General features: G+C 36.5%; 3 protein-coding genes and 1 pseudogene across 3 annotated transcripts in view; all 4 read right to left on the bottom strand.

Moving 5' to 3' along the window:
• Positions 1-12,677, bottom strand: part of LOC142348823 (uncharacterized) — a 34,638-nt gene extending 21,961 nt beyond the window's left edge. Inside the window, exons 1-2 of the mRNA XM_075400349.1 lie at positions 12,559-12,677; positions 1-205 (exon numbers count right to left, since the gene is read on the bottom strand). The exon at positions 1-205 is cut by the window's left edge and continues 177 nt beyond it. Of these exons, the coding sequence (XP_075256464.1) occupies positions 1-205; positions 12,559-12,662 (309 nt within the window). The 5' untranslated portion in view covers positions 12,663-12,677. The remainder of the gene's footprint in view (positions 206-12,558) is intronic.
• Positions 12,678-47,077: 34,400 nt separating this feature from the next.
• Positions 47,078-49,118, bottom strand: LOC142348369 (ester hydrolase C11orf54 homolog). Its single transcript, XM_075399691.1, has one exon. It carries the CDS (start codon positions 48,096-48,098, stop codon positions 47,184-47,186), a length of 915 nt encoding a protein of 304 aa, XP_075255806.1. The 5' UTR covers positions 48,099-49,118; the 3' UTR covers positions 47,078-47,183.
• LOC142347963 (ester hydrolase C11orf54 homolog) lies at positions 48,442-51,301 on the bottom strand (annotated as a pseudogene).
• A 654-nt stretch (positions 51,302-51,955) lies between these two features.
• On the bottom strand, positions 51,956-53,188 carry LOC142347962 (ester hydrolase C11orf54 homolog). Its single transcript, XM_075399128.1, has one exon. It carries the CDS (start codon positions 52,946-52,948, stop codon positions 51,956-51,958), a length of 993 nt encoding a protein of 330 aa, XP_075255243.1. The 5' UTR covers positions 52,949-53,188.
• Positions 53,189-72,089: the final 18,901 nt, after the last annotated feature.

Raw genomic sequence — 72,089 nt, 5'->3', positions numbered from 1 at the left:
AGTCCCAGAAATAATCTTTGTTGCGCCTGAGTTCAAATTGAAATATTGCGAACTGAATTTCATCATTATTTTTGTACTTATTGATTGATGATGAATGTTGAACAAATTTGACAGCTTTTGAGAAGAGTCGAGATATAATTTGAAGACTGTTTTAACTGTTACAAATAGTCTCTCTCTGTGATTGTGTTTGTTTGTGTTGATCGATCTAAAACAAACAAGGAGAAAATGATGATTTATTTTTACATCTTCACGTTTTGGTTGTTGATAAATAAAACAAAAAATAGGCGGCTGTTTTATTCCCAAAAGTTGTAAAATTATGGGAATAGGAGTACAGGTAGGTCAAGAAAATGTTGACGCGATTGGGAATGAATTATGAAACAAAGTGGCATTATTGACGCAATCAACTTTATAAATAAATAATTCCGATTGACGAAATAGACCACGCACACTTTTCCACTTCTCAATTTTAACACGGCCTGTTTGATCACAAGAGTGTGAAATAACAGAAACATCGTCAAAACAATAGATCAGAAATTGTTCGCTTTTCGAATTATGATAAGCGCCAGTGAACAACAATCATGAAAGAAGAATTGCTACAAAAGCTCGTGAGAAGATTTATTGGTTTCTCCAAGTTTTTCAAATGTGTGAAATTCAAATTGTTTCCGTAAAGGATGAAAACACAATGTATTGCAGTAATAATAATCAGCAAAAAATTTAAAATTGAAACCTCGGAGTCGAATTATGGCAGTCTAAATAGTATTGTTCCAACGTTTTTTTCAAAATGCGAGGCTGGATTTTTTTCCTCAAATTTTCACTTTTTGTTAGCGCATCGCAGAGAAAAAAAAGACGTCGTTTTGTAGCCCTCGGGATCTAGTTTTGATTTATATTAAAAACTATCAGAAAAACTATCGCTCGGGGAGACAGGTCGTGCTGAAATTTAAGATAAAACACAGACACTTGTGATAAAATTAGTAGAGTAAATGAGTTTTGATGGCCACAAGTAATTCTTTACAGTTTTAAGCCTAAAAATTAACGATTGTAACTATTTGACCAAAATTGCCAAAAAAATCAAATATTTTTTATTCATTCTCGAAATTTTGTTTGAATTTTTTTGGTCTCTCTGTTATCTGTATTATAAAAACTAATGGAAACATTAATGTTTCTTTGTATGGAACAAAAGTTTTTTTGGAAAAAGATTTCTTAGAGGTCTCAAAATAAGATAATTTTGAGCTCTCAAAAATTAGGATAAACCAAGAAAACAGAACATTTTTTTCTCAAATTTTGTTTAAAAGACTTTTCCGTCTCTGTTTTTCGCATATTAAAAATGAATGTAACCAATGATGTTTCTCTGTATGGAACAAACTTTTCTGGAAAATAGATGACTTCAGGGAACTTACAGCTTTCAAAGTAGCAAAAAAATTATTGGAAAAAATAAAACTAAAAGCAGAAAACTCATTTTTTTCTAAACTCTGGAGTTATTTCTGCAAACAGTTCTTCTAAAATCAAAAAAGGTGACCATTCAAGTACTTACAAAACTTCTGTGACGCAAAAAACGGTTTCATGGAATGAACTTCAAATCAATGACTTTCAATATTGAACATTGAAGATGGAAATACTTTCTTATCTGTTTTATTTGTACCCCTTTTATTGTCACAGGAGATCATTCGAATTAATTTCTTCTAGTATAAAGCAGTAAACAATAATTGAAGAGTTGTAGAGTCTATTGATCACCAGGTTGAATAATTTAATAAAATAGCTCTTTTTTTTGAAAACTCGGAAAACTTTTTTTCCCGTTTATCTTCTTCTTGACATTCTTCTTCAAAACGAACGAAGTTATCGTCTTTTCCAAACTGTATAAATGTCTGAAAATTGAAAAAAGAACGAAAAGTGTGTTGATAACGAAAGTGTTCATATTTAAAACATGGTGCTTTTAAAGATATAAGTTTTCAGCATATAAAAATTTAAAAAATAGTCTTTTTGTTTAAAAAATTATCCAAAAAATGAAAGGAACAAACGTTAAAATTAGTGATAACCAATTTTCCTCAATAATACTAAAAACAGCTTTGTAAGAACAGCCATTGACTTTCCTTTACATATAGGGCACAATTAGAAGCAGAGTGCAAAAATTGTCAGAAATCTTAAAAATGAGATTAATTACATAACCATCGCTGATCAAACATAATCAAAGTCAATTTGTGTTTTTTGCATCCAGCTGGTAACATGCTTTTGCGATCTTGGAAAAGAACAAATTGATCCTTTTTGATCATGAATCGTCAAGTATGGTAAAAGTTTTGAAAAAAAAGAGGTTCTTTCCAAATTTTAGTGTCAATTGCGTGATAAACGATACAATTTCATCAAGACCATAAAAATTAAAGACATAATTTTCCGAACAAAACAAGCAGACATAATTGAACGTTACAAACCCCGGGTAAAGATAAGTTGCCAAAGAGAAAACTAAAAAAGCTTTTCTTTATATCGAGGTTTTTATTTGTGCGTATGTGCGTGTTTGCGTGTGCTTGTGTGGTCGAATGCATGTGAATTTAATACGTGTGTGTTTGTTGGGGGCTGAAATTTGTCTTTTATGTAAATCCAAGAAAGTGAGAAAAAGAGATCTGGTCTGAGAGAGAGAGAGAGAGAGAGAGAGAGAGAGAGAGAGAGAGAGCTAAAACCTTCAAATGATAGTCACAATCAGAGGCAGAGTGCCCATATTGTTTATTTAACTAAACTTGTGCCTAATAAATCTAGCTAATAACACACCTGCTTAACGTTTTTAAAAAATTAGGAATTGGCTCATTATGTTCATAAAACATCAAGAAAGACAAAATTTTTGAAAAAAACTTTAAACTTAGGTTATTTAATTTTTAAGAGTCAATTTTACAAGTACCAACAAATTTGCCTTAAGATTTCCACCCCTCAAGAATAAACAAAAAAATATATAAATGAACCAAACGAACCACGGGTCCCCGGAAAAAGAAAATAAATAAAAAACTTTGTGTCGGGGCTTTCTTTGTGTTCGTCGGCGTATGTGTGCGTGTGCCTGTATGTGTATGTGTATGAGCGCGTGGGTATAAGTAATGTGTATGTGGTATATCTGTGTAAGAAAGAGGGGACAAAAAAAGTTATTCTGAAAGTGTTAGTTTCTTTAAATGGGAGAAATAAAGAGAGACAGAGTGCAAAAACGGTCGGAAATAGTAATATTTAGAAACACTACATATTATTTGTCACAAATCGCGGCTTTAGGTTTGTCCAAAACCAAAACTATCAATTTCAAATCACGCTTGTGACGCCTCAGAAAAATTTTAAGAAACTAATATTTTCGATTTTCGTAAGGCTCTTGAGACATCAAAAATTCCTGAACATTTTTCGAACATTTTCAAAAAGTTTCATATATTATTTCTCTGATTTATTACTGGAATTATTTCTAGCATGATTACGTAAGTATTATGAAAGTATTATGCATCAACTCTTTGATGATGTAGGAGTCATATATGGAAACTTGGATTTCATTCAAGGATCATACATGATTTCTTTGGTTTCATGCGAGGACCGTATTACGAAGTCGAGTTTAGATAGAATGAAATCAAAAATGATCCTTGATTGAAAGCAAAAAAACTTCAACCACGGATAACGATTTGATTGCAAACAATGATCAGTTCCTTCCTCGATATTTCTGAGGCCTTGGGTAATCTTGCATCTTGCAGGTAATGCTGTCCAGGTATTGATGAGAAATGTTTTTTAATATTTGACGGCAAATAACTTGACGAGAAAAAAATTATCAGTTTAAACTATCCGCTAAGCTTTTTTTGGCTGTACAATCTAAATTTGTCTCCTGTGAAACAAAAATACAGTATCTATAACTCATAAAACATTGCTGTGACAATGTTATTTTAGACCAAAACCTGAGAGTTAGAGATGAAATATCTGCAACTGAGCTGCGGGGATACTGAGACAGAGAAAATTCAAGAATACTGAAGGAGGCACGCAACATCATAAGTCGGTGGCTTAAGCAGGGCTCTTATGTATACATCAGAACGATGCATAAAACTCCGACTTATGATGCTTGCGTGCCTCCACTTTTTTCTTGAATTTTCTCTCTGAGTATCTCCCCCTGCTCGGTTGCAGATATTTTATCCCTAAAAACCAAGTGGTACGCTAAAATAGAAGAGTCATAGAAATGTTTTACGAGTTATTGATACAGTATTGTTGTTTTGGCATTTTAAATTTTTCAGGTATTGCAAAACACTAAATTTTGTTTCTTTTAAATGGCTTCAATTGAACGGATCAACTAACTTTGTAAATCAAACTACCATCAAATATTGCCTTCCGAGATTTAAAAAAAATAAGTTTTTAGCTGCTTTTTACGTTTGTCATGAAATGTGCTTTTCAAATGCATATTTTTCCACTTCCTTTGTTTTTATTAACTGATGCATGGAGCAAATTACTCAGAATGTAGGTAATCTTGAATGATTTCAATCTTCTCTTGCTTAATTACTTTTCTTCAAAATTACGGTCAACTTTAATTTTAGAGTGTTTTTTTTGAAAATTAGTGCCGAAAATAAGTTTTAACACTTTTTTCAAATAGAGGTTATCTACCGATTGGGTTAAAATTATGTAATCGGTTATCAGTAAGCAAATAAAGCCAAGAATATACAACCAGTTGTAAATATTCGACAACTTTCAAACCGCAGATATCTATCTAATACCCTCAATTTGATTCAAATAAAAATTTGCTAAAAATGATGGTTCGATTCGATCAATTTCGTGCCTTAATATCCGTTAATATTGTGGTTGTTAGAATAACTTTTGGCAGTTGTTTTGTGGCATTCTGGTTATTGTGCTCTTTTTTTCAGCTGGATTTAAGAAATATCTTCTAAGCTATAAACCATATTTTAGTGTTTGCCAGAAAACTGAAAACTTAATTTCAAACTGCTCGTCGTTGAGAACATGAGAAGAATAAATGCGTAAAATCACATTGACTATTTTTCTAATAATCAGACAGCACAAACTGCTCATTTAATGTTGTGCCGAAGATTCTACTCACTTCTGTACTTGTTTTTCCGAAGATCTCTTAAGTTTTTTTGCGAATATAGAGTGAAGTAACTAAACTGCGTTCTGTAAAAATGAGCCTGTGATGAAATAACTCAACAAATCAGTATGTGTCGATTCAGTCTCGATTGCTTTAGGTTTCAATGTAATATAAAACACGTCAATTAAGGCTGATAATTAGGCCCCAAAATTGTATTAAGTCTTCCTATTGACAAAATATACAATTGACAAAATGATTTCTGGTTGGATCCAATTATCTAGTTTTCAATAAACAGCCCTTTCAATAGTTCAAAGTTAAATTGACAATAATTACACAGAAAAAATAACAAGAAAATGCATTTGTTTAAATGCAGCAATTTTTAGAATTGAAACATTTTCGCAACAACGTTCAGTGTTTTTTTGGTGTTAGCGCGTTTGTCGTCAATTCAATGTAGCTGAACTAGTCAAATTGTTTTATGATTTAGTAAAAATGTTTCAACCATACAGCAGTAATAGATTTACAACCAATTGATTAATGGGCGCAACCTGGTAAATGTGTCAAAATTATGATATTATAACTAATAAATCAGTAACAGGTATGATAAGAAACGAGAAGGCTGCTGCTTTTGTACTCTAGTTAACATGTACATAAAACAAATCCCAATGCTAAAAGGTCAAACCAGGTCCTAGAGTGTTGCAATATTCATCAATTCAAACATAAACACCTGACCTCCCGCGAAGATATGCTCTATGAACTTTTTGAGAAGAGCATATCATTAACTATGCTTCAGTCAAAGTTATGCAAACATGTCACAATTGAGCCCTAACAGAAATATGTGTAAAAAGCCATGTAATTAATGGGTTTGCGCTTTACAATCGAAACAAAAACAAATCACTGAACTCATCATTTTATGTGATGATTTCCTCTATAAAAGGCAGAACTGTTTTGATTAAAGAGCAGGCAAACACGCTTCTGTCATTTCTTATGGAAAACTTATGACTGCTGATTAATCAAATGCATTCGATGAATTTCGACACCCTTTAGCTTCTGAAAATTATATACCAAATAATGACTTTGATCATGCAACAATCAAACATGGATATGATAAAATAGAGGAATATACTTCACCTATTAGTTCTGCTGGAGTTTCTCTAGCCGTAATTCCCCAAGTTTACTGAAGTTTCTTGAGCTTTTGTTTTGCTATTTAATAATAAATTATTAGATATAACTTAATTATTGTTTACAAGATTTCTCTCTTGTATTTGAATGAAACTATTAGTCTCCCAAATTATTTTTGTGTGAAGCGTCTTCCTCAATTCGGATGCAGTTTGTTCAGCTGAAAACAGACCAGAATGTAGGCCAGACCAGACCTGTGTTTGTTCACTGTGGAAAAAAATTAGTCCAGAGAATACACAACAAATATCAGAGAAACAGGCCAGTCCAAAGGTAGTCATTTCCATAAAACCAGCCGCACCGAAACTTAGTGATATGCATATCCAGAACAAATAATTCGAAAAATACGAATCGTCTTTTTGATACGATGACAGAAGATTTCATTCAGGAAGCTTCGGCCAGGGTAGTTTTTTTTAAATATGGTCAGCATTGGAGCATTAACAGAAATATTTAGGAACGGTTAGCAATGAAATCTTCTTCAAATCTTCATGATTTACTTGACATTTTCCCGCTTTCCGAAGATTTCAATCAGGGAATGCCAGAACCGCCATAGCTTAGCAAAATTCATCCAACTAGTTAATTTCTGTGAGGAATCTTCATCTTTTCCCTAACTTTAAAGCTCTGCTAATTACTCGGTACATCGGAAAACAGAGCAGATTTTTCGCGAAAAAAACATGTTAACAGTCTTTAATGAGAATCAGCAACAAACAAAAAGAACAAAAATTTAAAAATACATACATATATATATATATATATATATATATATATATATATATATATAAATATATTTATTGGAAATAAATAATTTCAAATAAAGAAAAACATAAGGTATCATCCAAAAAATTTCGACAGGTTTATGTTCATTCATACCTCCATATAAGACCTGAGATTGATACTTGTCATTGTCCAGAATATGTCATAATATGTCTGCAAAACAAACAACAAATACAGAAGGGAAATAAAAAAACAACTAAAAGTTGTGAGAAAACGGTGTCTCAGCCGTAAAAAACAAAATCTATTCCGTGAACAGTCAGATGAACACAATTGCACTTTTTGAACACTAATAAGGTGATATGTGACCTCTGAACAATGGGACTACGTAGCAAGTAGACAAAAAATGACATATTTAAGAAATCTATTTGTACTTTTCGAAAACAATTCAATTCAAAGTCATGATTAGCTATCACCTGAAACCGCTAAATAGGTCCTCACTTTTTTTCCTCGACAGAAAACCATTGAGATCTGTCATATTTCAGAATATGTCATAAATCTAAAAAAAACTGCAAATACAGATAAAGGTAAAAAATATCAGAAAATTTTTTTATTGAAACCAGTGTCGAAACAATTAGAACAATGAACAATGCTATAGATATTTTTCAATCTTGCTTTCTTGACGAAAAAGACAAAAGTTATGTGATATACCAGCTGTAATTTATGAGACTAGGTAAAAATTTTAAAAAATTAAAAATTTAACATAATTTGGCAAGAGCAAAAACCAAACTCAAAGATGACAAAATATCAAAAAACTAAAATGTCATAAAAACTTCAAAGATGGCAGAAAGTCAAAACTGATTGGGAAAAATTATAGTATCAAAACCGAAAAAAACCATTACTTGAAACGTCAAATCGCAGTAAAATATTAATTTCCAATGCAATTGAAAGACGATACAATATGCTTCTGCTAACCTTCAGCTACAAGTTGACCTGGAAAAAGAGAAAAAGGCGGCATAGCTCAATAATCGGCTGTTTATTTTGACAATAAAAAACTTTGAAAGTCAAAATGGCCATAAGTTTTCAACTAAAAATCTAGAAAGGTTACTTTGAAGCTTCATAGGAAGCCAATTTAATGTGTTAGTAGCAAGTCTTGATATAAATTTTACTGTTTGTTAATTGCAAAAAGCAAAAAAAGCAAAAAAAAAAACAAAAAGGCAATGACTGGACTGATTTTAATCCCATTTTTTTCCGACTGTATAAAACAACGATTGGATCAAAAATCGCCTTCCTATAGCTGTTTTGGCAGTTGAAACACAATTGTGGCGCTTAATATGGATTTGGATAATTTGACGAAGACAGTCAAAATGACAAAATTTAATGGTGCATTTTTGATAATTTCCATGTTAAATTAGCAATAAACCGGCATAATTTGAGCTCAAAGTCATGAAAGTTTTTAGCTATCAGCTGAAATCAGTAAATCGGTTTCCTTGCTCATACATAAAATGGCACTATCAACTGCAAATATCCAGACTTTTTTTCATACGACTACAACAAGAACAACAATTATAGAAAAAGTTAAAAATTCCTTCAAATTCTGCTAGGCTATAAGATGGTGTTTAAAACCCTTAAAATCATAATCCATTCTATGAAAAACTTGATATATTGAATTGCGGCTTTTGTTAAATGCCAATAATTCGATATCTGGCCAGTTATTAATGTGACCAGATTAGAAAAGGAACCTCAATGGTAGGAAAACGTCCAAATAAAAAAAGGCGGCATAGCTCAATAGTTGGCTGTTTATTTCGAAAACAAAAAACTTTGAAAGTCAAAATGGCCATAAGCTTTCAACTAAAAATCTAGATAGGTTACTTTGAAGCTTCATAAGAAGCCAATTTATTGTGTTAGTAGCAAGTCTTGATTTAAATTCCACTGTTTGTTAATTTCAAAAAGCAAAAAAGCAAAAAAAAACAAAAAGGCAACGGCTGGACTGATTTTAATCCCATTTTTTTCCGACTGTATAAAACAACGTTTGGGTCAAAAATCGCCTTCCTATAGCTGTTTCGGCAGTTGAAACACAATTGTGGCTCTTAATATGGATTTGGATAATTTGACGAAGACAGCCAAAATATCAAATTGTAATGGTGCATTTTTGATCATTTTCATGTTAAATTAGCAATAAACCGGCATAATTTGAGCTCAAAGTCATGAAAGTTTTAAGCTATCAGCTGAAATCAGTAAATAGGTTCCCTTGCTCATACATTAAATGGCACTATCAACTGCAAATATCCAGACTTTTTTTCATACGACTACAACAAGAAGAACAATCATAGAAAACGTTAAAAATTCTTTCAAATTCTTCTAGGCTATAAGATGGTGTTTAAAACCCTTAAAATCATAATCCATTCTATGAAAAATTTGATATATTGAATTGCGGCTTTTGTTACATGCCAATAATTCGATATCTGACCAGTTATTAATGTGACAAGACAAAAAAAGAACCTCAATGGTGGGAAAACGTCCAAATAATGAAAATTTTCTGCAAGAGCTCGTGGTATCGAAACCGCAGAACCAATATTTAAAACTTAAAACTTCAATAAATTTAAAATTATAATGCGTTAGAAAGACGATGAAACTTGTATTTGGTGATAAAACGATCAACTACAAGTTGACCAGAAAAAGTGAGAAGTGGCAAAGCTGAATAATCCATTGCTTATTTTGAAAAAAAAAATGCTTATTTTTAATTATGAAAACATCCATAGGTTTTTAATAAAAAACTAGTTTAGTTTATTTGAAATTTCATAGGAATCTATTTGAATTTCTCCAGCAATTTTTTTAAAGAAAGACAGTGAATGATTACAATCCGATTTTCTCTGGAATTTAAAAACAAAGATTAGACCAAAAACCAGAATTTTTTTGCCGTTCGTCCATTTGGAACACGTTATTGTTTTGATTATATTATGGACATGGATAATTTGACAAAAAAGACAATATGAAAAATATGACAATCAACAATATGATGCACGTTTGATAATAATCGAGTTCAATTAGCAAAAACCGGCAACAGAAAGCAAAAACCCAGCATAATTTGAATTCAAGAACACACTAAAAGAACTCAAATAAAAGTAGTCCTTCTTGGACTTAAGGAAGATTGTTTCAGCACATTTTAGGTTTTTAATCGCGCAAATTTAAACAAAGTGGACTAAAGAAGTTTATTTCGTTCCATTTTTGATGAAAAAAGTTGAATTTCGAAGAATTTAGCAAAACAAATTGGACAATACATTGGATCAATTAGGTCAACAACGTTCATCTACTTTTTCAGGTGAAACAAACAACACTCTTTAACAATTTCAAGATGTTTTCCTGCAAAATTGACACAAAAATGGGTTAAAGTTTGGAAATATTTGACAAGAACAACGAAATCATTCAAATGTTCACAAAAATTTGAAACTCGATAACTCCGTGGAATAAATGAAATTCGAACAAATCTTGTTGGTTACCTATTCTCCCGGGAACAGGCTTTCTAAATATATCAATCACAATCCTCTATTATAAAGATCGACAAAAATTAGTTGAACTAAAGCGGGTCGGGACAAAAAACATTGTCAGCTACTTTAAGAACACATTTAGATTCTGTAATTATAATTACAGTTTAATCCTTGGCATATTTGGCCACTCAGCTTTTGACTGATCAGTATTTTTAAGTATTGCAACATCTTTTGTGCTTGCTTTCTCTGTAACAAATTTCAGACATTCAGAATAATAAAGTCAACTTGTCTTTTTATATAAAGAATCATTCTCTCTTCTTGCTTTTCAATAAAAAGCACCTACATTGGAATCTTCTCTTAAAATATGCATCGCAGAAATCATGAAGTTCAATGCCGTTAAATTTAAATACAAATATATTTCAATTTACATTAACTGAGAAGAAATGCGCACAAAATTTACGCATCAGGAAAACAAATTAAGTATTAAACAATGATTGGACTGCATACTTTTCCAAGAAAAAATAAATTTGTTCAATTATCTCAATTGTTTTGTGATTAAGTGATTAAACATTATCTAAATTAGATTCTGTAATTAAGTTTACATTTTTGCCCTTGGAATATTTGGCCACTGTTTCTGATATATATCTAAAATGTCATGTTTTTGCGGAGATTTCGCTGTGAATAACTGCAACCATTAGGAATCATAAATTGCAGTGTTTTTTTAATGCAAAAAATCTTATTTATTTTTGCTTGATTTCCACAACAAGACAAATCTGATCACGGGAATGAATTTTGAAAACTCCAGTCGAAAATTTCTTGTTTTCTATAACAAAGTACGTTTGTCAGTCGAAATTTTCATTTTTAAGCAATGTTTGCAATTTTTCAAAGAATTAGCGACACTTAATGAACGTTCTGTAATTGTTCTCACCTGAATTACACTTGAACTTGCCTGAATTTTACCTTAATTTTACAGTAATTTTTCAGGCGTCACTGGTTGAACATTTACCTGAGTTCAACTGAAAAATACCTGAAAAAAGTACCATAACTGTTCAGGTGATCGGAATTTTTCAGGCGTGTTTACCAGAATTGCACCCGAAAAATACAGGTAAAAATACCAGAACTTTTCTGGCAATTACATATAAAAATTTTGGATCACCTGAACTGTTCAGGTATTTTTTCAGGTATTTTTCAATTGAATTCAGGTAAAAGTTCAGCCATTGACGCCTGAAAAATTCAGGTAATTTTCAGGTTGAATTAAGGCAAGTTCACGTGTAGTTCAGTTGCCTGAACGGTTCAATAAAATTCAGGTGTTTTTTTTTTCAGATAAAATTACCTAACCTTTCTTTAGTGTGTAGCATCTAAGTTATAAGTTAAATGGTCTTCGAAGGCCGCAATATGCAACGTTTCATATTTTCTTAAATGTTTGCTATAGTCAACATTAATATTAATGCTTTACAGTAACAAGTAGCACGTTTTTGATCCTGCCAATAATGATAGAAAACTATTTTTTCTGTATATGAAGTAAAGAGAATTTTTCACTGGAATTACGTTTGTTGGGTTTTCTGCATGTAAACTTTTTCCATTATATTTTTTGAAGTTTATTCAACACAACTTAATTTTGTTTACAATAGGCAATTTTTTTTTCTGTTTTATAGTATTAAGACCTTTATTCAGTTGTTATAAATACTTCGGCAGTTTCTGCAGACACAAAAATTTTTTTGCGATCCGTGGGCAATCAGCAAAATTGTATGAATTTTTACAATCCGTTAGTTAAATAATTAAGTCTTTAACCTGGGAATCTATTGCCAGTGCTTCATAGTCCGTTGCACATAATTCAAGAATAAACTTGGTGAAATTTACCATTTCAATTTTTGGGATCGGAAGAACAAAGGATACTTTGTTTTTGTATAATAGGGCTTCTCGGTTAATATATTTATTTATCTATTTATAACTGGAAAAAAAATCAAGTAAACTTAAAAGTAGATTTTAATTGGTAATTTTTATCCGACAGAAAAATTATTGAAAATTGAAAAAAGTAGACAAATCATAAAAGATTTTTGCTTATATGTGTCAGAAATTTTTGCTTTGGGATATGAAATTTAGTGTTTCGTTAAAAGTTTAGATTATTAATTAAAATTTGTTAGTAAATCTATCACATACCTTACTTTGCAGCTGCACGCTTCGGTGTTTTTAAATATAATGAAAGCGCAGCTCTTTTTCCTCCTGGGTGGCCTTTTAACTGGTAACTGGTAATTGGTCGGCATTGGTGGTTTATAAATTGATAACACGCTCGATGGATTTCAATAAACGCTTCTTATCTTTAGCAGAGACGGCTATAGAGAACGGAGTCTTTTATCATCTTCAAATTATTAAATTTTTGCCTGCCTCATCACAAATGAAAAAAGAAAAGAGAGAGAGAGAGAGAGAGAGAGAGAGAGAGAGAGAGAAATAAAAAAAATATAGTTAGATCAGTCCATCAATATTAGCCCTTATTTGGATATACTGACTCAATTCACATTAGACACAGAAACTCATGTAGATAGTGTACACGTGTGTGTATTTGGATGTATGCACTTGACATGACTGATTTTGAGACAAAATGTCACTTTCAGTTAAGAGGCACCTGACAAGATGTAGAAAGTTTATTTTATATAGTGTATAACTTCAATCCAAATTTTTGTTCAGTATCGCATAGAATTCCCAAAATCTTTACGACAAATGGAAGTATCTGGAATAAAAAGCACACAAAGGCAGATAACCTTCACATTTTCATAACTTTTGTGTCAATTTTCTGCATAATGTAAAGTAAATTAAGAAATCTAGTTACGAATGACAGGATAATTACAGAGCACATTTATTCACCATCAAAATAAGAGCTAGTGTTCTCTTCTCCCTGCTTTCATCGAGTAAGAACTATACCTAGGTTTGGACCTCGACAAAAGAAAAGACTTTATAATTCTAGTGGGGGGAGGGGGCAATTTTGACCATAATTACACGGTTCAGCATGTAGTTAAAGGCGAGCTGGTCTTTTCACGGGACCAGCTAGAGTCTTTAAATAGCAATTTAATGTCGAGATTGGTCTTTTCATGAGTCGAGCAAAAGATTGCTTTGGCATTTTTAATCATTTACAACAGGCAGTCAAACATTAAAAAACAGTTTCAATTTTGCCAATAATCTCAACAAAGCAGAATTCTTGACATAAATTAGTTGTCGCAAGTAGGCTATATTACAGATTTGTTCTAGTGAATAGAACTAGTTACAATAACTTAAACAATGAGATTAACTCTTATTTTTTCAGTCCGTTTCATTACAAGTAACTGACACTGTTGGTAGTTATAATAGAACAGCTCCTTGGTGGTCCGGTTACTAGTTATAAAAAAATTAGATGGCAAGCGTAGGGCCCCACCGGATTGCATTCCCTTAACTAAGGACCCATGGTGTCTGATCTTGAAGGTAACTTTTGATCAGACTTTGCATGCGGCCCCAACATAAAATCAGCTACATCAAATTGGCTGAGCACACTACTGTGAGCGGCAAACACTGGCTCAATTGTAAGCCTTGAAGTGAGGCGAAACTCTTGACACGCTCTAGACTAAATATCTTCCTAACAAATTGGAATTTATGAAGTTACACCGCTTGACTACGCTACTCTTAACGTGCAAGTAAAAATTTTGAGTCCAGCATAAAATTTTTGGATCGGCTAAAGTCTAGCAAAATGATAGGTTCGAGCTAAAGACCAGCAGCAAAAACTCGGGTGGAGCTAAACCAGAACTTGGGTTGAACTAAAGCCTAGATTATCAAATAAGACGAGTTGAAGTCTTTACATTAACAATTTTAGTCGAGCATGGTTTTCATACCTTTTTTGTGTCGAGCAGGGTTTTTCACATATAGGGTGTCTGAAAAGCGTAGAAAGCTGTCACTGAAGTTACATCTATCTTGTTTTTTGGTTCGCCGCAATTCTCTTCGATAAAAAACGTCAACCAACTGTATCGAATCACTAACTTCAAGGTCTGCTCTCTAGGAGATTGTTTTCTATTAATTGGCCAATAGGTCAACAAAGCAACTTGATATAAAAATTTCCGAATGTTGGAGAGAGTCTACCTAAAATTATCTCGATTCTGGAAATCAGTTATTCTTTGAGATTATTAAAAGTGCAATAAAACAACAAAATTCACTCGTCTAACCCAAAATTGGAGTGCTTTGGAAGAAAGAGACTACAATAACATTGCAAGCTGGTTTTTTTGAATTCAGATTAGTTCATCAATCAGTGTAAAATATTAGTTCAAAGATGATCATTTTTTAATATCAGTTCAGTTCAAATCATCAATAGAAACACTCTCGCAGCGATCCATATGATGAAACAGAAAATTTTGCGCTCTGCTCTCTTTGCGTGAGACGTCCAAACGTATCCGTATTGATTGTCCCCCCTCTTTGGGTGACACAGTTTTCAGAGAAGACTCCAACGTGTGAGATAAGGATAAAAAGGATTGATCGCGTTTCGTATCTTCCTATAGTCTAGGATCTTGTGGTACGGTTGTACCATATTAAGCTCATATTCTGTTGTTTAAGTATAGTATCACTTTAAGTTTGCCCTTGTCTGACTAAAAGTCATAGTTCACATATGTTAAGTTTGCCGCCGACTAATAAGTCAACTTTTCAGTTTTGTTCACATCAACCACTTTTAATTATATTTCATTCCCGTAACTTTCTTTATCTCAATTCAGTTGTTCTCAATCTATTTAGTTGCAATCAGAAGAATACTATTGGATTCAAGGAGGATTTCCACGTCAGTAGATTTCGACTACGATCGTAACTCTTTTGCTAAGCAAAACTAAAAGTGGTAATCCCACTAATTAGTAAAAGCTTGTATTCGTACCTCGAATCCAGTTCTAAAATTATAAAGCGGATTTGTGGCTCATATTTATACCTGCACAGTCAGAGGTATCACATGGCGCAGTCAGCAGGCAAAGAACGCGCAGTCCTTGGAATCGAACCCTTTTGGCAGAAACCAAAACTAGAACCACCTTTGAGATGGGACCGCTGGCAGATAATGTTGAAGTTGTCTATCATGGCAAAAGACGGCATTTCAATTGACACTCTACGCGAAGACCCCCCGAATAAGGTCACCCGACCTCCTGAACCTATATACGAGGATAATAATGAAAACAGCACATCACAGAGTGAGAGAGCGGAAAACCCGAAACGAGCAACTTAAGAGCTCGTGGCTAAATCGTTGTCAGAAGATAGAACTCGTAGGTATATTATGTGGTGACAAACCCTGGAAATATTGCGATAGCAAACTGTCTCTCTGACTTATCTCATCCTGGGGATGGAGGGTAGACGAATATTTAGTTCTCAAGTACCGACTATCCAAATTGATCGGGTAATAACAAAAGATCTTTGGGAAAGCCTTGATAAAATGTTTACTAAACAACGCAATATCACCTTTGACCGGTATACCTTCCTCACCAGGAAACAACTGAAAGGAGAACCTGTGGAAAAATTCTATAGTTGCCTTCGGGAACTGTCTTTGAATTGCGATTTAGGAAGCCATGAAGAATCAATCATTCGTGATGTCTTCATAGCAAACATGCAGGATGGCGAAATCCAAAGGGAATTGCTAAAGGAAACGAGGACAGCTAAAAAGGCACTAGAAATTGCCATGAACATTGAAATGGGCATACAAAACCAGTTAAAAAAATCTGGGACCTCCGCTCAGACAACTACGAACAAGATTAAAAGTGAATCAGTGAAAAATGTACAAGGATCTTGGAATAGATCACGTGCATCAACTAGTCAATTCGCAAAGCCTACAATTTGTCCAAACTGTGGTTATGGATGGTCAACCACACATCGTCAGAATTGCCCTGCCCGTGGGAAGAATTGTAAAAATTGTGGTATTGCTAATCATTTCGCGAAAGTTTGTCGAAAACCTAAACATCCATACAAATCGAAACCCGGAGTATACAATGTAAATGATTCTATCTTCGAAGCGGCCACAGTAGGTACTTCAGCAACAGCGGCAGAACAAGTCAGCCATATAGATAGATTACTCCAAAAACAAGGTATCTACGACGCAAACTACGATTCGGACTACGACTACTATAATGATAATTGTGTTGCTACGATTTCAATTAATAACCACACTTGAGAGGTGGAACCGGTGAATTTAGACATTTGTGTCGGGAATACAAAGACAAAGTCTTTGGTGGATTCGGGGAGCGTGTGCACTATAATCAATAAAAGTCTCGCAAACACTGTGGTGTCGGAGTGTAAGGAAAGCTATTGGGTACAGTCACCGGAGCTGCATGACCTAAAAACCTTCTCTAATGATATAATCAAGATCATTGGAGTGATTAATACATCAATTAAGTGTAACGATTCGGTGGCTACGGGCGTTGATGTGACAGCGGTTGAAGATGGTCATAGACCCATCATCGGACGAGACCTCTTCCCAAAGCTAAGCTTCTCTCTTACCCAGTTGAAACAAATCGCAAATGTTGATCAAAACCAATGCTTAATCAAGAAACAGATTGCAGTTGATTTTCCCGGTCATATCACAAGAATCGGTAAATCTTTGAAGCATTCAGATAAATCCACATTTCATAAACATTTTACAACTACACATCAAAAAGGACGTAGAGTCCCAATTAATTTACAACCACTAGTTAATGCGGATCTTAAAAAAATACTTGACGAAAACCACATCATAAAATTAAACAGTTGTTCAGATAAAAATTTTATTTCACCTATAGTTATCACGGTTAAAAGAGATAAAACAGTTAAACTGGCTTTAGATTCCAAAATTTTGAATAAATCTATCCATAAAAACGGATATCAAATGTCGAATATAGATAATTTAATTGACACGAGTCAACGAAACTTAAATACAACTGCATCACAAGAGACAGCATATTTTTCTACATTGGATTTGAAGAACGCATACAGTCAACTTAATTTAGACCCGGAAACGGCCCGGCATTTCAACTTTAATATTATTAGCGGTGAGGGAAAGGGTACATATCGTTTCATTACCGGTTTCTACGTACTAACTGACATGCCAGCAGCATTCCACAAAGTAATGGATTATACATTAGTTGGACTTAAGAATACCCATAGTTTCTTGGACGATATTATAATAGTTAGTCGTGGTTCTAAAGAAGCCCACTTAAAGCTAGTCTACAACTGTTTATAAAAATTGTACGATGACAATTTAAGAATAAATTTACCTAAATGTCATTTCGCTTAAACCTAAGTTGAATGGTTAGGACACAAATTTTCTAAGTCAGGAATCGCACCATTTGAATCAAAAACAGCAGCAATTTTAAATTTTTCAGCACCTAAAAATCTAAAACAATTACGCTCATTTCCAGGTTCCGTCCATTATCTAGGAAAATTCATTCCTAATTTATCACAATTATCTCACCCGCTTCGGCCATTACTTAAAAGGAACACAAAATTTGTCTGGAATGATGAACATGAAAATCACTTCCAATCAATTAAAAATAAAGTAGCAAATGCAACAGAAAATACACATTATAATCCACACTTGGAAACGCGGATCAAAAGCGACGCATCTAGAGCGGGATTAGGAGCAGCATTAGAACAACGTTCACCGACAGGTTGGCATACAGTCGCATTCGCGTCTCTTTTCCTCAACTCAAACGAGGAAGGTTATAGTTTAAATGGAATAGAATTTTTAGAGGTTGTGATGTCCGTAGAATACTTCAAATATTACTTTTTTGGCAAATCATTCACAATCATCACACATCATCGAGCACTACTTTCAATTAGGAAAGAACACCGGTCTAACAAATAATATAATAGTCGTTTAACCCGTTGAGTAGATCGTATTTTACCCTTCAATTTTAACATTGAACACATACCAGGCGCAAAAATTGGGCTGGTAGATTATATTTCCCGCCAACCAAATCAAGAAGCAAAAGTTACAAACAAATACGACGAGGAATTTGTTGTAGCAACAATTACCCGCATTCGTGACGCTATTGCCGAAATTTATGTAAATACAACACAGCAAGACTGTCAATCACAGCACTTTTGCAGCGTCAATCACACACATTCCACACGTGCCTCACATCTTCACCCAACAAACTATTCCAATTTGCTTTCTGCCATTAATCGTAATACCACTCAGTTTCTTCTCGAGAACTCTGCAAACGCATCTCAATTCTATTCCAATTCAAATTCAAATTCACACTCAAGTCAAATCCATCCGCTATTTAAAATTAACGCAAACTCAACAAACATTCATCCAATCTCTCAATTAATTATGACCAGCCCGAAGTCAAACCCACAAACCCCCTTACCCACAGCAGGGTCACGTTCCAGTCGACACCAAACTCCGCCGTGAACTCCACTCACTCTTCAAATGACGGCCAAAACTCCACCAGCCAGGAACTGTCGAAGGAGGAAGTGTTCGAAAATAACCTCACGCAGTTATTTACTAAAAGATTCTTGGCCGTCCTCACCAGTAAGGATGCGGTCCTTAAAGAAGTGCGAGACTGCATCTTGTAAAATGACCCACAACGGTGTAGGGAGGTGAACGCCTGCTTGTTTTCCTACTGGAGGGACTTGCACGTACGGCCAGGTTGTGTATGCGTGGACGAACGTGTGGCGGTTCCACACTCCATCCAAGATGCCGTGCTCGAAAGTCTACATCTAACGCATCCTGGCAGTTGGGGTATGATAACCTTTGGACAGTATGCGTTCTGGCCGTATATGCACCGTGAAATTCTCAACAAGGCTGCCCAGTGCAAGCCTTATACTGATATTGGTAAGAATCTAAAACCCGTTGTTCCGGCGTCAAAATGGAAGCCTTTATTAAATTGTTCAGAACCTAATGAAGAAATACTAATTGATTTCGGCGGCCCCATTACGAATGAAAAGGATCAAGATGTTCATTTTCTTGCATGCATTGACCGTTTTTCCAAATATCCTACTGTAGAAGTCATTGATAAAGCTAACGGACCTAATGTAATTAAATTTTTAGATGAATACATTCAAATACACGGTGTTCCCCGAAATATTAGGTTAGATCAAGCACGTTGTTTAATTGGATATAAAGTTAGGAATTTCTGCAAACAAAATAATATTTACATAATCACCGCTCCTGCTAATGACCATAGGGTTATTGGATTAGTAGAGCATTTGATACAAACTATTAAACGACGCTTAAGCTGCATGAAATTAGATAGTAGAAATAACACATTCACAATTAAAGAAGCAATAAAGTCAATTCTCTATCAATTACAAATATGCAAACAAAAGACAACAAATGTACCACCTTTCCAAGCACATTTTGGACGGAAGCCAAACACACCACTTAGTAATATTAGCACAATAACAAAACCATCAAATTTATCATGTGAAAACATTCTTCACCACTATTTAGACGCTGACACTGTTCCTGTGGAGGACTACCTTGATGAAAACGGATGGGTGACCGGTGACCGCAGCGACATACTAATCGAATAGGCGATGCAAAAGGCTCAAGTGGATGCTGGGCGTAGATATAATGGAGACACGAACAGATCGTTATCCCGGTTCATCATGCATCCAAAACTCAAAAACCCGATTCCGCGATCGGAAAAGCCGCTGGAAATCAAACTGGCACGCCAGGTGTCCAAGAGGTCCAAGAGAGATCTTCGTGGCCTATGGGAAACACTGGCCCCGGGCAGTACGGTTGTCAGAACTTCTGACACGACAAGAGTCATTAAGTAACCCGGAGTTCCTGAGGTACGTGTGAGGAACAGCGATATTGCCAAATTCGGCACTCGCGCTGAACGTAACACAGAGCTAGGGCAATACGCTCAAAGACGTCCTCTTCCCTATGAGAAGACCAGGGAAGAAAAAATTGCCCAACACACAAAGGATCTTAAGAAGAAGTATCGTGGGGAGATCAAAATTCGCCATAGACCTACCCAGTCTGATGCGGCCTCAGGAGTTTCATCGGCCAAGAGCAATATATCCAAGGCCATTTCTTCGCGCAAACCAGAGTCTATCATGGCAAAAGACGGCATTTCAATTGACACTCTACGCGAAGACCCCCCCGAATTAGGTCACCCAACCTCCTGAACCTATATACGAGGATAATGTTGAAAACAGCACATCATAGAGTGAGAGAGACCGGAAAACCCGAAACGAGCAACTTAAGAGCTCGTGGCTAAATCGTTGTCAGAAGATAGAACTCGTAGGTATATTATGTGGTGACAAACCCTGGAAGTATTGCGATAGCAAAGCTGTCTCTCTGACTTATCTCAGCCTGGGGATGGAGGGTAGACGAATATTTAGTTCTCAAGTACCGACTATCCAAATTGATCGGGTAACAACAAAAGATCTTTGGGAAAGCCTTGATAAAATGTTTACTAAACAACGCAATATCACCTTTGACCGGTATACCTTCCTCACCAGGGAACAACTGAAGGGAGAACCTGTGGAAAAGTTCTACGGTTGCCTTCGGGAACTGTCTTTGAATTGAAATTTAGGAAGCCATGAAGAATCAATCATTCGTGACGTCTTCATAGCAAACATGCAGGATGGCGAAATCCAAAGGGAATTGCTAAAGGAAACGAGGACAGCTAAAAAGGCACTAGAAATTGCCATGAACATTGAAATGGGCATACAAAACCAGTTAAAAAAATCTGGGACCTCCGCTCAGAAAACTACGAACAAGATTACAAGTGAATCAGTGAAAAATGTACAAGGATCTTGTACATTACTTAATAGATCACGTCCATCAACTAGTCAATTCGCAAAGCCTACAATTTGTCCAAACTGTGGTTATGGATGGTCAACCACACATCGTCAAAATTGCCCTGCCCGTGGGAAGAATTGTAAAAATTGTGGTATTGCTAATCATTTCGCGAAAGTTTGTCGAAAACCTAAACATCCATACAAATCGAAACCCGGAGTAAACAATGTAAATGATTCGATCTTCGAAGCGGCCACAGTAGGTACTTCAGCAACAGCGGCAGAACAAGTCAGCCATATAGATAGATCACTCCAAAAACAAGGTATCTACGACGCAAACTACGATTCGGACTACGACTACTATAATGATAATTGTGTTGCTACGATTTCAATTAATAACCACACTCGAGAGGTGGAACCGGTGAATTTAGACATTTGTGTCGGGAATACAAAGACAAAGGCTTTGGTGGATTCGGGGAGCGTGTGCACTATAATCAATAAAAGTCTCGCAAACACTGTGGTGTCGGAGTGTAAGGAAAGCTATTGGGTACAGTCACCGGAGCTGCATGACCTAAAAACCTTCTCTAATGATATAATCAAGATCATTGGAGTGATTAATACATCAATTGAGTGTAACGATTCGGTGGCTACGGGCGTTGATGTGACAGTAGTGGAAAATGGTCATAGACCCATCATCGGACGAGACCTCTTCCCAAAGCTAGGCTTCTCTCTTACCCAGTTGAAACAAATCGCAAATGTTGATCAAAACCAATGCTTAATCAGAAAACAGATTGCAGTTGACTTTCCCGGTCACATCACAAGAATCGGTAAATCTTTGAAACATTCAGTTAAATCCACATTTCATAAACATTTTACAACTACACATCAAAAAGGACGTAGAGTCCCAATTAATTTACAACCACTAGTTAATGCGGATCTTAAAAAATTACCTGACGAAAAACACATCATAAAATTAAACAGTTGTTCAGATAAAAATTTCATTTCACCTATAGTTATCACGGTTAAAAGAGATAAAACAGTTAAACTGGCTTTAGATTCCAAAATTTTGAATAAATCTATCAATAAAAACGGATATCAAATGTTGAATATAGATAATTTAATTGACACGAGTCAACAAAACTTAAATACAATTGCATCACAGGAGACAGCATATTTTTCTACATTGGATTTGAAGAACGCATACAGTCAGCTTAATTTAGACACGGAAACGGCCCGGCATTTCATCTTTAATATTATTAGCGGTGAGGGAAAGGGTACATATCGTTTCATTACCGGTTTCTACGGACTAACTGACATGCCAGCAGTATTCCACAAAGTAATGGATTAAACATTAGTTGGACTTAAGAATACCCATAGTTTCTTGGACGATATTATAATAGTTAGTCCTGGTTCTAAAGAAGACCACTTAAAGCTAGTCTACAACTGTTTAAAAAAATTGTACGATGACAATTTAAGAATAAATTTACCTAAAAGTCATTTCGCTTAAACCTAAGTTGAATGGTTAGGACACAAATTTTTTAAGTCAGGAATCGCACCATTTGAATCAAAAACAGCAGCAATTTTAAATTTCTCAGCACCTAAAAATCTAAAACAATTACGCTCATTTCTAGGTTCAATCCATTATCTAGGAAAATTCATTCCTAATTTATCACAATTATCTCACCCGCTTCGGCCATTACTTAAAAAGTACACAAAATTTGTCTGGAATGATGAACATGAAAATCACTTCCAATCAATTAAAAATAAAGTAGCAATTGCAACAGAAAATACACATTATAATCCCCACTTGGAAACGCGGATCAAATGCGACGCATCTAGAGCGGGATTAGGAGCAGCATTAGAACAACGTTCACCGACAGGTTGGCATACAGTCGCATTCGCGGAAGGTTATAGTGTAAATGAGATAGAATTTTTAGAGGTTGTGTGGCCGTAGAATACTTCAAATATTACTTATTTGGCAAATCATTCACAATCATCGCACATCATCGAGCACTACTTTCAATTAGGAAAGAACACCAGTCTAACAAATAATATAATAGTCGTTTAACCCGTTGAGTAGATCGTATTTTACCCTTCGATTTTAACATTGAACGCATACCAGGCGCAAAAATTGGGCTGGTAGATTATATTTCCCGCCAACCAAATCAAGAAGCAAAAGTTACAAACAAATACGATGAGGAATTTGTTGTAGCAACAATTACCCGCATTCGTGACGCTATTGCAGAAATTTATGTAAATACCACACAGCAAGACTGTCAATCACAGCACTTTTGCAGCGTCAATCACACACATTCCACACGTGCCTCACATCTTCACCCAACAAACTATTCCAATTTGCTTTCTGCCATTAACCGTAATACCACTCAGTTTCTTCTCGAGAACTCTGCAAACGCATCTCAATTCTATTCCGATTCAAATTCAAATTCACACTCAAGTCAAATCCATCCTCTATTTAAAATTACCGCAAACTCAACAAACATTCATCCAATCTCTCAACTAAATATGACCAGCCCGAAGTCAAACCCACAAACCCCCTACCCACAGCAGGGTCACGTTCCAGTCGACACCAAACTCCGCCGTGAACTCCACTCACTCTTCAAATGACGGCCAAAACTCCACCAGCCAGGAACTGTCGAAGGAGGAAGTGTTCGAAAATAACCCGACGCAGTTATTTACTAAAAGATTCTTGGCCGTCCTCACCAGTAAGGATGGGGTCCTTAAAGAAGTGCGAGACTGCATCTTACAAAATGACCCACAACGGTGTAGGGAGGTGAACGCCTGCTTGTTTTCCTACTGGAGGGACTTGCACGTACGGCCAGGTTGTGTATGCGTGGACGAACGTGTGGCGGTTCCACACTCCATCCAAGATGCCGTGCTCGAAAGTCTACATCTAACGCATCCTGGCAGTTGGGGTATGATAACCTTTGGACAGTATGCGTTCTGGCCGTATATGCACCGTGAAATTCTCAACAAGGCTGCCCAGTGATATTGGTAAGAATCTAAAACCCGTTGTTCCGGCGTCGAAATGGAAGCCTTTATTAAATTGTTCAGATCCTAATGAAGAAATGCGAATTGATTTCGGCGGCCCCATTACGAATGAAAAGGATCAAGATATTCATTTTCTTGCATGAATTGACCGTTTTTTCAAATATCCTACTGTAGAAGTCAGTGACAAAGCTAACGGACCTAATGTAATTAAATTTTTAGATGAATACATTCAAATACACGGTGTTCCCCGAAACATTAGGTTAGATCAAGCACGTTGTTTAATTGGATATAAAGTTAAGAATTTCTGCAAACAAAATAATATTTACATAATCACCGCTCCTGCTAATGACCATAGAGTTATTGGATTAGTAGAGCGTTTGATACAAACTATTAAACGACGCTTAAGCTGCATGAAATTAGATAGTAGAAATAACACATTCACAATTAAAGAAGCAATAAAGTCAATTCTCTATCAATTACAAATATGCAAACAAAAGACAACAAATGTACCACTTTTCCAAGCACATTTTGGACGGAAGCCAAACACACCACTTAGTAATATTAGCACAATAACAAAACCATCAAATATATCATGAGAAAACATTCTTCACCACTATTTAGACGCTGACACTGTTCCTGTGGAGGACTACCTTGATGAAAACAGATGGGTGACCGGTGACCGCAGCGACATACTAATCGAATAGGCGATGCAAAAGGCTCAAGTGGATGCTGGGCGTAGATATAATGGAGACACGAACAGATCGGTATCCCGGTTCATCATGCATCCAAAACTCAAAAGCCCGATTCCGCGATCGGAAAAGTCGCTGGAAATCAAACTGGCACGCCAGGTGTCCAAGAGGTCCAAGAGAGATCTTCGTGGCCTATGGGAAATACTGGCCCCGGGCAGTACGGTTGTCAGAACTTCTGACACGACAACAGTCATTAAGTAACCCGGAGTCCCTGAGGTACGTGTGAGGAACAGCGATATTGCCAAATTCGGCACTCGCGCTGAACGTAACACAGAGCTATGGCAATACGCTCAAAGACGTCCTCTTCCCTATGAGAAGACCAGGAAAGAAAAAATTGCCCAACACACAAAGGATCTTAAGAAGAAGTATCGTGGGGAGATCAAAATTCGCGGCCTCAGGAGTTTCATCGGCCAAGAGCAATATATCCAAGGCCATTTCTTCGAGCAAACCAGAGAAGCCACAACCGGGAGGTAATTGCTCAAGAAAATCGTCCACCACTTCAAATACATCCAATGCATCCTCTGTTGCTGCGTCATCGGTCACCTCGTCAACAGCTTTGCCGTCTACATCGAAAACCAGAAGAAATCGGAGAGCTCCAGATTATTTTCGTTTCGAGAACTCAGTTTGTTCCATTAGCGATGACTCTGCCCCTGCACCCAAAAGACAAAAGACCGCAAATCCCGTTATTGAAACAATAATCCAGGAAGAGACGTCACAGCCTCCTGCAACATAGACAGATTTTAGGCTACCAGTAGTGAGTCCTCCTGCACATCTTCCTGTCAGAACATGATCTCCGCAGAGTTACAAATACGACGATTATGCTAGGGTGATTAGCATGAGCGTCTTTGGCGCCGAAAACGAAATTTGAAAACTGAGTAAACTATTGTTCAAAACCAATTTCTTCATTGCATTTCAATTTTATTTCATTCAATTAGCAGTTATTTAATGTAAATCAGGATTCGCAGTACCATTGTGCAGATTTTCTGTTCAAGATCATTATTTATTTGTGAACGTGTTTAGTTTACAATTGCTAAATTAAATTTGGTTTCTTAGAGGTAAATCGTAACCATTCAATCTGTTAGGGATTCGCACCACAATTGTGCAATAAATTGTGTTTTGTATTTACGATTAAACGTAAATGTAAAGGATTTACACGTAATGTAATTTTGCTAGCATACAACCCCCAATTCCACTGTAATTTTCTGTTGGTTGTTGCTGCTCTCATTAATTTACTAGTTATACTAACCAGTACATATGTTATTAATATCATAAATTTTACACTGTTGCAGTTTAAAATTTAATTAGAGCCGAGGATATGGGGTACGGTTGTACAATAATAAAATCATATTCTGTTGTTTAAGTATAGTATCACTTTAAGTTTGCCCTTGTCTGACTAAAAGTCATAGTTCACGTATGTTAAGTTTTCCGCCGACTAATAAGTCAACTTTTCAGTTTTGTTCACATCACCCACTTTTAATTATATTTCATTCCCGTAACTTTCTTCATCTCAATTCAGTTGTTCTCAATCTACTTAGTCATGCAATCAGAAGAATACTATTGGATTCGAGGAGGATTTCCACGTCAGCAGATTTCGACTACGATCGTAACTCTTTTGCTAAGCAAAACTAAAAGTGGTAATCCCACTAACTAGTAAAAACTTGTATTCGTACCTCGAATCCAGTTCTAAAATTATAAAGCGGATTTATGGCTCATATACATACCTCCACAGTCAGAGGTATCAGAGATCTCTTGCAATCAGTTTGATTGCGGACCTTCGAGTAGCTGTAACCAAGACTGATTAAGATAACCTTCTAAAATCTATAGATAGCTCAACAGGTTGCAAGCTTTTGCAACCAACCAGTATGGCGCTTTTTATAGCGTCTGACGAACTGTCTCTGAGAACTCCCCAAACATCTCAAAGGCCATTTGATTTCTGATAAATTTGATTGAATTCTGATTTTGCAACATTTCTTTGCGTACTATTCGTACTTCCTGTCCTCAGCAAGTATTTCTTGACAAGGCAAAATCAATTTTCACAGCCACATTTGCGATAAAACTTCATCGCAAGAGAAGTGACGGTAACATACAAAGCTGCAGACTGACTTGATTTCCATAGAGCTGAAAAAATGACGCCCATTCTGGAGCTGTCGTCGGGCAGTAAAATCTTCTGCTCGAACTTTGAGTCAAGAGGGCTCCCGAGCACGATGATTTGATTCTATCGAGTATTTGGTTTTGACGAGCGATCATATAGCCTCGACTATGACATGAAATCGCATGATTGGTCAATACATCTAGAGTCAAAGATTTACAAAATGAGCATTTTCTCTCGTTGTCATACAATTTAACATTCAGTCGATTTTTAAGGGCAGAAAAGGAATCATTCAGAGAAAAATGTAGTCCAACCGCTGGGGTGGGTCTGCGGATAACCATGCCTCTGGTTGTGGTAGACAAAGGGATAACAAGCGAGTTTCTTCTCTAATTAAATTCTGTTTTCTCATCAAGTCGTCATAGAATGAGTTAACAAAATTCTCTTGAATTTTTGTTTGAGAGGTGTGTTTGGAAGCCATTTCACTTAACTCGTGAATTGTCCCAACAAATGCGATGTCTTCAGAAGGGTCATGGCCCGTTCGTTTATCTACCAGAGCAGAGCCTTGAGAAACAGAACCAATGTATGCGGACCGAAATGGATCAGCTTACCTTCTTATTCATACACCGAATTCGTTAATTGGACGCCATTCTTGGCTCCTTGAAGAAACAATCGAAAAATATTTTCGAAAGTTGCACGCTGAACCAAACCGAACATTTGCAGGAACTGCATGTCTGAAGGAGAAATGCACCGCAAAGAGTCGACCATTTCCGAGGGAGCAAGACAATGTCGCAGGCTACTAAGGGTGCACTTCAGATCGTCCAAAAAGCATAATTGTTTAGGAAATCCTCTAAAATTTTACCTCCTTTTAGTACACAAGTTGAAACGAAAGCATCAGATCCTATAGCAACTCCTAAAACTTCAAATCCATCGAAGCTGTTCCTGTTGATCAAACTATCAATTTTGTTTATGCTTTTTAATGACCACAACTCGAACATGCTGAAAAATTCAACTGCCTGGAAGGTTATTTCTTTTGCTATACATTTGACAATGTAACCTTGCCAAATAACCTCGCATACAACAATAGGTCAAACACCGAATTTCTTTTTCTTCAATGCTGTTAAGAAAGCAATACAAAAAGGGGGAGAAAAGGCTCAGAAGCTGGCTTTGGATGTCGTTGCACGCTTGAATTGATCGGAAGCTGAAAAAATGATTGCGTGGATAAGATCATCTGGTTACTTCTTGGACGGTTCAGCCGCAGTAAAGTTTGAAATAGTCTGGAGTTGTAAAAGCACTTTTGCTTCATCGAACTGATTTGCTTCGCAACTATAGTCTAACACCAAACAAGAATTTCGTTTTCTCTTGGATGCAGTTTTTCGAGATCAATAAGGCAATAAGGGATTTTCGTTGTCGGGTGCTATTCCCTGCGATGACATTTTTTTTTGCCGCACGGCTGATTTGTCCTTAAAGACAATGTTTTGGCTGGAGAAGCATGTGCCATCATTGATTAATTGTTATTGTGTTTTACTTTCTTCATTGGAGCGCCTCCGTACAAGAGAGCAGCATACTCATCGTCTTTCCATCGGTCAAATCTAATTGCCATTAAATTTTCCTGTTGTTCCTTACATTGTTTTACCCCTGTCGAAAGCACGCAAAATATATCTGCTTATTGCGAAAAACTTCTTCCAGTTAACAACACAGTCGGGATTTGAGATGCAGTCGTCTATGGTTAACGTAAAAATTTTGTCGGACTATTTCAAACGAAATTTTAGTGGTAGGAAGCGCAGTGTTGAAGAACAAATTACTATGATGGGAGTCACAAAATGATTCAAAGGACACTATACCAGCTTTCAACAAAACTATTTGCATAAATAGTCATTTTTAAAATTTTCTTTTATTTTCCAAGACTTGTCATCGCTTCTCCAAGGTTTTGATTTGGGTCCTTTCGTTATCCTCACAGATTGAATAATCCCAGCTTGCAACGAAAGGAGGCAAAGTGGCGAGCTGGCATCAGGCCAACCTATGAAGATAACGAATGGACCGAAATCAAAACATTGGAGAGGTCATGAATAGAACTTTTTCCCGTCATATATTTGAGATTAAAATTATCAAATCAATCTCAAAAATGCACTTATTTGGCCAAAAAAAACATATGTTTGCAAAAATTGCAATTTTTTTTCATTAATACAATTTATAGTTATGTTATAAAATCACAAGTTGATTTACGAAAGGAGAGACAGCAACAAATTGTTCAGTGTTGAAGAAAAATTGCATCGAAAACGAACTGTTTTTGAAAATATTCGACCAACTCGTGATCTTAAGTGGTGAGTGCTTATACATTTATTGAAGCGACAAAAATTGGCAAAGACCCACTATTGTTAACCCGGGTTGACCACAATATTTAAATCTTGGCAACCATATCCAAGCCATATATGGTGACCAAAAAAACTTGGCAACCATATACGTGACCATACGAAATTTCGAACTTAGGCTGAAAAAGCGTGAAATAAGTGCCTCTGACATATTTTAGTGGTGAAGAACATCTGTTGAAAATTTGAAAAAAGTTCAAGTTCATGGTTTCTTGGCAACCATATATATGACCATAAACGTTCAAATGTTTTCCTGGATGCCATTGAAGATTTCGTGGATGCCATACAAGAATTCTTGGTTGCCATACAAGACTTATCGGATGCCATACAAGAACCAGACCTTGATGGCCAAAAAAATGTGGTTATTTTTTCCTAGTGAACCTTGAAAAAAGGAAGCAAAATTTTTTCAGTAGAAAAAAAAGCAGGTTCGATGCAAATAAAATTAGTCTTGATCTTTCAAATCAGGACTGGAGTAACTTATATCAATGTGAATATGAAAATAGCATGTACAATGTTTTCATAAACGTTTTCAGTAGTACTCTAGAGTTGCACGCCTCACTTATTAAAAGCTTTCAACCAGAAAAAAAACCGCTGAAAGGCTTGGCTAACAAAAGAACCGAGAGAAGAAATTATGAAAAAACATAGATATTTTGAAATCTGGAAATGGAACCAATCGGAGCAAGCGCATACCATTTTCAAATATCAGAGAAATTTGGTTAATAGGCGTATAAAAACACCCCAAAACGAGTTTTGCAAACAATTTTTCAATGAACTACCAACAAGTAAAGAACAATGGAGTTTCATCAAAAAAAGAATTGGCAAAGAAAGGAAGTGTCCCGTTATAGACAAACCAGTCGATGGTGAAAGAGAAAAAGAAAATGGAATCGATAGTGCAAATTGTCTCAATAGAAGTTTTAAAAATTAGGCGTATACAATGGACAATATGCGAGCGCTCCAAATATTTCTCGCATAGAAGTTAGGAAAAAGTTTTGTTTCAGAACAGTCACACTAAAAGAACTCTATGATGCCATTGATTCACTCGACAACAATAAGTTTCGAGGTCCAAGCGTTTTTGGGCAATCAAGGCAGCAAAGTTTTGCAATCGGAACCCATTTGCAGTTTGTTTTAAACACATGCAATTATCAAAATATTTTCCTAGAAAATTTGAAACTTGCTTTCATTAGTCCGGTCTACAAAAAAGGGGATGTAAAAATTTGTGAAAACTATAGGCCTATCTCAATTACTCCAATGTTTGAAAAACTCTTTGAGCAAATACTTCTCAATCAGTTTAACGACTTTTTACAAAAAAAAATTGAACGGTACACAGTTTGAATTTCAAAAAGAAAGGTCTTCTACAGATGCTGTTTTACACTTAATCGAAGCATTACGAGAAAACTATGATCATTTACAAATTTCAGTTGCTGTTTTTATGGATCTAGCTAAAGCATTTAATTCAAGATCGCACGAAATTTTTCTCAAAAAGATTGAAGCTTACGGTTTTTCAGAAAGTGCAGTTGATTTATTTGCTTCATTTCTTAAAAACAGACAGCAGTGTGTTAAGATGAATGATTTTTACACAGAATGGTTTAGAAAAATTTCTCTTCTCTACATCAATGATTTTCGAGAAAAGGTACAAGGAAACTTCGACATAATTCAATTTGCTGAAGACACAAGTTTCCATTTTAGCAGAAACAATGTCAGCGAACTGGAAAAATTTGTTTCTGAATTACTGGAGAAAACAGATAATTATCTAAAGCAAAACAAATTACCCATGAATACCGATGAAAATGAACCCCTTTGCGTCTCAAAAGAAAATGAAAATTTTCATCCAATTGTTTTTTGGGGACAAGAAATTAAGCCACAAGTCACTGCAGATACTTGGGTATAATGATTGATTCTAAATTAAACTTTCACAACTCAACAAAGTCCTTTCAAATATGGCCACAGCGACTAGATCCATATACCTTAAACGTTATCAGTTACCTCTAAAAGCGCGATTGGTGCTATTCAAATCCCTAGTTCTTTCTCATTTAACTTTCAGTGCTCTATTTTTTCAGAACTTGAATTTCTCAGCAATGCAGCGAATTAATCGACAAATCAATTGAGGAATTAAAGTTTGCTATATGAGAAAAAAGTTTGAGAGATCTAGAGATCTCTTAGTAAAATCTGACATTTTACCTGCAGAACATTTAATAAGCCAAATGAGTGTTTCAGAACTTAGGAATGATATTTCATTATTGAAATCAGAGGGCACTGAGCGTTTTGTTCTCAGCGGTAATGTTTTAGTTAGAAAAAACAACAGAATTGAACAGCTAATTCTCCTAAGGTCGAGCAATCGATCATTACAAAAAAGAAGCTTCCAAAAATGGAATAAACTTCCGCGTGAAGTCCTGACTATCGGATCGCACTCACATATTAAACGCATGTTAAAACAGCATCTGCTCCAACAATTCAAACTTGTACCGTTGGAAAGGAACGTTGGTGGCTTCAAAAGTTATTTTTACCTTTAAAAAAACGGAACCACTAATTTTGATTTTTAACATTGTACTAATTTCGAATATAACATTTTAAACTGGTAATATTTAAACCCTGGGTTATATTTTCAATTTACTTGTTCAAAAAGATGTTTTCTTGGATGCGATACAAGATTTCCTGGATGCCATACAAGAGCCATAGAGACAAAAACTGTTCTGTTTGTGATGCACCGTGTTTACTTTTTTGGTGTATACCAACCACTCCATGGATTCGCTGAAATGCGAAAAAAAAAATTGTATAGAAAACATGGCAACCATGGTAAGATCATGCAACAAGAAATTTGTATGGCGTGTATGGAACCATATATGGCTAGTTGCCAAGAAAGCTCAACACGGGAAGTTTTAAGTACAGATGTCGACAGAATATCAACAGGCGATATTTCCATAACGTCATATGTAATTGTAATTTGGCTGTCATAGGGTAATTGTTAACCATGCCGAACGTCTGTCAATTTTAATAAAGCAGGACCAGGATGAATTCAATCCAATAGTACAGTTTACTTTTTGTTTCCTAAATACGGGACGAATCTGATTTAAAGATAGTTGTGCAAATCGATTTGAGTTTGAGCTTAGAATCATGTATAATCTAGGTAATCTTAGCATACGGTGGCTAATTGTATGAACAAGTCAGTTAGGATTTGTTAGGTTTTTATGCGGTATCATTCCAAGCTAAATTCTGCTATGAATTAACTGGACGTTGCTTTGGTTCATTTTATAAACTCAACTCCGACAAATAGTATCCATGATGATGTCCTTCAATTATTATGGCACGAAGTCTTTTCATTAAAAGGACACTAAACGCACTATTGCCTTTTATTCTTAAAATTGATTGTGTTTCAAACCTTGGTGCAAAAGGTTTATACTTGCTGAAAGTAAGCGCGAAAATATGCGTTTTTCTTATTCAAATTTGTCAAAAAATGTTTTGGATTTTTTTTCAGTAGAGATTCTGATGAAGGAAAGAAGGAAACAGATAACTTTCATTACAGACGAGTGCCTCTACCAAACGGAACTTGAAAAAGATTAATACCAATTCCGCAAAATGGCTGATCTTGTGGAATATGGTGACAATCTTTTTAATCATTTTCAACATTTTTGTTATGGAAAACGAGAGTTTAAGACTGTGGAATATAATAAACAAATTCATCACTTTGTTCCAGAATTAAGCTCGCGAGCACGTTTTTGGTAAATTAAAGTTATCTATTTGGTGTTGGTTTTGCTAAATCGTCCGTAAACACTTCTTAAAGCTAGTTGTAATTGCCAAACAAATCCGACAATCAAGTAGTCAAATATTGAAACAATTGTTTTATTTTAGCTGTGGGAACTTTCACAAACTAATTAAATTTTGATTGTTTTTCTTCATACTTATTGATTTCAAGCAGTGTTTTCGACTAACCACTTTTCTTAAATTATTAATGCTCAATCAAAATACAATTAAAAAGTTAATGTGTTTACTTAATTGATACAAATTGGAAAACTATTTGCCAAAAATTTCCTAAAATAATAGCAATTATAACAAACAAAACGTTTCCGCAAAAATTGCTAGCTAATAAGTATGAAATATATGAAACAGCAGTAACTAGGTCGTATTTTTGAGTCGTTTCTGAGGAAATAAATTTATTATGATGGAGGTTGAGCGCCTTCATTCCAAACTGACTGGCCATCCGGCGTCAGAGCATGAACAACGGAGAGGAAAGTGTTTGAGTTCTAAAAAATTTATTAATATTTAACACTATAAAATTTTATTGAAATTTGAGTTTAATGAACTGGGGAGAAATATTAAACAATTACTGATCACTTTTCAAGCAGAACATTTTTTGAAAATTATTATTCACCAATCACTTTTCATAAAGAAGGATTTTTTAGAAATTAATAATTACTGATCAATTTCCCAGTAAAGGGATTTTTCATAAATAAAAAAAGTAATGACTCATTCTTCACCAAATGAACGCACACTATGCCTTTTAACCTATAAAAAACTGAATTATTTATATTTTTACAAATCGTCTTTGAAGTCGGGTTAGTAGCTACTTAAACAAAAATTAATTACTTGCTTATGTGTGGATTCTAAGCCTGTGGAAATTGAATACCGCAGACACCGAAATATTGCTGTTTAAAATTGCGCAATCTGAGGAGCGAATTCGGTAACAAAAAAATGAAGCAAATTCTAAACAATTTTTTTTGTAACCAGATTTAACATATTCAGACAATTTTACATGTTTTAGTATAGAATTGTAGAAAACGATGGGTGAAATGGACCGAATGGTCATTCCCAATTTTAAGGACGCTGGTCTGCAATGTGAAAATATGCATATACTCGAGACTGGTTTCGAAAAAGGTGTGGTTTCGCAATTTCTGCTCTGGGATTTAGTAGATTAGGAAAAATTAACTTCGCAAACAAGAGTTTTTGCTAGATTTAAATGTTGAAGTTGAATTTGTAAATAGAGCTAGGGATGGAATTTGCAATTGTGCTGGATACCTGGTTATGTAAGATAGAGTACTGCTACGTCGAGTTCATCTGGTTACGTTTTCTTGGATTTTCTGATGACACTTTACTACGTTTCGCAAAATTTTGCCATAACATCAAAGTTTCAAGAAATATCATGTAGCACCAAGTAGCAACTATGTATAGTCATAGTTATCTAATTGTTGTTATTTGTGGTCTTAAGCAAGGCATGTCAAAATAATAAAAATATCTCAAATAATTTTTTGATGATTGAATCGGCTTTCTCACAAAAGCAGGGAATAAACCAATAGTATGTTGGAAAAGATAAGCTTTTGGATTATGATGTTTCCTAGATTCTGTTTGCATGAAGTTCTCACCTGGTGATGATGATGGTGGTTTGGTGACAATAGTGTGAATGGTAAGGGTTAATACAAAGAGAGCGAGAGAAGAGGTGCCAGTGGAAACAATCGAGGGGGATTTTATTAATCTCAATCTCTATTTTGTGGCGCCACCAGCTTCTAAAGGAGCGCCGTCACAAATTAAAGTTTAATTTACTGCAGCCCATTAATGTGAGAAGAAAAGAGAAAAGAAACGAAGAGAGCCCTGCTGCAGTTTGGGATGCCTTTTGACACTTTTCAGTTGGGAGAGCAATAAGTGTGAAATAGTATCCACCCCTAGTTGCGATGACGCACAACAAAGCACCCACAACTATTTATAAACATATGCTGATACACGCTCAAAATGAAAGAAAGGATTCAATCTCAGAGCTGGGATGGGGGAGAGCCAGTATGGTGTAAGGGGAGTATTGGGTGTTGGAAGGGCTGTATAGCCTATAGGGCAAAATAGAATTGGGTTTGTGGGTGTCACTTAAGTTAATTAACCGCTGAGTTACCTCAGAATAAACTGTCAATTAATGGGTGAAATTAGGTCCACCTAACTGGTATGGAACTTCCGGGCTAAATTTCAATTGTTCCTCTTTTCACTTCCTTTTATTTATTCACACCGATTCTCGTCGGTATTCATATACACACTAATCATTATGGTTGATTCGCTCTTTTCAAACTTTTATTAATTTGAAGATATTTTAGCATTAAAAGAATTGTTGAAAGTAAATTATTTGTGAGTATGGAAGTAGTAATGTGGGAATATGTAGGAATTAATAGCCCGTGGGCTGAGAGAGTAATTTGATACAGAAGTGTCCGATTGAAAAGTCTGTTTTTGATAATTTGAATTAAGAGCAAGCTATCTTTTGTCTATTCTTCTTATATATGCTCAAGAAAAGATTGTCTTTCTTCAGCTGAGCTTCAAACACAGCCAAGCAACAGAAGCAAACAAACGGACAAACAAACAAATAAACAATAGCCCTTTAGGAACAATTTGGTGGCTGCTCTTTCAATGTGCATATATGGCAATGAAGAGGTAGTTAGTTGGTCTTATTTTCAAAGACAGTGTGGATCGTGACCACGGATTCAGAATAGATTTACTTGATTGGTATGGATTAATCCCGGAGCTATAGCTGTGATAATATTGTTTCCTTCTCATTGTTTCGTCTTCCTTGTTTATCTCTATTTGTTTGTTTGTTTTTGGTGACGTCGATTGGTATGCTGTTGGCTTTTGAAGGTGCTCAGTGAGTAGTGCGAAAAAGGAGGAAAAAGTCATAAAACATTCATCTAATGTTACGCATCACTGGTTCCGAGCGACATTCCCATAATACACGCATGACTATTTCGAATATTCGTGAACGCATTTACGACACTACAAATAATACACAGAAGTAACCGTGCGTCAACAACCTAGACTTGATTGGCACATAAGTATATGAGGTTTAATATTTATACTTTAAAAAGTCGCACTCTGGTTGCGTGTTATAGTCATCCATTCCAGCTCACTAAGAGGGGAGGAGAATATTTCTTCAATCTAGACTCACCCCAAAGAGGGGAGATAACAAATGATTTGTTGCTTCTCAGTTTAATTGCACTCACCCAAAAAGAGGTGAAACTGAAATCAGCGTCCACTTCATGAGCTGAGCAGTCGATGGTGATTGATATAGTTATGGAACTATTCTAAAGTTAACCAAGGCATTAATAATTCAATTTTATTCAAAATACGATGACTTGATGGCAAACAAGCATCAAAATTTGACTCATTTGACTATTATAAACTATTCAAAATGCGATTTGTTCTCGAAGATTATGAAAAAAAATTGGTTTGATTGCCAAAGTTTGAGAAAATGATATGATAAATCTATTCTTCAGCAGGCAAAGGATTATTAAGGGAAACTTTATTACTTCTGCAACAAAATTCGAGTAGACAAGGTTTAGAGAAGTTGTTATTTAGAATTTAGACCAATTTAGGGGCTGTATTTTCACTAAATATTAAATAATTGTCAGAGGCAAATTCCAAACAAAAATTTTTAAAACGAATTGCCAATTCAGTTAAATGGAGCTAAGGCAGACACGATATGGGCTCCGTTTATCGCGTTAATCTCTATAGATCTCGAGCTGAATATTCTACGCGCAAAGTAGTCGTCACTAAATCTATGTTGTTAACCAACTCCGGATAACACTTAAAATAAACTTCAATTATTACGACACGATATTTAAGTATCGCCGGAGTCAACGGTATACACTGGGTAGTGAAAAATAACATAAACTGAACATAAAAGTTTTCACGATATAAATGAGAACAAAGTCTTCTCAGTCTGTGATTGCTGGAAAACTCACATAGTAGTTTTATCTTTGCTGCACCCATCCAGGGAAAGAAATTTTGCTCGAGTTTTCGAAAGAAACAAGAAATTCTTGTCAACTTTCCTTGCGAATTCTTCGAGTAAATTGTAGCGTTGACTTGTGTCGTCAGTAAAGTATTCAGTCAGTCAATTGGCCAATAACAGTGTATTTTGGCCAGCGAAGTACTTTGCGAGCCAATTTTCTCCAACTGTCTTGTATTTCTGGGAGTTTTGGTGCCTACTGCAAATAGTTGTTTCTTATTTGAGTCTGTTTGTCTATAAAAAAGAGTTTTCTATCTTTTTTTATACGTTTACTGGTGTACCAGATTAGCTTATCGTTATTTCACTACTCTTTACAAGAAAACCAATTTATCTATTGTAGCTGCTGTTAGCTACCAGTAAATCAAAAAAAAAAGAAAGAGAAAAACTCTATTAATTATTTTACTTAAAGCAAAGGAAAAAAGAATTAAGGCAAAATGAGTTTTCATTGAGGGGTTTTGGATCAAAATCAAGGCAGGTGTCCAGAGTTTTGGTTAATGCTCTCTACTGCAATGGTTGGCCATTGCCATCAAGTGGTTGTTTATCTGCTTCTCACCTAAAGTTCACGTTGATAGCTAACGCGTACAATATTTATACCGAGTGCAATATCGAATTCTATTTATCATCTAAAGATATCACCTTCTGAACTTGTGGTAATATTTAGAATTTTTTTTATTTTGCTTGTATCTTGTGGCGAGCGGCAAAACTCCTTGGTGAATTTTCTTCAGCAAGTTAGGGATATAGACTTTTGAGTTCTCATTCGATTGATTTGTAATATGTAATCTGGTTTAGTACCACGGCATTATTAATTCAAATTTATTCAAAATTACATGAATTTAATAAAAAGCAAGCATCCAATTAAGACTCATGAAATCACATTTTAATTATCCAAAATCTTCAGGCGAGGACAATTTTTGCTTTTTTTAAATTGAATTTAAACATGAGTTGCAGCTCTTTTGATAAACTTGGACAAACTCAAAATTGAACATGGGCAATAACGCGATCTACAGTAAATTATCAAAGCAGTGCAAAGTGTTTTCGGAGATTATAAAAGATTGGTTTGGTTGCCAAAGTTTGTAAAAATCATGTGATTAATATAATTTTCAGCAGGCAAAGTATTACTAAAGAAAAACTTATTGCTTCTGCGACAAAATTCGAGACGCCGTCAAGGTTTGGAGAATTTAGATTTTCAAGATTTGACTAACTTAGTGCCTGTGTTCTCACAAAGAATAAACTAATTGTCAGAAGCAATTTCCAAACAGTTAAAGTTTCAATCGAATATCCAAAACAATTAGATGGATCTTTGGCAGACCCAATAAGGCCTCTAGTTATCACCTTAAGGTCTATAGATAAAGAGACATTTATTTCTACGCGCGAAGCAGACTTTTCTAAATCCAAGTTGTTAATTGATTCTGGATAACATTTAAAGTGAGCTTCATTTATTACGACAAGGTATTAAGGTATTGGCAGCGTCATTGGTATACACATGGTAGAGATTAAAATAACACTAATTAAAAAATAAAAGGTTTCGCAATATGAAAAAGATTCGAGTCTTCTGTGTGTGATTAGCGGGGAATTCAAGGAGTAGTTCTTTGTCTGCTGCATCCATCTAGGGTAAAGAGTTTTTTAATCGAGGTGTCAAAAACAGCCAGAAACTCTCGTCAACTTTTGTTGAATTCTTCCAGTAAAATGTGGCGTTGACTTGTGTTGTTTGTAAAGTAGTCAATCAGTCAAACTGTCAATTACAATGTATTATCGCCACGGAAGTCCTTCAAGGCCAATACTCTTCAGCTGTCTTGTATTACTGAAAGTTTTAGTGCCAACTGGAAAGAATTTTGTCGCTTATGAGTCGTTTGGTTGTACAAAAGATTTCCATCATGTTTTTTTTGTAATTACTACTTTACCAGACGGTTGCCTAGTTATAGCTTGATTTAGCTTTCTGTGGGCTACTATTTCCACGATAGCTAAGTTAGCTGTTAAAGCTGATGTGAGTTATCAACCTCGACCAAAGAAAATACAAAGGAAAAAGATTAAAATGTATGTTAAAAAAGAAGAAAAGAATTAAACGCAGAATTAAATAGAATAGCTGGGATTGATGCAAAGTGAGTTTATATGGAGTGGTTTTGAAAAGACGACGAGACAATTTTCCGGTTTGGCCAGCTTTGTCTCAGTTTTTATGAGATCGGTTTCTTTTCAGATTCGGTGATCGAAATGGAACTCGTGGGCTCCATTTTGAGGATCACGTAAGTTCTCTAAAATTTTTGAGTTACTAGCAGGGCAATTGGCCGGAAAATTGGCTAAAGCTCTTTATTACAGTATCTGGCCCTGTGCAATGTCTAATTCTATTGTATCAACAAGAGATCAACTTCCTTGAAACCTTCTGAACGTGATATTATTTATGAGAGTTGTTGCTGATTCTTCTTGTAGATTGTGGCGAGCTTATTCTTGGTGATTTTTGCATGGTGAATTTTCTTCTTGGCGAAATCTATTAATATGTTGAACAAAAGGAATTTGGAGTTCCAATGCCATTAATTTGTAATCTGTAACCTGTTTTCTTGCAACATGTGCGCATTGTTGGTCTGTCTTTGACTAAAGCATCATGCATTTGTGTAATTTTAATGTCTGCCTTGCTAGTAACATATGCCTATCCTTCAAGCGTAACTGATTGTTTTCGAGACCTTTGATTATTGCATGCCGCATTTCTTAGCCAAACAAGTTGCTAATCGTTCTCAAATTCTAATGGTAAATAGGAGTACAATTATTGTTCTGGGCAAGCAAATGCTGTTTGGATCATAACCATATTTTTGATATCACTGCTCCATGGAAAGGTCAGTCCGGTTGTTCTGGTCCTGCTATCACTGGTCCTGCTTTGCATTGAGTAGGTATTCTGCTCTGTGTTGGGTCAGTATTATCATGGTTTTTAATAATTGTTGCGTAGGGACTGCTTTCCTAAAGTATGGATATACGATAGGGGAATCTTTGTGTTTACTGCTGGCGATGGAGGTTGTGTCGGCGCCGCTTGCATGTAGTATGGCGTTGGAGCATTTGTATATACCGAATGGCTCTTGGGTGAGCTGTCTGGCTTAGTATAAACTGTTGTGCAGTAGCTTGCACGTTTGTAGAGGGTTTTGTTTCCCCTGTTTTTTATGGTGTAGTACGTATTTTTTGATCGAGGATAAAAATGTTTTGCCTATATAGTTTTTGGAATTTCGTTTCATTTTAAAACATAGTGTTATTTTTATGTGATGAAAATATTGTCGCACATTCAAGCTTCAAGGATAGTGAAACTACTCAGGACTGGATGGATACTGTAAAAGCACTGGGATAATTGGCAAATAGCCTGAGAGTTTTTCAAACTCATTTAACATTTCCCGTAGCCGAGTATAGATAAGTAACAATAGACTACACTAAAACTGAAATATATAAACAATGTTAAAAGTTGTAACACTTCTAGCGTGTTTGCAAGATTTCATTCGGTACCTGTTACACTTTTTCAAAACAATAGATAACATAACATTGAGAACTTTGGATTTACTGTCATTTGATTTTATGAGCGTTTTCAGTTATTGAGATGATTGTGTCTGTGAATAGCGAAAATGCTGACCGTTTAAAAAATTCAAAGGATGGTTGAAAAATTGGTCATCAGGCTCTGCTGTGTGATTTTCTAATTTCATTCCCTGTAAAATTGCATGCAGGCTATCTGTGAGAAGAAAAAATAAGGTATCATATATCATAGAAGTGTGGCGGCGATTTATAGGATTACGACTGATTTTTTTTGTCCTCCTCGTAAGGGCAGTACCAAAAATTGTTTTTATGATGCAAACGCTATTCTAGCTATTTGTAGGCTTTTATTCGCAATATAAGTTGCGGATTGTTGTTCGCGGCAAAATTATTGACTTTTCCATTGCTGTGCTTACTAAAAGATTGAATTCTGCTGTGGATATGATATTAACCACATAAAATGGTTAAACTTTTGCCATAAGTTGTTGGTTGGTTTGTTTTAAAGAACGTAACTCCTCAATTGTAGAAGCGGTTGAGGAAAAAATAATTTCTATTCTCAATGCCAGGGGAAGGACTATTCTATTCTGGGTTGTTTATTATACTGTGAAACGATTTGCTAGAACTGTGCCTGTTAGAAACGTTTCGATTTCAATAGAAAAGTGCAAAAAGCTTTGTTATGTGTTATCTAAAGATTAGTGTTTTTATGATTATCGTTTACATAATCACTGGTCCCACCAGTTAAGACAGAATCAATAAGGGGTTCTCTTCAATGCTTTCAGGTCTCTTTATGTAGAATTGCTTCTTTAAACGCGCACATTAGACTTCCCTATTTTTCTGCATCTAGTCGACACTGGATAACACTTAAAAACATGCAAATATTGTGACACGATGTTTAAGTATTGCCTGAATGGTATAAACATGCTAGTGAATAAAAAACACTAAAATATATAAGCTTCCGCTATATAAAAGAGAATAGAGTATTCTCGGTCTGTGATTGGTGCAGAATTCAAAGAGTATGTTCCTCTCTGCTACATGCATCCCGGTTAAAGTTTTCACTAGAAGTGACTAAAGCAGCCAAAATTCTTGCCAATTTCCCTTGTGAATTCGTTGAGTAAATTGTACCGTTGACTTATGTCATCAGTAAGATAGTCAGTCATTCATTTTGTCAGTTGTAAGTATTCTGGCCAGTGAAGTGCACTCAGAGTCAATTTGTCCTACTGTGACGTATTAGTTAGACTTTTGGTGCCAACTGTATAGAGCCGCTTTCGTAAAAAAAAGATACCTTTCTTTTGTACATTTACTAGTTTACCAGACTACCCTCTGGTCATTGCTCCATTTAGCCTAATATGAGCTACTTTTTCCACGAATAACAAATTTAGCTATTATAGCTGCTGTCAGCTATCAATCCCGACCAAAGAAAACAAGGAGGCTCGGTAATGTGCGTTCGAACATAAAGTTCCGACATCGCTTATCCACACTTCTGGATTTTTGAGGAACAGTATTTTTCAAAAAGAATTGTGTATGAGAAAAAGATCGCCTCCAACGCAAATAACTCAGTGGAGTAAAAAATTTCCTCGTTAGATTGAGATCAGCCATTATTAAGAAAGCAAGTCAAGACGAACAACAAATATTAATTACATCCAAAGTTTTATGCCCATTTAAAAATTTTATTGACAAGTCAAAAAAGCGTCAGATAAAATTGAAACTAAATCAAATAACTTGTACTGCACTGGAAAAGGTATGTGATCACTCCATAATAAGGCTCGGTAACAATTAGACAAAAAAGAACAAAAAAACATCAATAAAAAATTTGCTTAAATTTTGAAAATCAATTCCTTTCAAACTATTGGAAACCATTAGACAGCAATTGAAAACGTCCAGCATATTTAATATCACATACACCTTTATAGTAGGGCATTAAGACCTGTTATTATTCAATTTTTATGCGGTTACAAAATGAACAACAAATAGAGAGAACAAACAATTATTCAATTAAAACTTGCGAGAAAACACTTTCGAAGCCGTAAAGCCAGATTTAGCCCCAAAAAATATGTTCAATTGAGACTTCCTTGAAAGCCAAACATGTGGCATGGGACCTCTTTAATGAGGGTAGGAAACAAGAAGACAAAAAAAAGAGGAAAAACAGCAAAATTATGTAACAATTTTGTATTTTTCGAAAACAATTAATTCTAGAGTCATGAACGCCATTAGCTACAATGAAAATAATTCATTAGGTTCGTTTGTTCGTCCAAAGGAGGCACTTGAGTCATATTCAGAATATGTCTCAAGTCTACAAAGAACGTCAAATATAGACAAAAATCTGTTTACTTTTTTGCGAAAGACCAGTTTCGAAGCCAGTATGTTCATAACGAATTCTTTTGTACAATTATACTTTCCCTTGACAAAAGAAATGTCATATGTGATCGGTAATTATCAACGAAACAAATAGACAAAAGGAACAAATATGCGATGTTAAAAATATATATTTTTTTAATTCTTGAAAAAAAATTGTTTTCAAACTCATGAAAGCCATCAGCTATCAACTCAAAGCAGAATATTGTCTCAATTACTACTGCATAAAAAACCAATGAGACCGGTAATTATCCTGTAAATTTTATACGACGAAAAGGACAAAGTAAAAATTACAGTTAGAGACAAATGTAAAGAAATGTATCTTTTACCTAATATGTACAAAATTTACCTAAGGCAAATGTAAGAAAATAAATCTTCTGCATACTCTATACCATTACAGACTTTTATATTGTCAATTGTGTCTCATTGTTAACTGCTAATAATGTGATAATGTGAAAAAACGAGAAAAAAACGTGAAAAATAGGCCAATGTCTGAAAAAAAAATTGTGAAATCTAGTAGTATCAAAGCTAGAAACCCATAATTTAACGCGTAAAAACCAAAAACAAAATTTTTTTAATTAAGTAGAAAGAAGAGGCAGAAAAAGCATTCTTTCTTTGCTTACACTAAGCTACAAATTCCCCAAACAAAAATACTGTCAAGGTTCAATAAGCCATTGTTTATTTAAAGATAAAACATTCTTAAAAGTCAAAACGCCCATAATCTTTCGAGAAAAAAACTAGATATATTAATTTGGAACTGTTTAGGAAGCCAATGGACCTATCAACAAGGAACTCTGATTTTAATTGTTCTGTTCTTTAATTAACATAAAGATCATCAAAGTTTCAAAAAACCGGCTTTATACTATCTCAATTATTTTTGGATTGTAAGAGTCCAATAAGGACCAACACTAGCCTTGTTATAGCCGTTCTTGCATTAAAAGCACTCAATTGTTTTGAATGCTTGAGATCTAGATATTTTTTTTGTTAAAAGATCAAAAAAAGGCTGTGATTTTGATAACCATGGAATAAAATTAGCAAAAACGTCAATTTTTTTAAATTCCAGACTACTCTTAATGGAAGTGAAAGTAGGGCTAGTTCTCTTTGTTTTTACAATGATTGTGTTGGTTGTTTTTGAGTGTTTACTTCTGGCAATTTAAAAAAAGTGGACTAAAGAAGCTTATTTCGGACAATTTTTGATGAAAAGGGCTGAATTTTGAAATATTTAGCAAAAACTTTAGCCCAAAAAATTATATCAATATAGTCAGCATGACATTGTCTCCGAAAGAAAATCAACAGAGTTAATGTTAACAATTTTCTCATATTTCAGCAAAATTGCCAAACTTTTAGGCAGAATCCGCAAATGTGAATAAAAATAACGGAAATCAATCTAATATTCACAAGAAAAACAAACCGCAATAACTCGCTCTAGAGAACGAAATCCAAAAAAATTAATTTCACCTTCTACGGTGGACGGGCTTTTTAATTATACCGTTCACAACTCTACGATGAATATTTCGATCGGTCAAACTTGTCTGAACAAAAAACCAGTTGAGTATATAGTTCCCCCCTCAAGAGGGGTCGGACAAAAAAGATATTATAAAATTAATGAAAATGAGAAAAGGAGGTAAAACAGAATGACATGGAATAGCTCACATTGGGGCAGAGTGATTCTTTTTACAGAGTAGTTCGGAAAAGACGGTAAGACAAATTTTCGGTTCTGCGAGCTGTGATTAAATTCAGACTCCACTGACTTGAATGTAGTTTGCAAAATTGGCCTTCAGAGAAGCCGCTTATAAAAAACGCAAATTTAATACAAATCTTTATAGCCTTTAAGCTAAGCTTTTGTTTCAAAATATCAATGGGAACATTGAAATTGATGTCGATCAACAGTTTGTGCTCACATTTTTTTTAACCAATGCTGAAAATCGGTTTCGGAAAAAAACTCACGTAAAAAACCGCACTTAAATATTTAAGAGCTCCGCATTTCGCCATGCCATAGCAGTGCATGGGACTTGACAAATCGCCACACAAAATCTATTTTAAAATAGGGACTTATTTCTGTGGGGTTTCGTTGCCTTGGTTTATTTCCTAGAACAGCAGAAAACATTTTTCTTGATCTCGCTGTGCCGGTTCATCGATGCTATAGCTATATTCGAATTGCGTGCCAGCTACATTTGGAATAGACAAAAAGATTATTGTGCTATATGTGAAGTAGTGACACGAGTGTCATTTAATCGACGCCATTCAGACTGTTTAGGTCTCCTCAAAACTGTCTTGTGACAACCACTTGACCCATTAGGCACACGAATCATATTTTACCAAAATCGGTTGATGTACTAATCTGCACGCACACATGTCTAAATGCAAATGCACCTCAAGTCAAACTAAGAACAACATACCTTAATCTCATCATCTCAATTAATTCCTATAAGGATTAAATTATATAATGACGAATTTACAAGTGTTAATAATGAACTAAATAACTGTGGCTCATAAGCCTAAATGGAAATAGTCATCCTCTAGAAATTATAAATCAAACATTACCCATTTAGGAACTTTTTTTTGTGTCATCTAGGGTTTTTGGTTCTGCTTCATTAGTTCTTTCTTCGTTTTACTTTTAAAAGAAGCTGAAAATTTCAACAATTTTAGGGTCATTTTGATTGACACACACATCATAGTAAAATTTGATAATTTTGCTTTTGACAGAAGTTTTTATGTAATGATTTTCATGTAATCCAGATTATATTTAATCAACCCAAAAACAAAAAAACAACACAAAAGTTTTTCGTTTCGCTTTGCATTCATTGAAGTGTTCTACGAAAATTTAAAACCAGACATCAATTTTCTTATTGTTGCCAGATCATACTTAGCAACGTCTGTTAAATGGATATTCAATAGAAAGAATGATTGAAACTAGCATCTAGAAGGCAAAATGTCGAGAAAGCGAAAAGAGTAAGAGAAACAAAATCAACCCCTTTTGTTAAACAATACAGCGAGTTAAGTCGTAAAAAAAACTGGCACAAACACTTGCCTGACTACCTCGCAAATTTGATTACAAATTTTTTGGGGTCAGTCCAGCAAATTGAGTTACACAGAGCACTTCAAATCTCAATTATTTCGTTTTAGGACAATACAATTAAGTAAATTTTAGTTCAATGTCATTTTTCAAAAATTGAAACATCATTTTCTAACCAAAGCGCTATCGAAATTATTTCAAAATGAACAGAGCAATTAACCCCTCAAATGATTCAAATTACTTAAAAAAACAACAGATCCGGCGAAACGTAGAAAGCATATAACAATTAATACAAACGAATTTTGTCAAGCAAATTAAAAGCCTCGACTAGTGGCGGCTGAAATGTGATTGCCCAAAACAGGAAGTTTTACCTCAAACAATTTTTCCAAGAAGGAAACGAGAGTGATTGCATGGGTTGAACTGATAACAATTATCCTTTATCAACCAACATTTTGTAATTGTCAAAATTTGTAAGATTCAAAGAGAAAAAAATGAATGAATAGATAGATGAATCCTTGCGTCATTAAAAAGAAGCTACCACCTGCCACCAACAAATCACCCAAAACTCCAAACAGGAGCTTCACTAAAAGAATGTTTGTACCAAAACAAATGAGGTCAAAGTGTCAAAAAATATTTGAATCCCATTCACTAAATTAATTACAAGTAAGCATCTATGAATTTAAATTATTTTTATTTTTTAATAAAAATCACTGAAAAGAAACAATTACAGCAGTAGTTGGAAAACTGCCTGTGAACGTTTCTGCGAAAATCTGTTTTCACATTCTCAATTCCAATTGAAATTCACACCCTAGAGCCACTTGTTTTGCGATAACCGTACAGCTCAATAGTGGTAAGAATAAGGGTCCCACTCTCGGTATTAATTCAAAATGATTTCCGAAACAATCAAAACGTACTTTATCCCGTTTTTGAAGACGAAAAGTCAAATGGGTCCAAAAATTGGTCAACCAAAAATTGCCCAAAAAAGACCACATGACTACTATAATCCACAGGAATACTAGTCTGGGATGCCCTCAAAATAAGCCAAAAAGAGTAAAAAAAGAAAAAAAGAGGGGCTGGCATAAAGCTCTCCTATTCCATTTTTCAAAAAACGTTGCAACATCAGATCTAAGCGTTTAAAAAACAAAAAAATTTTGCAACGTGAATTTTTGTACAACTAAATAAACGCACAAATAAATTATTAGAAACTTGCGAACTAATCTCAATTACAGTTTTAACTCTAAGTTTCAGCGCTTTATTGAGGCATGTCAATTCGGACAATCTTATTTGCCAGTGCAAACACTCCATCGTATTCAACAGTTTCAGGGTTCAAATCGTGGTGATAGTGACCAAGCTGTCGATTCTTTCTGTTGTAGCCATGTGAATGCTCCACTCGTAAATTCAAACCTGGATCATGACAATGCAAAACTGAAGCGAAGGTCATCGGCGAATCAAATGAATAGAAACTCAACCATTCCTTTACCTTTTCTAAGCTGTCGAGAGGAGTTGTAGAGAAATCTGGCATAATGTGGCAATTAACTTGCGATCCCGACATAGTAAAAACACCACCAAGCGATATCACCTGACTCGGAAAATCGACCGCTATAGATTTCCGAATCGCGTTGGTAAAGTTTTCGTTCGTTAATCGCTTTCCAGCTTTAATTCGCAGAACTGTCGCTTCTGGTTCGTCAGAACAAGTGAAGAAGTTACCCAATAACCCAAAATTACAAGTTGGTGTTTCCTGAAAACAAGCTTTGTTATTTTTATCAACCAAGCCCAAGAACGATTCAGATTTCGAATGCTTTGACTGCTTACAGGCAACCATTTCCGAGTTTTTCCCCACCTCCCAAAAGGGCCCACCGCATGGTCCAAATAAAGTATCGTTTGGCACATGAAGAATATTGCACAGATCGAGCAATTGATCCATAGAAAACTTCTTTGTATAGTCTGCGCATGGTTCAATATTAAATGGTCCTCCAACATCAAGAATTGCCCCTTTTGATATACTTGATATAGGGAAATTGAACGGAACCTCGGACAAATTAGGACAAACTTCCAGATCTATCTGAACACTTTCGAAATATTCCTTTAAATTAGCTTCTAGGCATCTTTTAATAACTTTCATGCCAGGTTCATGAGCATCGATTACTTTCAACGGGAACTGGCTCATTTTTGAAGACGACTAAATTTGACAACCACAAATGAAAAAAAATGATTTCGTGACTTGAACCTGGGTGATGATTATTGTAATTTGACTGGCTTGTAAACAAATATAGCCATAAGTCGTTAATTCCATTTCTTATGTAAACGCTGGTTGTTACCAGAGCACCAAAGATAAACAAGACTCAACATGTGACATTTACCCATGGCCTGCTTTCTCAATTCGCCACAGCATGTCAGAGGGTGTGCGTAATCTAAAATAGATCACCTCATAACAATGGCTTGGTTACTTAGAGATCGAAACAATAAATAAGCCAATGGGTTGTCGATAGGAGTCAGACTCCAGTCAGAAATTAGGGCCGGTCATCATCTGGCTCGATCACGAGTAATCGATTGAACGAGTAGGGCAGCTGTTTCAGAATTTTTTCAGAAATCAGAAGGGATACAATACGGGATGATAATCTAGTCGCAGGAGTTCCCCCTCTCGGCAAGTGGTCAAACAATTCAGATGTTTGCCGCTCACAGTAGTTCGCGCGGCTGATTTGCATTTGCTGACTGATCATTAGTTGCAATGTCTAACATAACTTTTTGACAAAAAGTAACAAAATCAAGGCAATAAACCGTAATTTTCCTACAAAATTATTGTTAACTTGGACCGGCCGTTCCGGCTCGGATTCAAGTTTAATGGAGACGGTCAACCAACATCAGGACCCCGACATTGAGCTTGAATCACTGGGGTTAGTGTTGAAATGTAGTAATATCCGTGCACTATCTACGGTTAATGGTCTTTGGGTTGGATGTTATTGTTAAGCACTTTAAACCTCGGAGTTACTGAGGAAAATTTTCCAAGTTTCAGACTTGAATTTAATTGAGATGTAAATGTACAATCAGTTTAATACAAAGTTAGATCTATTGCTTGTAAATATTAGAAGTTTTGTGAAGATGAGAGATGTAAAGCAATTAAAGAGAGGCAGCTCGATTATGTAAGGTTTAGTTTTGAATATGTTCTTTGGTTTCAGTCCTATCAATGGTTAATTAATCATAGGTTAATTTTACCCATTTTCGTTAATCTCCTTGGGATTTTCTCATAGTTATTTTCTACCGCACGGGTCCCTGTTAGTTATACTAACAGATAACAGGTTTACCTGCTTGACGAATCCCGTCATGAACAAACATTCCTTGACGTGTCCCGTCAAGATGAAATTCCATGATAATTCCCATCATTATTTAAGATGCTTTCTCTATATTGTTAAAATCCGGTTTACTATTAGTAACCATCTCTTTTTGTTCTCCTATTTGTTTGTGAAAATTTCGAATTATGCGTTTAATATGTAACTTATGAGCATGTCATACATTAGGGTTCACTATACTGCCTCCCTCTTAGAAAATGTGGGTGTTCCACTCACTCATACAGCAAGAGTTTCAAATGTCCATTTTCGAGTTCATCTATTCTTGTGCTTTTTCAATCCCGTACTTGTAATAAATATTACGGGCCTCCTCGTCTTCCATAATTTTCTTTGCTTGAAGAATGATTTTGAACATGTCCTCACGACCACCCTTGTCCGGATGACAGAGCATTGCCAACGTTTTGGGTTCAAATCGTGGTGATATTGACCAAGCTGTCGATTTTTTTTTGTTGTAGCCATGTGAATGCTCCACTCGTAAATTCAAACCTGGATCATGACCATGCAAAACTGAAGCGAAGGTCATCGGCGAATCAAATGAATAGAAACTCAACCATTCCTTTACCTTTTTTAAGCTGTCGAGAGGAGTTGTTGAGAAATCTGACATAATGTGGCAATTAACTTGCGATCCCGACATAGTAAAAACACCACCAAGCGATATCACCTGACTCGGAAAATCGACCGCTATAGATTTCTGAATCCCGTTGGTAAAGTTTTTGTTCGTTAATCGCTTTCCAGCTTTAATTCGCAGAACTGTCGCTTCTGGTTCGTCAGAACAAGTGAAGAAGTTACCCAATAACCCAAAATTACAAGTTAGTGTTTCCTGAAAACAAGCTTTGTTATTTTTATCAACCAAGCCCAAGAACGATTCAGATTTCGAATGCTTTGACTGCTTACAGGCAACCATTTCCGAGTTTTTCCCCACCTCCCAAAAGGGCCCACCGCATGGTCCAAATAAAGTATCGTTTGGCACATGAAGAATATTGCACAGATCGAGCAATTGATCCATAGAAAACTTCTTTGTATAGTCTGCCCATGGTTCAATACTAAATGGTCCTCCAACATCAAGAATTGCCCCTTTTGATATACTTGATATAGGGAAATTGAACGGAACCTCGGACAAATTAGGACAAACTTCCAGATCTATCTGAACACTTTCGAAATATTCCTTTAAATTAGCTTCTAGGCATCTTTTAATAATTTTCATGCCAGGTTCATGAGCATCGATTACTTTCAACGGGAACTGGCTCATTTTTGAAGACGACTAAATTTGACAACCACAAATGAAAAAAATGATTTCGTGACTTGAACCTGGGTGATGATTATTGTAATTTGACTGGCTTGTAAACAAATATAGCCATAAGTCGTTAATTCCATTTCTTATGTAAACGCTGGTTGTTACCAGAGCACCAAAGATAAACAAGACTCAACATGTGACATTTACCCATGGCCTGCTTTCTCAATTCGCCACAGCATGTCAGAGGGTGTGCGTAATCTAAAATAGATCACCTCATAACAATGGCTTGGTTACTTAGAGATCGAAACAATAAATAAGCCAATGGGTTGTCGATAGGAGTCAGACTCCAGTCAGAAATTAGGGCCGGTCATCATCTGGCTCGATCACGAGTAATCGATTGAACGAGTAGGGCAGCTGTTTCAGAATTTTTTCAGAAATCAGAAGGGATACAATACGGGATGATAATCTAGTCGCAGGAGTTCCCCCTCTCGGCAAGTGGTCAAACAATTCAGATGTTTGCCGCTCACAGTAGTTCGCGCGGCTGATTTGCATTTGCTGACTGATCATTAGTTGCAATGTCTAACATAACTTTTTGACAAAAAGTAACAAAATCAAGGCAATAAACCGTAATTTTCCTACAAAATTATTGTTAACTTGGACCGGCCGTTCCGGCTCGGATTCAAGTTTAATGGAGACGGTCAACCAACATCAGGACCCCGACATTGAGCTTGAATCACTGGGGTTAGTGTTGAAATGTAGTAATATCCGTGCACTATCTACGGTTAATGGTCTTTGGGTTGGATGTTATTGTTAAGCACTTTAAACCTCGGAGTTACTGAGGAAAATTTTCCAAGTTTCAGACTTGAATTTAATTGAGATGTAATTGTACAATCAGTTTAATACAAAGTTAGATCTATTGCTTGTAAATATTAGAAGTTTTGTGAAGATGAGAGATGTAGAGCAACTAAAGAGAGGCAGCTCGATTATGTAAGGTTTAGTTTTGCATATGTTCTTTGGTTTCAGTCCTATCAATGGTTAATTAATCATAGGTTAATTTTACCCATTTTCGTTAATCTCCTTGGGATTTTCTCATAGTTATTTTCTACCGCACGGGTCCCTGTTAGTTATACTAACAGATAACAGGTTTACCTGCTTGACGAATCCCGTCATGAACAAACATTCCTTGACGTGTCCCGTCAAGATGAAATTCCATGATAATTCCCATCAATATTTAAGATGCTTTCTCTATATTGTTAAAATCCGGTTTACTATTAGTAACCATCTCTTTTTGTTCTCCTATTTGTTTGTGAAAATTTCGAATTATGCGTTTAATATGTAACTTATGAGCATGTCATACATTAGGGTTCACTATACTGCCTCCCTCTTAGAAAATATGGGTGTTCCACTCACTCATACAGCAAGAGTTTCAAATGTCCATTTTCGAGTTCATCTATTCTTGTGCTTTTTCAATCCCGTACTTGTAATAAATATTACGGGCCTCCTCCTCTTCCATAATTTTCTTTGCTTGAAGAATGATTTTGAACATGTCCTCACGACCACCCTTGTCCGGATGACAGAGCATTGCCAACGTTTTGGGTTCAAATCGTGGTGATATTGACCAAGCTGTCGATTTTTTTTGTTGTAGCCATGTGAATGCTCCACTCGTAAATTCAAACCTGGATCATGACCATGCAAAACTGAAGCGAAGGTCATCGGCGAATCAAATGAATAGAAACTCAACCATTCCTTTACCTTTTTTAAGCTGTCGAGAGGAGTTGTAGAGAAATCTGGCATAATGTGGCAATTAACTTGCGATCCCGACATAGTAAAAACACCACCAAGCGATATCACCTGACTCGGAAAATCGACCGCTATAGATTTCTGAATCCCGTTGGTAAAGTTTTCGTTCGTTAATCGCTTTCCAGCTTTAATTCGCAGAACTGTCGCTTCTGGTTCGTCAGAACAAGTGAAGAAGTTACCCAATAACCCAAAATTATAAGTTGGTGTTTCCTGAAAACAAGCTTTGTTATTTTTATCAACCAAGCCCAAGAACGATTCAGTTTTCGAATGCTTTGACTGCTTACAGGCAACCATTTCCGAGTTTTTCCCCACCTCCCAAAAGGGCCCACCGCATGGTCCAAATAAAGTATCGTTTGGAACATGAAGAATATTGCACAGATCGAGCAATTGATCCATAGAAAACTTCTTTGTATAGTCTGCCCATGGTTCAATATTAAATGGTCCTCCAACATCAAGAATTGCCCCTTTTGATATACTTGATATAGGGAAATTGAACGGAACCTCGGACAAATTAGGACAAACTTTCAGATCTATCTGAACACTTTCGAAATATTCTTTTAAATTAGCTTCTAGGCATCTTTTAATAACTTTCATGCCAGTTTCATGAGCATCGATTACTTTCAACGGGAACTGGCTCATTTTTGAAGACGACTAAATTTGACAACCACAAATGAAAAAAATGATTTCGTGACTTGAACCTGGGTGATGATTATTGTAATTTGACTGGCTTGTAAACAAATATAGCCATAAGTCGTTAATTCCATTTCTTATGTAAACGCTGGTTGTTACCAGAGCACCAAAGATAAACAAGACTCAACATGTGACATTTACCCATGGCCTGTTTTCTCAATTCGCCACAGCATGTCAGAGGGTGTGCGTAATCTAAAATAGATCACCTCATAACAATGGCCTGGTTACTTAGAGATCGAAACAATAAAAAAGCCAATGGGTTGTCGATAGGAGTCAGACTCCAGTCAAAAATAAGGTCCGGTCATCATCTGGCTCGATCACGAGTAATCGATTGAATAAGTAAGGCAGCTGTTTCAGAATTTTTGCAGAAATCAGAAGGGATACAATACGGGATGATAATCTAGTCGCAGGAGTTCCCCCTCTCGGCAAGTGGTCAAACAATTCAGGTGTTTGCCGCTCACAGTACTTCGCGCGGCTGATTTGCATTTGCTGACTCATCATTAGTTGCAATATCTAACATAACTTTTTGACAAAAAGTAACAAAATTGAGGCAAAAAACTGTAATTTTCTTACAAAATTATTGTTAACATGGCCCAGCCGTTCCGGCTCGGATTCAAGTTTAATGGAGACGGTCAACCAGCATCAGGACCCCGACATTGAGCTTAAATCACCGGGGTTAGTGTTGAAATATAGTAATATCCGTGCATCGTCTACGGTCACGGTTTGGGTTGGATATTATTCTTAAGCACTTTAAACCTCGGAGTTACTGAGGAAAATTTTCCAAGTTTCAGACTTGAATTGATTTGAGCAGATGTAAATGTACAATCAGTTTAATACAAAGTTAGATCTATTCCTTGTAAATATTAGAAGTTTTGTGAAGATGAGCGATGTAAAGCAATTAAAGAGAGGCAGCTCGGTTGTGTAAGGTTTAGTTTTGAATATGTTCTTTGGTTTCAGTCCTATCAATAGTTGATTAATCTTAGGTTAATTTTACCCATTTGCGTTAATCTCCTTGGGATTTTCTCATAGTTATTTTCTACCGCACGGGTCCCTGTTAGTTAAACTAACAGATAACAGGTTTACCTGTTTGACGAATCCAGTCATGAACAAACATTCCTTGACGTGTCCCGTCAAGATGAAATTCCATGATAATTCCCATCATTATTTATAATGTTCTCTCTATATTGTTAAAATCCGGTTTACTATTAGTAACCATCTCTTTTTGTTCTCCTATTTGTTTGTGAAAATTTTGAATTAAGCGTTTAAAAAGTAATTTATGAGCATGTCATATATTAGGGTTCACTATACTGCCTCCCTCTTAGAAAATGTGATTGTTCCACTCACTCATACAGTAAGAGTTTCACATGTCCATTTTCGAGTTCATATATTCTCGTGCTTGTTCATTCCCGTACTTGTCATAAATATTACGGGCCTCCTCTTCTTCCATAATTTTCTTTGCTTGAAGAATGATTTTGAACATGTCCTCACGACCATCCTTGTCCGGATGACAGAGCATTGCCAACGTTTTGAAATGTTTCTGGATAGTACTGTTTGTGGCCCCCTGTGGCAGGAATAGAAGTTCATAAAAGTTTGGAGGTCGACTGAACGGGCTCTCGCGTTGATTGCCTCCAACCTCCTCTGTATGACCTTATTTGAGGTTTGCTCTGCTTTTACTCTACCCCTTAGCTTTCTATTGTCTATCTCGGCATTCTCCAACTCCCGAGCTAAGCACTCCCGCCAGTCCACCAGAGCAATACATTCCCTTATTTTTGTTTCGGCTACATTTGTAACCTCCGCCAACTCTTTCTTCAATGTTTCCACCTGCCTCCTGCAGGACTCCCGCCGATTCCCAGCGTATTCAAGTTGCTGTTTGGTCTCCAGAAATTGGTCACCTAATGTTTGACTTTCAAGTTTTCAATGCCGGAGCTCCTCTTCGAGCCGAGCCCCGGCTGTTCCCAGCATTTCGCTGTTGTCAATCTTCTTTTGTCGTTCCTCGATTCTGTGTTGCATCTCAATTAACTCCCCAACGCTAATTGCGGCTCTATCCACTATATTAGGTTGTTGCAGCTGCGTCAGTGGCACCACGTACCTTTTATTTGAGGTTACTCCAACAATCTGATACACTTGGTGCCTGACTATCGACCTGACCTCGAACAACTCGGGTAAGTAGTAGCAATAATCACCAGTTTTGGTTCTGTCATTCCTACATATCATACACGTAAATTAGACTAATGTATCAATATCAATTCATACCATCACACCGTTCAACTGTCCTTTTTCTTTTCATTTTTTGTTCCTCTGTACGTTGTTTTAGATAATGAAAATAACCTAGTTCCCCTATTGGGTTAATGGGTTGCAGTGCAATTACAGGATTAGTGCCACTGCGCAGCATATCGATTGAAAGAAACACGCGTACCTAACAATATATGGTTTTAGATCCAATAAAAATAGTCAGTAAACTGATGGTTATTTCCCTGGCCACATGCCAGATTTGTTTTACTTCATTACCCAAGTATTCAAAAATCAGCAATTCATGCCACTGATGATTGTACTTTAAGTCCGTGTTGAAATACTCTAGAGTCCCATGCTCATATAAACCTCCTTGTCCCAGAAGAAATTCTCTTCCTGTTATCGTCTTTCTCGAATGCCTTAATCGTTGGGCCCTTTTGCTGAGTTTCAGGTCCTTGTCATTGAAAACCACTTCCATTGGCGCCGAACCAATTGACGTTAACTCTTTAATTAGGCATATCATTGGGTTTTTCAATCAATTGTATTCTTCGCCCATATGTTATCCATGACCCATTCTGCAATTCAAGAGCGTTCGGGTACATTGGGTTGCAATTAATCAGTGTGAAATTTCTATAGAATACTCTAGAAATGGGGGTACATGTATCTAATTACTTCTGAAGTATTGTCAGAAGACACCCTAATTGGTACTTCTTCCGTACAAAACTGATTTTCGACAACATGTACGATCACTTTAGCGCATCTATGGACATAAACTATTCCTCCCGCTCTTTCTGCGTGTGCACCCAGAGCGTTTTGTTGACTTAAGAAAATTTGGTGTGAAATTCCGTTAATTGATGTCGTTAGAATCATAGCTCTGTGCAGTTTCTCTATGTGACAATTTAATAACTCTATTTGTTTCAGGTTTTCAAACATGCCTCGAAAATCCCATACAAAAAATTGGTCGAGTTTTATGTCCCTGAGATCTGTCTCGGATATATCTGTCGTTAAGAAATTTTGTTGCGTGGCCGTCAACTTTTCCGTTTTGTAAAACAAATTTCTGTGGTTTGTTTCAAAGAGCAGAAAATTCTCTATATGTTTTGTCTTGTTTTTCAACTCGACAACTAAATTTCTTTTTCTGTTTAATTTGATTGTCAAGTACTTTTTGTTTCCAGCGCAGACTATTTTTGCGGCTATCGAGTCTGAAAATTTAACGATCGTTAAGATGTTTGGTTTTTTGTCTTGGCCGAACAGATATTGCACTGAATCTATTTAAAATGTGTCTCCTTGATATAACAAGGTCTGCTCCTGTTTCAAAGGTTCTTTCAAAAATAACCATGTTCCTTCAATTGCTTCCCTAGTTTCAATGAACAAAGTCCCCATGAAAAATTCAGCATTTATCATGATGTTACTTTTCTGTGTTTCAACTCTTGGATTGATCCAATCCACGGGGTAGACATAATTCATTCCTTTCTCATCTCCGCCTTTCATGAAAGTTTTTGATATCTTCTGAACAAATTCAGCGTCGGTTCGATCAACATTCATCTCGTTGAGGACTTCTGTGGGAGCATTGAATTCAAAATCACCAAGACCCGGTAACCGCGCTTTCTGTCCCTGCCATAGATTTTGAAAGACTGACTCCTTTATTGGGTAAAACGTTGGAATTATTTGTGTTTTTTCGTTTAAATAAGTTGCGTCGTCATACCAACTACTCTTTTTCAGCACAAATGCCGTATATGCAGCCCTTTACAAGTAGTATTTTAGTTTACTCATGCTGATTTTGGCGTAGATCAGTCCTCCTTTGTTTACCTGCTCCTCATTTATATGTGACTTTTCATGTTTTGTCGGTTCCGTCATTGCAAATTTCTGCGTCTGTAGAATGTTCTCAAAATCATACTCCACAATCTCCAAGGATTGTGGAAAACCTAATATGCTAACCAACTGAAAAAGTTTCCAGTTCAGCTGCATGATCCAATGTGGGTTCCACGCCCTCTGCATTTTGTCGTATCACCTTTTAAAAAAAATACATCATTATCAAATTTTTCATCTGAATCGTTATCCTTGAATAAAAAATAGTCTTTCAATTTTCGTGGTCTTGTTATTCCAGACGCACTTCTTGTCTGATATCGTGTTTCGGCGACATTTTGTGAAGTAGAAGCCGTGCTCCTATTTTGAAACTCTTCGCCTTCACTCCTTTCGGATGTTGACACCAGACTATCCCGCTTCTGGTGTGTAGCAATAAGTCAATAATTCCATTTCTTATGTAAACGCTGGTTGTTACCAGGGCACCAAGATAAACAAGATTCAATATGTGACATTTACCTATGGCCTGCTTTCTCAATTCGCCACAGCATGTCAGAAGGTGTGCGTAATCTAAAATAGATCACCTCATAACCATGGCTTGGTTACTTAGAGATCGAAACAATAAATAAGCCGATGGGTTGCCGATAGGAGTCAGATTCCAGTCAAAAACTAGGGCCGGTCATCATCTGGCTCGATCACGAGTAATGGATTGAACGAATAAGGCAGCTGTTTCAGAATTTTTTCAGAGATCAGAAGGGATACAAAACGGGATGATAATCTAGTCGCAGGAGTTCCCCTTCTGGGCAAGTGGTCAAACAATTCAGGTGTTTGCCGCTCACAGTAGTTCGCGCGGCTGATTTGCATTTGCTGACTGATCATTAGTTGCAATGTCTAACATAACTTTTTGACAAAAAGTAACAAAATCAAGGCAATAAACCGTAATTTTCCTACAAAATTATTGTTAACTTGGACCAGCCGTTCCGGCTCGGATTCAAGTTTAATGGAGACAGTCAACCAACATCAGGACTCCGACATTGAGCTTGAATCACTGGGGTTAGTGTTGAAATATAGTAATATCCGTGCACCGTCTACGGTTAATGGTCTTTGGGTTGGATGTTATTCTTAAGCACTTTAAACCTCGGAGTTACTGAGGAAAATTTTCCAAGTTTCCGACTTGAATTTAATTGAGCAGTTGTAAATGTACAATCAATTTAATATAAAGTTAGATCTATTGCTTGTAAATATTAGAAGTTTTGTGAAGATGAGAGATGTAAAGCAATTAAAGAGGCAGCTCGATTGTGTAAGGTTTAGTTTTGAATATGTTCTTTGGTTTCAGTCCTATCAATAGTTGAATAATCTTAGGTTAATTTTACCCATTTGCGTTAATCTCCTTGGGATTTTCTCATGGTTATTTTCTACCGCACGGGTCCCTGTTAGTTAAACTAACAGATATATATAGTTAAACTAACTTGTGCTTGTTCATTCCCGTACTTGTCATAAATATTACGGTCCTCCTCGTCTTCCATAATTTTTTGTGCTTGAAGAATGATTTTGAACATGTCCTCACGACCACCCTTGTCCGGATGACAGAGCATTGCCAGCGTTTTGAAATGTTTTTGGATAGTACTGGTTGTGGCCCCCTGTGGCAGGAATAGAAGTTCATAAAAGTTTGGAGGTCGACTGAACGCGCTCTCGCGTTGATCGCCTCCAGCCTCCTCTGTATGACCTTCTCTGAGGTTTGCTCTGTTTTTACTCTACCCCTTAGCTTTCTATTGATTATCTCGACATTCTCCAACTACCGAGCTAAGCGCACTCCCGCTCGTCCACCAGAGCGATACATTCCCTTGTTTTTGTTTCGGCTACATTTGTAACCTCCTCCAACTCTTTCTTCAATGTTTCCACCTGCCTCCTGCAGGACTCCCGCTGTTTCCCAGCGTATTCAAGTTGCTGTTTGGTGTCCAGGAATTGATCACCTAATCTTTGACTTTCAAGTTTTAACTGCCGGAGCTCCTCTTCGAGCCGAGCTCCGGCTGTTCCCAGCATTTCGCTGTTGTCAATCTTCTTTTGTTGTTCCTCGATTCTGTGTTGCATCTCACTCAACTCCCCAACGCTAATTGCGGCTCTATCCACTATATTGGGTGGTTGCAGCTGCGTCAGTGGCACCACGTACCTTTTGTTTGAGGTTACTCCAACAATCCGATACACTTGGTGCCTGACTATCGACCTAACCTCAAAGAACTCGGGTAGATAGTAGCAATAATCACCGATTTTTGGTTCTGTCATTCCTACATATCATACACGTAAATTAGTCTATTGTATCAATATCAATTTTGCCAAATCTGGTACAAATTTTGCCTTTTTTGCTTTTATAACTACGATGTTTGTTTCACCATCACACCTTTCAACTGTCCTTTTTCCTTTCAGTTTTTGTTCCTTTGTACGTTGTTTTAGATAATGAAAATAACCTAGTTCCCCCATTGGGTTACTGGCTTGCAGTGCAATTACAGGATTGGTGCCAATGCGTGGCATATCGATTGAAAGAAACACGCGTACCAAACAAAATATGATTTTAGATCCAATAAAAATAGCCATCAAACTGATGGTTAATTCCCTGGACACATGCCAGATTTGTTTTACTTCATTACCCAAGTATTCAAAAATCAGCAATTCATGCCACTGATGATTGTACTTTAAGTCCGTGTTGAAATACTCTAGAGTCTCATGCTCATAAAAACCTCCTTGTCCCAGGAAAACTTCTCTTCCTGTTATCGTCTTTCTCGAATGCCTTAATCGTTGGGCCCTTTTGCTGAGTTTCAGGTCCTTGTCATTGAAAACCACTTCCATTGGCGCCGAACCAATTGACGTTAACTCTTTAATTAGGCATATCATTGGGTTTTTCAATCAATTGTATTCTTCGCCCATATGCTATCCATGACCCATTCTGCAATTCAAGAGCGTTCGGTTACATTGGGTTGCAATTAATCAGTGTGAAATTTCTATAGAAAACTCTAGAAATGGGGTCCATGTATCTAATTACTTCTGAAGTATTATCAGAAGACACCATAATTGGTACTTCCTCCGTACAAAACTGATTTTCGACAACATGTACGATCACTTTAGCGCATCTATGGACATAAAGTATTCCTCCCGCTCTTTCTGCGTGTGCACCCAGAGCGTTTTTTTGACTTAAGAAAATTTGGTGTGAATTTCCGTTAATTGATGTCGTTAGAATCATAGCTCTGTGCAGTTTTTCTAAGTGACAATTTAATTACTCTATTTGTTTCAGGTTTTCAAACATGCCTCGAAAATCCCACACAAAAAGTTGGTCGAGTTTTATGTCCCTGAGATCTGTCTCAAATATATCTGCTGTTAAGAAATTTTGTTGCGTGGCCATCAGCTTTTCCGTTTTGTAAAACAAATTTCTGTGGTTTGTTTCAAAAAGCAGAAAATTGACTATATGTTTTGTCTTATTTTTCAACTGGACGACTAAATTTCTTTTTCTGTTTAATTTGCTCGTCAAGTGCTTTTGTTTCCAGCGCGGACTATTTTTGCTGTTATCGAGTCTGAAAAATTAACGATCGTTAAGATGTTTGGTTTCTTGTCTTGCTCGAACAGATATTGTACTGAATCAATTTCAAATGTGTCTCCTTGAAATAACAAGGTCTGCTCCTGTTTCAAAGGGTCTTCGAATATAACCATGTTCCTTCATTTGCTTCCCTAGTTTCAATGAACAAAGGCCCCATGAAAATTTCAGCATTTATCATGATGTCACCTTTCTGTGTTTCAACTTTTGGATTGATCCAATCCACGGGGTAGACATAATTCACTCCTTTCTCATCTCCGCCTTTCATGAAAGTTTTTGATATCTTCTGAACAAATTCAACGTCAGTTCGGTCAACATTCATCTCGTTGAGGACTTCTTGGGGAGCATTGAATTCAAAATCACCAAGACCCGGTAACCGCGCTTTCTGTCCCTGCCATAGTTTTTGAAAGACTGACTCCTTTATTGGGTAAAACGTTGGAATTATTTGTGTTTTTTCGTTTAATTAAGTTGCGTCGTCATACCAACTACTCTTTTTCAGCACAAATGCCGTATATGCAGCCCTTTACAAGTAGTATTTTAGTTTACTCATGCTGATTTTGGCGTAGATCAGTCCTCCTTTGTTTACCTGTTCCTCATTTGTATGTGACTTTTCACGTTTTGTCGGTTCCGTCATTGCAAATTTCTGGGTCTGTAGAATGTTCTCAAAATCATACTCCACAATCTCCAAGGATTGTGGAAAACCTAATATGCTAACCAACTGAAAAAGTTTCCAGTTCAGCTGCATGATCCAATGTGGGTTCCACGCCCTCTGCGTTTTGTCGTATCACCTTTTAAAAAAATACATCATTGTCAAATTTTTCATCTGAATCGTTATCCTTGAATAAAAAATAGTCTTTCAGTTTCCGTGGTCTTGTTATTCCCGACGCACTTCTTGTCCGATATCGTCGTTCGGCGACATTTTGTGAAGTAAAAGCATTGCTCCTATTTTGAAATTCATCGCCTTCACTCCTTTCGGATGTTGACACCAGACTATCCAACTTCTGTTGTGTGGCTACTTTGGGCGCAGTTATCTTTGTGCTTCTGCTCTTATTTTTGGTGTTAGTTTTTATTGATTCTCTTGTACTCCCACCCATAGGTGTTTGAAACGATTCGTCTTTGAATGTCTCATTGTGAGCTTCAGTATTAGGATTAATTTGACTAATATTTCCTTAAGGTTGAACTTCTTGGAACCTCTCTTCTTTCTGTGTCATTCAATTTCGGTGTAACCACTTCAATTTCAAAAAAATCATTGTCCTCCGTAAGGTCTTTTTGTGTTTTTCTCGGTTCAATGTCTCCCTTCTTAGGTTCTTTTTTATCAGTGGTAGCGCTTCTACTGTTAAAACGTTTGAGTCGATCGTAGTGGACCTTTGTTGTTTTTTTGTTTTCACATCCTCAATAACAAAGTTCAGATCATTTATTATTTCACGTATTACCTGCGGCCCGCTGTAAAAGGATTTAAATTTCTTTGTCTGGACAGTTTTTATTGTGGGGTTGAACACCATTACAAAATCAACTACTTCATGCTGTGGTCCAAATGTGCTACGGTCATAGTAGGTTTTTTGTCTTTCTTGCTCCACATCCATGCTTTCCCGTACCATCTCATGGCAAGTTTGTAGTTCGTCTTTCAAGCAACCAACGTAATCACTCAAAGTTTTGTAGATTTTGGTTTGTATTGTTTGATACATGCAATCAATCGGCAGCGCGCATGATTGTCCAAAAAGGAGGTAAAAGGGGCTGTACTTCGTAACAGAGTGAAATGAATATCTGTACGCCATCATTACTAGCGGAAGATAGTCGCTCCAGGTGTTGTGATGTTCGCCAACATATTTTGCAAGACTCTCTTCAATTGTGCGATTGGTGCGCTCTATCATTGCCTTTCCTTGAGGGTGACAAGCTGTTGTTGAAATCCTGTTAATTCCCAGCTCTTTACACATGTTCTTGAAAAGATTCGACATAAAACTACCGCCCTTGTTGCTATGAAGAATAGCCGGGCAACCAAACCTTGAAACCCATACGTTTACAAAGGCCTTAGCTATCGCTGAAGCTTCTTGGTTGCTCATGGGAATTGCTTCATACCGTTTTGTGAACTGATCTCCAATTAACAGAATGTATTTGTTTCCGCTGGACTCGAGTAAAGGTCCCATATTGTCTAAAGCAACTTGACAGAACGGATGACTCGGTTTCCACGTTGTCAGGCTGTGTATGTGTTTCTGGTGTTGAGGTTTCTTTTGACAGCATTCTTCGCAAGAACATACCCACTCGTGGACATCTTTTTTCATCTCGGGCAGGTAGAATCGTTCTCGAACACGATCAAATGTCTTGGCCATACCAAAATGTCCGCAATGTTCATGAAGGAAAGCTAGAATTTCTTTTAAAAGTGATCTCTGAATGACTACTTGTGTTAAGTTATTAAATTCGTCAATACGTTTCTGTTTCTTGATTAGATCATTTTCAATCCGTAAGTTTCTGAAATCAGACCGAAGTTTCCACAGTGCCCTAGAGGCTCCTGCCATGTGTCTTCTTTGAGGGCGTTTCCCGTTCTCAATCCAGTTTCTTAGTTCAACTGTCCTTTTTCCTTTCAATTTTTGTTCCTATGTACGTTGTTTTAGATAATGAAAATAAACTAGTTCCCCCATTGGGTTAATTGCTTGCAGTGCAATTACAGGATTGGTGCCAATGCGTGGCATATCGATTGAAAGAAACACGCGTACCAAACAAAATATAATTTTAGATCCAATAAAAATAGTCATCAAACTGATGGTTATTTCCCTGGCCACATGCCAGATTTGTTTTACTTCATTACCCAAGTATTCAAAAATCAGCAATTCATGCCACTGATGATTGTACTTTAAGTCCGTGTTGAAATACTCTAGAGTCTCATAATCATAAAAACCTCCTTGTCCCAGGAAAATTTCTCTTCCTGTTATCGTTTTTCTCGAATGCCTTAATCTTTGGACCCTTTGCTGAGTTCCAGGTCCTGGTCATTGAAAAACCCTTTCCATTGGCGCCGAACCAATTGACGTTAACTCTTTAATTAGGCATATTATTGGGTTTTTCAATCAATTGTATTCTTCGCCCATATGTTATCCATGACCCATTCTGCAATTCAAGAGCGTTCGGGTACATTGGGTTGCAATTAATCAGTGTGAAATTTCTATAGAATACTCTAGAAATGGGGTCCATGTATCTAATTACTTCTGAAGTAATGTCAGAAGACACCCTAATTCGTACTTCCTCCGTACAAAACTGATTTTCGACAACATGTACGATCACTTTAGCGCATCTATGGACATAAATTATTCCTCCCGCTCTTTCCGCGTGTGCACACAGAGCGTTTTGTTGACTTAGGAAAATTTGGTGTGAATTTTCGTTAACTGATGTCGCTAGAATCATAGCTCTGTGCAGTTTCTCTATGTGACAATTTAATAACTCTATTTGTTTCAGGTTTTCAAACATGCCTCGAAAATCCCACACAAAAAGTTGGCCGAGTTTTATGTCCCTGAGATCTGTCTCAGATATATCTGTTGTTAAGAAATTTTGTTGCGTGGTCGTCAACTGTTCCGTTTTGTAAAACAAATTTCTGTGGTTTGTTTCAAAAAGCAGAAAATTGTCTATATGTTTTGTCTTGTTTTTCAACTGGACAACTAAATTTCTTTTTCTGTTTTAAAGTGCTTTTTGTTTCCAGCGCGGACTATTTTTGCTGTTATCGAGTCTGAAAATTTAACGATCGTTAAGATGTTTGGTTTTTTGTCTGGATCGAACAGATATTGTACTGAATCTATTTAAAATGTGTCTCCTTGATATAACAAGGTCTGCTCCTGTTTCAAAGGGTCTTTAAAAAATAACCGTGTTCCTTCATTTGCTTCCCTAGTTTCAATGAACAAAGTCCCCATGAAAATTTCAGCATTTATCATGATGTCACTTTTCTGTGTTTCAACTTTTGGATTGATCCAATCCACGGGGTAGACATAATTCATTCCTTTCTCATCTCCGCCTTTCATAAAAGTTTTTGATATCTTCTGAACAACTCAGCGTCGGTTCGGTCAACATTCATCTCGTTGAGGACTTCTTTGGGAGCATTGAATTCAAAATCACCAAGACCCGGTAACCGCGCTTTGTGTCCCTGCCATAGATTTTGAAAGACTGACTCCTTTATTAGGTAAAACCTTGGAATTATTTGTTATTTTTCGTTTAAGTAAGTTGCGTCGTCATACCAACTACTCTTTTTCAGCACAGATACCGTTATGCAGCCCTTTACATGCAGTGATTTAGTTTACTCATGCTGCTTTTGGCGTAGATCAGTCCTCCTTTGTTTACCTGCTCCCCATTTATATGTGACGTTTCACATTTTGTCGGTTCCGTCATTGCAAACTTCTGCGTCTGTAGAATTTTCTCAAAATCATACTCCACAATCTCCAAGGATTGTGAAAAACCTAATATGCTAACCAACTGAAAAAGTTACCAGTTCAGCTGCACGATCCAATGTGGGTTCCACGCCCTCTGCATTTTGTCGTATCACCTTTTAAAAAATACATCATTATCAAATTTTTCATCTGAATCGTTATAGTTGAATAAAAAATAGTCTTTCAGTTTCCATGGTCTTGTTATTCCAGACGCACTTCTTGTCTGATATCGTCGTTCGGCGACATTTTGTGAAGTAGAAGCCGTGCTCCTATTTTGAAATTCTTCGCCTTCACTTCTTTCGGATGTTGACACCAGACTATCCCACTTCTGCTGTGTGGCTACTTTGGGCGCAGGTATCTTTGTGCTTCTGCTCTTATTTTTGGTGTTAGTATTTATTGATTCTCTTGTACTCCCACCCATAGGTGTTTGAAACGATTCGTCTTTGAATGTCTCATTGTGAGCTTCAGTATTAGGATTAATTTGACTAAAATTTCCTTAAGGTTGAACTTCTCGGAACTTCTCTTCTTTCTGTGTCATTCAATTTTGGGGTAACCACTTCAATTTCCAAAAAATCATTGTCCTCCGTAAGGTCTTTTTGTGTTTTTCTCGGTTCAATCGCTCCCCTCTTAGGTTCTTTTTTATCAGTGGTAGCACTTCTACTGTTAAAACGTTTGAGTCGATCGTATTGGACCTTTGTTGTTTTTTTGTTTTCACATCCTCAATAACAAAGTTCATATCGTTTATTATTTCACGTATTACCTGCGGCCCGCTGTAAAAGGATTTAAATTTCTTTGTCGGGACATTTTTTTTGTGGCGTTGAACACCATTACAAAATCACCTACTTCTATAGTAGGTTTTTTGCCTTTCTTGCTCCACATCCATGCTTTCCCGTACCATCTCATGGCAAGTTTGTAGTTCGTCTTTCGAGCAGCCAACGTAATCACTCAAAGATTGGTAGATTTTGGTTTGTATTGATTGATACATGCAATCAATCGGCAGCGCGCATGATCGTCCAAAAAGGAGGTAAAAGGGGCTGTACTTCGTAACAGAGTGAATAGATGATCTACACGCCATCATTACTAGCGGAAGATAGTCGCTCCAGGTGTTGTGATGTTCGCCAACATATTTTGCAAGACTCTCTTCGATTGTGCGATTGGTGCGCTCTATCATTGCGTTTCTTTGAGGGTGACAAGCTGTTGTTGAAATCCTGTTAATTCCCAGCTCTTTACACATGTTCTTGAAAAGATTCGACATAAAATTACTGCCCTTGTTGCTATGAAGAATTGCCGGACAACCAAACCTTGAAACCCATACGTTTACAAAGGCCTTAGCTATCGTTGAAGCTTCTTGGTTGCTCATGGGAATTGCTTCATACCATTTTGTAAACTGATCTCCAATTAACAGAATGTATTTGTTTCCGCTGGACTCGGGTAAAGGTCCCATTTTGTCTAAGGCAACTTGACAGAACGGATGACTCAGTTTCCACGTTTTCAGGCTGTGTATGTGTTTCTGGTGTTGAGATTTCTTTTGACAGCATTCTTCGCAAGAACTTACCCACTCATGGACATCTTTTTTCATCTCGGGCCAGTAGAATCGTTCTCGAAACCGATCAAATGTCTTGGCCATACCAAAATGTCCGCAATGTTCATGAAGGAAAGCTAGAATTTCTTTTAAAAGCGATCTCTGAATGACTATTTGTTTTAAGTTATTAAATTCGTCAATACGTTTCTGTTTCTTGATTAGATCATTTTCAATCCGTAAGTTTCTGAAATCAGACCAAAGTTTCCACAGTGCTCTAGAGGCTCCTGCCATGTGTTTTCTTTGAGGGCGTTTCCCGCTCTGAATCCAGTTTCTCAGTTTAATGAGGTCGGCTGCGTTTTTCTGATGTTCAACTAGTTGTTCAACAGATTTCCCTCGTTCAATGGACCAGATATTTTTTTCTTCCGTGTTTATTTGGTTCACTTGATCGCAGTCTTTGACTTGGTCTTCAGTCTGTGGAACTCTCGACTGACAGTCCGCGTGAGGGATCTTTTTTCGCGCTCCGTGTTTGATTTCAAAGTCAAACTGTCCGAGCTTTTCTATCCATCGGGCCAATAATCCGTCTGGTTCCTTAAAACTATATAACCACGTGAGGGCCCTATGGTCAGTAACAATTAAAAATTTTTGTCTCATATGATAATTTCTGAAGTGTTGAGTAAAATAAACTATTGCAAAAAGTTCTCGCTTTGTCGCAGAAAAGTTTCGTTGACTTTTGCTGATAGTTTTGCTTGCGTATGCAATAACTCTTTCACCCCCTTGTTGTCTTTGGGAAAAATTTGCGCCAATGCCAAACGAAGAGGCGTCGGTGGTTAACGTATAGGGATCCGTGTCATTCGGATAACCCAAAATTGGTGCTTTCTGTAAAGCTTGTTTTAGTTGTTCAACTGCTGATTCCAATTCCTTGCTCCAGGTAAAACGTTCTTTTTGTTTAATAGCTTATAAAGCGGCGCTGCTATTTTTCCGAAATCTCGTATGAATCTTCTGTAAAAGCCTACCAGTCGTAATATAGCTCTCAATTCATTTATTGATCGTGGGCTTTTCATTTTACTGACTGCCGCTACTTTCTCCGGATCCACTTCTACGCCTTTATTTGATACAATGTGTCCCAGGAAATGAATTTTTTCCTGAAAAAACCTGCATTTTGAGCTTTTTATTTTCAATCCAGCGTCTTTAAGTTGCCCAGGTTCGAGATGTAGGTGGTTGAGATGCTCCTCAAATTCCATTAAATTTTGGAAAGCTCCTGGCGCTGACGCCAAACCCATGCGAAGTCTCTTCCATTTGTGGAGTCCCATTGGAGTTACAAAAGCTGTCACGTTATGTGACTCTTCATCGAGTGCCATTTGAAAATATCCCGATGTCAAATCGATACTGGAAAAGTAACAATTTCCGTCTAGAGAATCAATAACGTCATTTATTCTTGGTAGCGGCTAACTGGTTTTCTCGTTTTGTTTATTCAAACCTCTGTAATCTACAGCTAGTCTTTAGCTGCCATATTTCTTCTTCAGCAATATTGATGGTGCTGCCCAATACGAATGGGTTGGTTCAATTAATTTTGCATCCTCTAGATTTTCGACAATTTTTTTCATTGCTTTTTTTTATCAAAGCTCATACTGCAATAACTTCTTCTGAACGACTGTGCATCTTTGTTGAGTTTAATCTGTTGTTTAGTTTTGTCACAATATTCTAAGTCATTTGAGTTTCGTGAGAAGACTTGTTGATGTCTCGTAAACAATTCCTGTACTTTCTTTTCCTGTATTTTTTTCCCGCTCCGTGTTTGATTTCAAAGTCAAACTGTCCGAGCTTTTCTATCCATCGGGCCAATAATCCGTCTGGTTCCTTAAAACTATATAACCACGTGAGAGCCCTATGGTCAGTAACAATTAAAAATTTTTGTCCCATATGATAATTTCTGAAGTGTTGAGTAAAATAAACTATTGCAAAAAGTTCTCGCTTTGTCGGAGAAAAGTTTCGTTGACTTTTGCTGATAGTTTTGCTTGCGTATGCAATAACTCTTTCACCCCCTTGTTGTCTTTGGGAAATAATTGCGCCAATGCCAAACGAAGAGGCGTCGGTGGTTAACGTATAGGGATCCGTGTCATTCGGATAACCCAAAATTGGTGCTTTCTGTAAAGCTTGTTTTAGTTGTTCAACTGCTGATTCCAATTCCTTGCTCCAGGTAAAACGTTCTTTTTTGTTTAATAGCTTATAAAGCGGCGCTGCTATTTTTCCGAAATCTCGTATGAATCTTCTGTAAAAGCCTACCAGTCGTAATATAGCTCTCAATTCATTTATTGATCGTGGGCTTTTCATTTTACTGACTGCCGCTACTTTCTCCGGATCCACTTCTACGCCTTTATTTGATACAATGTGTCCCAGGAAATGAATTTTTTCCTGAAAAAACCTGCATTTTGAGCCTTTTATTTTCAATCCAGCGTCTTTAAGTTGCCCAGGTACAAGATCTAGGTGGTTGGGATGCTCCTCAAAAAATCTACTGAAGATGATTACGTCATCCAGGTATACTAAAGCCAGAAGAGACCCGACATGATCAATTCCATTAAATTTTGGAAAGCTCCTGGCGCTGACGCCAATCCCATGCGAAGTCTCTTCCATTTGTGGAGTCCCATTGGAGTTACAAAAGCTGTCACGTTATGTGACTCTTCATCGAGTGCCATTTGAAAATATCCCGATGTCAAATCGATACTGGAAAAGTAACAATTTCCGTCTAGAGAATCAATAACGTCATTTATTCTTGGTAGCGGCTAACTGGTTTTCTCGTTTTGTTTATTCAAACCTCTGTAATCTACAGCTAGTCTGTAGCTGCCATATTTCTTCTTCAGCAATATTGATGGTGCTGCCCAATACGAATGGGTTGGTTCAATTAATTTTGCATCCTCTAGATTTTCGACAATTTTTTTCATTGCTTTTCTTTTATCAAAGCTCATACTGCAATAACTTCTTCTGAACGGCTGTGCATCTTTGTTGAGTTTAATCTGTTGTTTAGTTTTGTCACAATATTCTAAGTCATTTGAGTTTCGTGAGAAGACTTGTTGATGTCTCGTAAACAATTCCTGTACTTTCTCTTTCTGCTGGTCATTTAGTTTAAAACCTTCCAAGTTTGCGTGTTTTCCCATTTGAAAACTTCCAATGTTTTTGGCTTATTTTGATTTGTGAAAATTCCATTCACAACTAAGTTCTGTTTGTTTTCAAAGTAAGTTCCCACTTTAGTGCTTTTATACACGGTTACTGGTGCGTCCGTTAGATTTAACATTTTAATCAAACTCCAACCATCTTTCATTGATATCAAACAGGCGGCTAAACGTAAACCAGTCTTTAATTCAAAATCTTCAATTGCTTCCACTAATCCTTCCACTCCCAGAATTTCTTCTCCGTTTTCATCAGCTAATTTAATTTTCATTAGACTTTCGTTTTTACTCTGTATATAAGTGTTTTGTCCCGCAATTGCAAAAACTTGAACACCGTGCGTTTTCTCTGTGGTGAGCGGTATTGAACTTTTAAAGTGACTGCTATATAGTTTCTCGTCGTGTAAGTTCAATACACATTTATTGGTTTTCAGGAAATCAATTCCCAGCAGACAGTCTATACCTTCGTCTGCCGTTATCACAAACTCTTGTTCAACCTCCGGTAGTCTTGGTTGCAACTGTACCAAAAGCGTTACTCTGACTATTATTTTGACAGCTGAGTTATTGGCTGTTATTACTCGTTTTGTGTATGTTTGTACTATTCCCAGTTTTCCCAGTTTTTCGTATGTGGACCAGCTCAAAAGCGATATACTACTTCCACTGTCTATTAATCCAACGCATCTGTTCCCATGAAGTATGATTTCTGCGTTTAGACATTTGATTGTGTTTGTCGAACAAACTCTAATGACATTGCAGTTCTCGGTGGTTTTCTTTTTAAAAGGGCAGTTTCTTTTCAAGTGTTGGGAACTTCCACATGGGAAACAATTTCGACAACTCCTCGAAAGGTGTCCTTCTCGTCCACAGGCTCTGGACGTGAAACCCTGCCTGTCGTTCCTCCTAGACGTTCCTCTTTTCCAAAAGATCTGTCTCGTTGACTAGGTCCTGGCGTTGGAAATCGCCGCCGATCGTTAAACCCACGATCTTGTTGCTGTCCTTTGTCACGTCTGTCGTCCCCCCCCCGTCTCCGGGAACCGCTTCGCTCCCTAGATTGGTTTCGACGGTTTTCTCGCTGTTTGTCATTTACTGACAAATGGTTCACAAGCTTGGTGACGGCCTCCACTACATCTTTTGTTTCTTCTCATCTAATTACCGCAACTTTTGGTGTTTGCTCTTCCTCCTCTATTCTTGTTACAGCTTCCAGAGGCAATGCTCTTTCCAAAACTGTTTCAATTTTCATATCCTTGTCGCCGATTTGCTTTCTGAGATCTAACCTCTACTGACTATGGTTGATTCCTTCTCGAAATCTTCTCAGAACGAGATGGTCTCTAATGTCTTGCGACTCCGTTGGGTAAGTTTTCAAAGCCAACTGCTTTAAATCTCCCAGTAAATCTGTCAGTTTTTCTCCTGGTTGCTGTACGCGGCGAGATAGCCGTCCCCGGAAAACGACCGGTTTTTCGCTGTAGTATTCTCGAAAAGCTTTAACGAATTCATCATAATTTTCTCGTGTAGCTTGCGGTAGAGTGCGATAGAACTCTATGGCAGATTTTTGTAGCCTAAGTGCAAGGTAATGCGGCCGTTCATCATCTTCGCGAGCCGGATCTCCTTCAGTTCTTTTCCACTTTTGTAGTTCTGCTAATAGCTCAAAATGTGTCACGTAACTTTCCGAGTCGTTCGAACCGGTAAATGCTTCCGGTAATAGCATTCTAGAGGTTGAGCCCGTTGCCATTTTATTGTTCCCCTACTTGTATCGCGCCCTTTTAAAATTTTAGTTTTAAAAAGTTAGTGAAACTAATAGTTTCTATAAAATAATTATCAAGTAGATCGTCACTGGAAGGCGTTTTCTATTTTCATCTTTGAATTTCTATAGCACTCTCTTTTTTTAATGTATAAAAACTTTTGTTTATAAAAATCTAACGCTTATTTCAATACGGTATTTCTTTTTTTACTTATTTATTTTTCTTTATTTTTAAGGAAGTTTTATTTTACAGTCTTATAGACGACTGTCCCACCTAATTTCATTTTTTCGTTTTAATATGATTCTGGCTGAACTCCGATTTCTTTGTTTTATTGATGTTTTTAATATATTTTCTTTTCTATTTACGACAAGGATGATATTAGGTGCTTTAGTTTTCTTTTACTTTCTCCCGCTTATTGTTACTTTTTCAACTATTTTCGCTTTATATTCTTCTTTTATTGGTGTTCCAGAAAAAGTCAATAATAACTTTCAGCAACTGTTTCAAATGTTTTTACAACGCGGCTATCCCGTTTTTTTTTCCCGATGTTTATGCTGCTCGTTATCTAAAAGTCAATTTAGCAAATAAGGTCGAAAGAAAAAAATATTTTGTTAGACTAAAAAGACTTACGCAGCGGTGATCAGTTTCAATTACAAACGACA

Source organism: Convolutriloba macropyga, chromosome 10 (assembly GCF_964194025.1).
Source record: "Convolutriloba macropyga chromosome 10, txConMacr16.3, whole genome shotgun sequence".
Lineage (NCBI taxonomy): Eukaryota > Metazoa > Xenacoelomorpha > Acoela > Convolutidae > Convolutriloba > Convolutriloba macropyga.
Note: the sequence above shows the minus strand (reverse complement) of the source record. Positions and strands in the feature narration are given on the sequence as shown.

Bases quoted from the DNA above. Each gene is read 5' to 3' on its own strand.
- LOC142348369 (XM_075399691.1), bottom strand. From the start codon at position 48,098: ATGAGCCAGTTCCCGTTGAAAGTAATCGATGCTCATGAACCTGGCATG.
- LOC142347962 (XM_075399128.1), bottom strand. From the start codon at position 52,948: ATGAGCCAGTTCCCGTTGAAAGTAATCGATGCTCATGAAACTGGCATG.